This window comes from Bufo gargarizans, chromosome 7, assembly GCF_014858855.1.
Source record: "Bufo gargarizans isolate SCDJY-AF-19 chromosome 7, ASM1485885v1, whole genome shotgun sequence".
In the NCBI taxonomy this organism is placed as follows: domain Eukaryota; kingdom Metazoa; phylum Chordata; class Amphibia; order Anura; family Bufonidae; genus Bufo; species Bufo gargarizans.
Window position 1 is genome coordinate 153,869,360 of NC_058086.1, and position 72,089 is coordinate 153,941,448.

At 44.5% G+C, this 72,089-nt stretch overlaps 1 protein-coding gene across 1 annotated transcript; it reads left to right on the forward strand.

The window, feature by feature from the left end:
- The first annotated feature begins 7,660 nt into the window (after positions 1-7,660).
- LOC122943849 (calcium-activated chloride channel regulator 1-like) lies at positions 7,661-41,442 on the forward strand. The gene is made up of 15 exons (XM_044301925.1): positions 7,661-7,819; positions 10,263-10,400; positions 14,551-14,701; positions 17,509-17,617; positions 25,030-25,207; positions 25,296-25,520; positions 26,593-26,817; positions 29,259-29,439; positions 33,177-33,283; positions 33,437-33,658; positions 34,977-35,247; positions 39,487-39,654; positions 40,535-40,774; positions 40,895-41,215; positions 41,294-41,442. The coding sequence occupies exons 1-15, from the start codon at positions 7,661-7,663 to the stop codon at positions 41,440-41,442; spliced, it is 2,844 nt and encodes a 947-aa protein (XP_044157860.1).
- The last annotated feature ends 30,647 nt before the right edge of the window (positions 41,443-72,089 follow it).

The following is a 72,089-nucleotide window of genomic DNA, read 5'->3' on the forward strand; positions in this document are numbered from 1 at the left end:
ACACACTATATGTTACAGTCTAATGTTTGCTTATAATTATATATATCTATATCAATGGAATAGATATATATATTTATAGCCGCACACAACAATATAAGTACACACACTATAACAATACACTTCTAACTACACTAACACAGTCCCAAGTTCTCCCCAACTTCTATCTACAATTGTAATAATACACATACATACACTTTACCAGCAGCCCACCCAATCCTGGCAATATACTATCCCTATGGGGAATAACCAGGGGTTATTACGGAACAGGGGATATGAGGGATCTACAATCTTGGGGGAACACAGGGGATATTAGGATTATAGGGGGACTCAGGGCAGGAGAGGTTAAGGGTAACCAAGGGTTATACAGGGGGTGACTGGGCTGCTTCCAGGGTACAGGCTCATCAGGGATTATTGCTGCAGCCAGGGGTTAGGGGATGGTTGGTACTCAGCCATTTCCAGGAGCATGTGGCCGCAAGTGGCCTCTCTTCCTTCAGCGAGCTGTTCCCTCATTGTAGTCCAGATTCCAAGAGACCCTTGTTCCTGGTTTCAGGCTCCTATATCAGCCTCAAACACCCCACCCTCCTCAGGGATGTGACATCATAGTGTTACTGTGACGTATGCCTGCCAGTTGGCCCCCTGAGGCTAGCAGCACCACACGCCCAGCCATGTCACAAACATAAGGAGGGGCAGAACATAGTAACTAGGCTGATAAACGAAACAAAAGGCCTTTGAAGTCACCAGTCACCTGGAGACATATCCACCCCCCTGCAGGAACTGGCTGAACGCTGTGCCTATGGGGGGAATATTAAGTATATATATATATATTTAAATCTAACACTTCCCTCAACAATCCCCCTGTTGTCGCAATACGACAATAAACTTTGGGGAAGTGTTGGGATATATTTGCCCCCTCAACCCCCCTCTTGGTAACAGTTCAGGAAGGACTGAAGTAATATGGCCCTTAGGTACCTAGTCATCACCCATAGCGCACTAACACATCCGACCTGCCCTTCAACGTAACCAGGCGTCTCCATCCACAGAATACACCATCTTCTTCTCTGGAACTTTCTTGATCTGTGGTCTGTCAGTGTCAATCTTCAGTTATCAGCCTCTCCCAATGACTCTGGAATGGCTTCACCCTCACAGTCTATAGGTCGATCCACATAGCAACCGTGGACTGGCCTCCTTTCGTTTTCGCTGTCAGTGTCGATCTTTAGGTACCCGCCGCCGTCCCCATCTTAGTCTTTCTTTAGTCAGACTCTGGGATAGCTTCACCCTCACGATCTCCAGGTAGTACGGTCAACCGTGGAACGACTTCCTGTTAGTAACGGCACGACTTTTCTTCTGACACTGCTTCTTCCATCTTGATAGAAGAATCAGTTGTTGGGGAGGTTCTCCCATGGACGGATACGTAGGTCTTTACAAGGCAGGTCAGAATTTTTGGTAAGAAGTGATGTCATGGTACCTAAATTCTAACTGCGGGAAAGAACACCGCACTCACTGACATTCAGTCCAACCCTTACAAACGTCACCGTTCTTGGGGTTAAAGTGGCAAATTAACTTGGTAAAGGAGGGGGGGGTCTGTCCCTAGGGAATCTACTCTTCCCCATTCACACAAAACAGGTCACATCCCTCCCAACACCACCAAATTCCATTAAATGTGTGTACCCATAGAGACTCATGCAACCTGGCCTATCTCTCTACACCTCCAAAGACACAGGTAGGTCACAGACCCCCGTGTCAATGGGAAACTACTATAGGATGCAAATGTGTACAGCCAAATTATAAATCACCGCAGTGCGTTGGGCGAGTTTCCCTGGGCATAGGCTGTCACACATTTGTACCTAGAGTGTCTATGGGTACACAATCGACCAACATACAAAATCAATATATGTACATATTGCTATGGGGTTTCAGGATAGCACAAGTTATACGCCCTGAACCCTCATAGGAAATAACGTGTGTCCATAAGGTATTTGGCTACTGAACAATGTTTGAGTTATGTCCTGAGCCTCCTCCTCCGGTTAGTTTGGTAAAGTTCTGTCTGGTTCTGGTGTGTTTGGTCAATAAGTCCCTTGACCCTCCAATACGCAGTCTAATGTAGATGATGATGACCAGAACCAGAAGAAGTTCCACTGGGTGAAACAAGAGATCGTAGCTGAATATGCTCTTCCACCCGAACATCTCCAAGTCTTCCTCCAGAGCCTTAGATACTGCTCCCGCTGGATTGTGGCACAGTCCTCCATCTCTAGAACACCTCTGAACAAAGATCGCTTGGTTGCCAAAATCCAGTGGGATCCTCTGGAGCCTCACAAGAGTGTCAGGGGGATAGCTGGTCTCTTCTGTGGCGTCATCTGTGTTTTTCCTCTGTTCCATATAAACACACCTATGGCAGAAGAAAATACCAGGCGCTCCTGGGAGATTTCTCCCCTCACGGTGCAATTAAATGTCAAAATCCCAGCACCAATACCTTTGACCCATGGGTAGAGAAAGGTATTCGGCTGCCCTTTATCTCACAGGACTCCTCGTTATCCTAACACTGGTGTCTGAACACCCTACCTTCAGAGGATTGCGTCCTCTGCTACACATCCCTCTGCACCAACAGATAAGGATGGCCACCCTACTAGGTTAGGATAACTGGAGTTCTGTGGACAAAGCACCATCTTGTTATAGATGGCACCGCATCCCCGTCCACTCATGTGTACCCAGGCTGATTTCCCCCTGTGATCCCGTCCTGTGGAGGCCCGCAGAGCCAATGGCATAGTCATGCCCTGGCTCCCCAGGACCCCACAACACAAGAACACAGTCCACACTCTGCTGCCAAACACTCCGTGTCCAATCCCTATCAGAGCTGTGCTACCTGCTCGGACTAGAATTAAGTGCGCAGCACAACATTACACAAATGTTGTCTGTCCGCCCCAGTCCCCAGCGCAACACAGCCCTACCGAAAACCTTGAGCACAACAGTGTTATCTGTATCGATCTGAGACCCTGGTTGCCCAGAATAATATCACATCATCCTTTGTGTGCTGCATGAAGAAGGTCCTTATGCCTTCTCCCGACCAGCAGGATTTCCCGTGTGATATTATCTGCTCGCGAACCTATACGTTCTCGATCCACAGTATAACACTGTTCCACTCTAAGGGGACACAGAATGAAACAAAAACAGCAGTGACCGGACTTACAGCAAGGAATGTAAACTACAAAAATCAGCATGGTGAACACACTCGCAGACAAGGACTACCACCATCAACATCAAGAAGAACATACAAACAGATAACAAAAACACACAACATGGACATACACAGGGAACACACTGTGTAACAAATAGTACAGGGGTGTCAAATGTTGCCTAGTCTAGCTTGGCCATTCTGACCCCTCAGCGCATGATGAGGCATGTGTCGCTGAGAGGTAACGCCTTTATGGCCAAGCTGACTAGACCCCACTGCACAATTTGTTACCTGGCTAATACTACTGTTGGACACATTGCAATTACTTGCACAAGGGCAATTCCTTGCAATGTGTCCTTTGTTCCCACACCTGAAACACGTGACTTGGTTTCCTGTCCTGTGTGTTATGTTCCTATCTGCGTTGCAGTGTCTCGCTATGTGACCTAGGCCACCACATGCAAAACATCTGATGTTTGCTCTGCATGGCCCAGGTCTGTCTACACTGCAGCCGTGCTCCCTTCTCCTGAATTGTTCCATTCTCAGGGACGCACTCTTCACAACAGTTCTTTTTCCCAAAGTCAGGGAAAAATCTCTGTTAGTCTGGACTGGCTTGGTCTGATGATTTGACCGGTCACAGACTACTCTCCCCACTTTTTGGCCTGCACAGGGCAAAGTTTTGGGAAATTCCGACCCTGACTTTACGGAAAAAGAAAGGGCCGGCACCAACTTAGTGATAACCTGTTGCAAGCCAGACATTAGCTGGGACCTTACAGCAACCTCAGCCTTCAATTTGGCTACCGTCACGTCAGTAGAGGCAGTCCGCTCCTTGAAGGCCTTGACCTCAGTATAAGACTGAGTCAACTTAGCCTCTATTTCCTCCTTCTGCCTCTGCAGCTCCACCAACTGTGACTCTATCCTAGCTACCTGCGCATCTCGGTCAACAGTAGACTGTACATTCTCCGCCAGCTGTGCCCGCAATGCCGAAACCTGGTTCGAATTAGTGGCACAGCCTTGGCAGTGAATGTTCAGAGGAATTGTCTCCGTTGACCGAGAAACCAGTGCAACTTCCTTTGGCTTACAGATGCTAACCTCAAATGTTTGCACAAGTTTGGCTAGCATCCGAAGCCGTCTGGTGGCCTTGTTCAATACTGTCCGTTTGTTAACACAAAGCCTGTCATAACTACAAGCCTGTGCTAACAAATCGGACCACAGCATTTCTGCTGACTTAGGAGTGGTGGGGAGGATGGGGTTAAATGTGCTGTGTTTAGCTAGCTGCTGTAGTGTGGAGAAGTCCATACTTACGTCTTGATGAGAGGCCATATTCCTTGGTGCTGTCCTTTGTTGTCCCTTGTGTGCTGCGTGGAGGAGGTCCTTTAATGCCTTCTCCCGTCCAGCCGGACTTCTCTGTTCAGCTCCGACGGTGATGGTCCTCTCTTCAGTCACGTATGCGACGACTTCTCTCCAGTGTTACAGTGGGCGTGCAAGGCAATCAGAAAATCGTTAATACACAAATCAGAAAGATTTAAATTCTCTGCTGTAGAGATTGCTCTGTGTTTGGTTCTGATTGAACAAACCGCTTTACCTGTACGAACTATCAGGCAATGGACGCTCAGAATCCACTGAACGCGTCCCTCCCGCCTGACTACAGCGTAAGCGATTTTTGTCACCAAAAACAAACACAGAAAACAAATTCCTAGCAGTGGGCCTGGCTCGCCAATGTTAAAGGGGATATTAATTATTGATATTTATGCAAATTTCCATAATTAATATTCATAAATAGGAGGAGCCGTCTAGTGATGACTCCGCCTATTTATGCCTTCATCATAATATATAAAATAGGTTAACTATGTTAACTACCTCTGTTACCTATACACTACACTGAACTACACTACGTGCGACTTACTATCACTATACTACGGCGGCGACTACTAAAAACACCATACACTGTATTATGAACAATAAAGAATATTTATTACACAATACAATTATACAAGTCTAACAATATGCTATATCTATATATATTCATAGATCAATGGATATGAATATATATACATATAGAAGTACACACCGCAGTATAGAAACGGTACTACAATAAACACAATACAAACCTAACTACTCTACACAGCACAATCCCAAATTCCACCCCACACACTAGCTATACTTACAATAATGCACTTACATACATACAATTATCGGTTATACACCCGCCTGGCTACTCACTGTCCCTACAAGAGGGTAAATCACACAATTGTGGCCCTGCAAGGGTTAATACCTGCAGGCCAAGGAACACAGGGTAATGTGGTTATCAGGGTGGGGGTTGCAGGCATCAGGCATTGAAGGGGTTAATGGTCAGGACTCTGCAGAGACAGAATGCTCTGCAGGGATACATTCACACACTATATGTTACAGTCTAATGTTTGCTTATAATTATATATATCTATATCAATGGAATAGATATATATATTTATAGCCGCACACAACAATATAAGTACACACGCTATAACAATACACTTCTAACTACACTAACACAGTCCCAAGTTCTCCCCAACTTCTATCTACAATTGTAATAATACACATCCATACACTTTACCAGCAGCCCACCCAATCCTGGCAATATACTATCCCTATGGGGAATAACCAGGGGTTATTACGGAACAGGGGATATGAGGGATCTACAATCTTGGGGGAACACAGGGGATATTAGGATTATAGGGGGACTCAGGGCAGGAGAGGTTAAGGGTAACCAAGGGTTATACAGGGGGTGACTGGGCTGCTTCCAGGGTACAGGCTCATCAGGGATTATTGCTGCAGCCAGGGGTTAGGGGATGGTTGGTACTCAGCCATTTCCAGGAGCATGTGGCCGCATGTGGCCTCTCTTCCTTCAGCGAGCTGTTCCCTCATTGTAGTCCAGATTCCAAGAGACCCTTGTTCCTGGTTACAGGCTCCTATATCAGCCTCAAACACCCCACCCTCCTCAGGGATGTGACATCATAGTGTGACTGTGACGTATGCCTGCCAGTTGGCCCCCTGAGGCTAGCAGCACCACACGCCCAGCCATGTCACAAACATAAGGAGGGGCAGAACATAGTAACTAGGCTGATAAACGAAACAAAAGGCCTTTGAAGTCACCAGTCACCTGGAGACATATCCACCCCCCTGCAGGAACTGGCTGAACGCTGTGCCTATGGGGGGAATATTAAGTATATATATATATATATATTTAAATCTAACACTTCCCTCAACAGCGTCCATGCATGTGCACTACCACTCCATTCTCATGCGGCACTTCAGGACTTCTGTTCTCCTGATCACTGGGAGTCCCAGAGGTTAAACCCTAAGGCCCCTTTCACACGAGCGAGTTTTCCACGCGGGTGCAATGCATGAGGTGAACACATAGCAACCGCACTGAATCCGGACCCATTCATTTCAATGTGTCTGTGTACATGAGCGTTTTTTTTCACACATCAGTTTTGCGCTGGCCCCATAGAAGTGAATGGGGCTTCAGTGAAAAACGCATTACATCCGGAGTGCGAGTGCGGATTCATTGCGTTTTTCACTGATGGTTGCTAAGAAATGTTGTTTGTAAACCTTCCGTTTTTTAACATGCGAGTGAAAAACGCATCAAAACGCATTGCACCCGCGCGGAAAAAACTGAACAACTGATCCAATCGAAGACAAAACTGACTGAACTTGCTTGCAAAATGGTGCGAATTTCACTCAACGCATCCGGAGCCAATCCGTCACACTCTTGTGAAAGACGCCTAAGAAAGTATATACATTTGTTAGTGGAATATCTCATTTCAAATTTTTTCTATGAGTAATGTTAGTGCTGTAGTGTAATTGTATTGTCTTGAGACTTAAAAAGAACAAAATTTAATTTTCAATAATGACTCATCAGAAATTGATAGGTTGTTGGTAGCTGGATAGCATTGGTTCCATATGTCCCAGAAGGGTATATCTTGCTGCAGACATTTCCCATATTTTCATTTTGGCATTAGTGAAGGCTTAGGCCTGTTTCACACTGGCGTTACCCATTCCAGAAGGCGGTTCCGGCATGGAAACAGCATGCCAGATCCTTAACTACCGTGTACAGCCATGCGCTGCCTGAAGTCCGCCCGACCCCATTCACTATAATATTAGTGACTATATTATATATACTTTTTCAAAAGTAATCTAACATTAATTATCCTACCATTACCCTAATCTTTGAGTGGTTTCTGACTCTTCCTATAGACCAGGACCTGCTTCAGATGTCGTAATATTATTATGTGGAATGCACTTTTATGGTGCCAACAGGAAGACATAACGTACTGAGCTTTTCCCTGTCAAATTATGAATCATCTCAAATCACTAGGTCGTAAAGAAAATCAATTTCAGACTACTATGTCATAAACAAAGTCCATGCACAATTATTGATAAGAGTATATAAATGTTGCCTACAAGGAAACAGTATTCATACCACATTTTACACAGTTGTCGTAATCTTTGACAATGGCAACAAGAAATATTTTTGCATTAGTTTTAGTTTTTTACTTCTTTGCCAAAAGTGAGTGTTCCATAGTAAAGCTCAACAATGGGGGATATGAAGATATAGTTATCGCCATCAATCCTAATGTCAAGGAAGATCTGCTGATCATTGAGAATATTAAGGTAAGAATTGGAATTATTTTAGATTTTAGTGTATGGTAAACATGATATTTATTAATCTTAACAATCGGCTCATTTATATCTCTTTGGATTAGAAGGACAATGGAGGCCATGGTGTAAAAACACAAACAGTTCAGTTCTAGTCTTTTTCTCAGTAGTGCATCTAAGCATCAAGTGAGCCCCTCAACTCAATGATTGCTTGTCTTTTTTCCTTTGTCAGTACAGTTCACATGGATAAACATAGGTGATAAATATTGATGGAGGTCCAAATACTATTCAATGGAACACGCCCCCACTCCCTATGAGTATCCTTTTTAATGGGAAGGATACTCATAGTTAGTGGGGCACATTTATACTCTGTGATGGTGGAGGACACTCAAAGGGAGTGAGGCATATGTATACTCCAGAGTGGCGCAGTATACATATGACCCACTACCTACGAGTCTATGATAGATACAAAAATAATCAAAGAAAATAAATACTGTATCTTCAATATAGTTGTACTGAGTGACCCATACACTTAGCTACCACTACATACGTTCCCAGACATTAAAGCCCACAGACACATAGGAAAAAAGTCAGCCAACTTTTCTCTTATGTGTATGGGGGCCTCCTGAATCTTTACTGACAGATTCATTCAGGATCAAATATGTTGAATTTCAACATCCAATTTTTTGCTCTGGCTGGGATAAGACACCACCTATTGTTCCTTTCTCCGTGTCCTCACATGTGCAGCAGCAATTTTAGGAAAAAATGTGATTCGTTACCATGAAGCGTGAGGAAATTCGGCTTCGGTGCAAATCAAATATTTCCTGAAATTCGGATAGAATTCCACTTCGTCCACTTCGATTTGCTCATCTCTACTAACCAGCATTCCTACGAACACTTGTTAGAGATGATGTGCCAGATGTTGGTTAAAGGAGCATTCATCCAACAGTCAATAAAGATGTATTGACACCATTAATGGGTGACATTTTAGAGTAAGGGGTTCTCCACACTAAAGATAAAACATTTTTAATGTAGAGTCCTTTATTGTCCAATAATCTTTGTATCCAAGATTTAAGATTGAGATCAGTTATTAGAAACTATTTATTTTGAGGCTGAAAACCTTTTCTGACCACATCTTTCTTTTTACAATGTGTCGGTCTTGATAAAAGGTCAATCTGGAGAACAGGACAGGAGAGAAATGTAGGATGTCTTTGTGACTATTTTACAAAGGATTGCAATGACTGATACATAGTCCTCAATATTGAGGAATTTCCCAAATCACAAGGTGCCGAATACTGAACGGCACAAGATTTACACTGCAGACATGGCCGGCGGGAGAAGAGCAGCGCTGCCTGGACCTGTCAATCAAGAGAAGTAGGGCCTGAAAAGAGGTGGCAAACGGATCCTCTAGGACAGTGGTGGCGAACCCTTTGGCACGGATGCCAGAGGTGGCACTCAGAGTCCTCTCTGTGGGCACCTGCTCCCTGGTATGATGTACCAGTATGCCTTAGACTTTTCCTGCCATTCATCAGCGCAGGGCTCACTATGAACAGCACAGGCAGCGCACTGAATGTAGGCAGGCTATTATAGCTAAATGATAAAGTACATGGAAGATATTCTATATTGGCATTCAGGTTAAAGTGCGTGTTGGCACTTTGAGATAAATAAGTGTGTTTTGGGTTGCAGTTTGGGCACTCGGTCTGTAAAAGGTTCACCATAACTGCTCTAGGAGCAGGTTCAAGCTCCTAGAGGTTAAATAGCATATTATAAAAGTTTGTTTATCTCAATAAAGGCTTTAGGCAGTGAGATGCCTCTAATATAGTTATGTTCAGCTGACATTAGCACATTGCTAATGTCAGCCAGCTTAATAGCCATTTTTCAGGTGACAGAAACACTTTAATGGAGTGAGATCTTTAGTTGTTCATATCACTACATAGTCCCTAGCACAAAGACTACATTTTAACAGTTCATTACAGATTTGGGGCCACCAATAAATGTTAGGAAATTTTAGCTCAAAAGCCTTCAAATTGGGTACGCAGGTCTAAAAGACTGTGACCAGGCACCTCATACAAAGAATACTTACCTGGTTCCTGACACCTGTGTCCTTCTGAATCCTTCCATGGCCCTCGCTGCATCTCCCTATAGCACAGATCATCTGGCGATGGATGGTGCAGCCAGAAGCAGGTCGCCAAGGTGACCTGCCCCAATGCATCATGTGTGACGTCAGCCATGACCCAAGCAGCGCAGTCTATTGCCTGTACCACCTGTCGCTGGATGCTGTGATCTGCACAACGGGGAGACGGCCATGGAGGGATCCGGAAGGCATTGTGGGGGTCGGGGGAAGCTTTGCAAACCCCATTTAAACACTGTAATAACAGTTTAGTAACCAAATACTGGTAAGCTAGTATACTTGCTATTGGTAACCACCAAATAATTACAATCTTTTTTTCCCCTAAAGGAAATGGTGAAAGAAGCTACAGAAGTTCTATTTGATGCGACAGACAAAAAGTTCTATATACGTGGTGTGAAGATTTTGATTCCCAAGTCCTGGTCTAAAAAAAATTATAATAAACCCAAAACAGAAACCTATGATAAGGTACAGTGAAATACAAGATGACTTAAAAGGAACAACTGATTTAATATTTTTTAGATTTGTTTAATTAATTAAATGTAATTCTGTGGTAGAGACATAGAGGGAATTTATAATGAGGGGAATTTTTTAAGTTAATTTTGCTTGAGTCTGTGTTGGGGTACTTCATGCCACATTTTTTAAATATTGCATGTTTGATAAATTCGTCTTATCCTTAAACCTAAAACTTTTGTCTAGAAAAGCTATTCCAGTTTTCCTACCCCATCCTCCTAGTGGAGTGAGACTGACGCTTTTAAAAAGGTGACAAATCAGGAGTGAAACCCGTTAACATAGCCAACCACACCCATTTTTTTTTAACCTAAAATTGGAGCGAATAAAACAGAGCCATGATTTGTTGTGTTTTAAAGGATTTGTCTGGAATTGGTTAATAATAAATGAATGGTTAATAAGTAGTAAATAGTTAATATAAAAATATTCCTTGCCTCTCCATTGGTCCCCATCATGTACATCATTCATGTGACCACGGCAACCAATCACTGGCCTCAGCAATCACGTGCTGTACATGTAAGCATCACCACTGAGACCAGGGTATGGTCACATGAGTGATATCATAGCTGCAGGACTGGAGAAGGCCACCAGAGTGGCAGGTGAATAGAGTTAGGCTACTTTCACACTAGCGTTTTTTGCGGATCCATCATGGATCTATAAAAAAAACGCTTCCGGTACAATAATACAACCACATGCATCCGTCCTGAACAGATCCGGTTGTATTATGTCTTATACAGGGAGTGCAGAATTATTAGGCAAATGAGTATTTTGACCACATCATCCTCTTTATGCATGTTGTCTTACTCCAAGCTGTATAGGCTCGAAAGCCTACTACCAATTAAGCATATTAGGTGATGTGCATCTCTGTAATGAGAAGGGGTGTGGTCTAATGACATCAACACCCTATATCAGGTGTGCATAATTATTAGGTGGAGGTGGAGTACTGGTTTGGGCTGGTATCATCAAAGATGAGCTTGTGGGGCCTTTTCGAGTTGAGGATGGAGTCAAGCTCAACTCCCAGTCCTACTGCCAGTTTCTGGAAGACACCTTCTTCAAGCAGTGGTACAGGAAGAAGTCTGCATCCTTCAAGAAAAACATGATTTTCATGCAGGACAATGCTCCATCACACGCGTCCAAGTACTCCACAGCGTGGCTGGCAAGAAAGGGTATAAAAGAAGAAAATCTAATGACATGGCCTCCTTGTTCACCTGATCTGAACCCCATTGAGAACCTGTGGTCCATCATCAAATGTGAGATTTACAAGGAGGGAAAACAGTACACCTCTCTGAACAGTGTCTGGGAGGCTGTGGTTGCTGCAGCACGCAATGTTGATGATGAACAGATCAAAACACTGACAGAATCCATGGATGGCAGGCTTTTGAGTGTCCTTGCAAAGAAAGGTGGCTATATTGGTCACTGATTTGTTTTTGAATGTCAGAAATGTATATTTGTGAATGTTGAGATGTTATATTGGTTTCACTGGTAAAAATAAATAATTGAAATGGGTATATATTTGTTTTTTGTTAAGTTGCCTAATAATTATGCACAGTAATAGTCACCTGCACACACAGATATCCCCCTAAAATAGCTAAAACTAAAAACAAACTAAAAACTACTTCCAAAAATATTCAGCTTTGATATTAATGAGTTTTTTGGGTTCATTGAGAACATGGTTGTTGTTCAATAATAAAATTAATCCTCAAAAATACAACTTGCCTAATAATTCTGCACTCCCTGTATAGCCATGGCAGATCCGTCATGAACACCATTCAAAGTCAATAGGGGACGGATCTGTTTTCTATTGTGACAGAGAAAACAGATCCGCACCAAAACGCTGCTTGCAGTGTTATTCTGTCCGCGATGGGGACGCAACCAAACTAAACAGAATGCATTTTGGTGCATTTCGTTTTCAAGTGCACTTCTCTCAGCTGAACAAGGCATAATGCGGCTAGTATACAGACACTTTTCATGCCCAAACTGTTGCCATACAAACTGTGTTATCCTTCTTTACCAGTTGGCTGAGAGCAAAGCACTAATTAGCCTACAGTGCATGCCTTGGAAGAGCCCCCAGGGATTTGAGTGGCTGTGGCACCGCAGAGATACCTTAGTTTAAAGAAGTGAATTAATCTTTTTTTGACCTCCACTGTGCATGTACAGTGGAAGTCTGGCCTCTAAAAATGTTGCCTGCTTTAAACAGAAGACACCCAGAGTTAATGTCTGTGATTGGCAATAACACAGATAGCAGACATTTAACCCTTCAGATGCCTTAAAGGGACTCTGTCACCACTTTCTAACCCCCACTTTTAAAACTATAGTTCTGTCCATGGAGCCCCTGTGATTTCAATGGTGTTGTTATATGCGAAATCCGCAGGCTCGTTTTGATAAAAAAAAACTTTTATCTAACCTGTCACTCATGAGGATAAGGTGCCCAGGGCGTTTCTCCCGGTCTGAACATGCCGCCGCCGCCGTTGGTGCCCAGCTCCTCCTCTGATCCTTTCAGCGCCGCCTGAATGTGAAGAAATACGCCTCCGGCTCTCCCTCAGTCCCCCCTCCTTTTCTAAAATTTCGCGCGTGCGCACAGGCCTGTGCCTGATGCGCCCGTGCGGACTTTTCGATTCAGCCTCATTGAGCGAAGTGCGCATGCGCACTTCGCTCAACCTCCCGATAACGCGAACACTGCTGCACGCGCGGGATCTTAGAAAAGAAGGAGGGGGGACTGAGGGAGAGCCGGAGGCGTATTTCTTCACATTCAGGCGGCGCTAATTCAAGGCAGAGGAGGAGCTGGGCACCAACGGCGGCGGCGGCGGGCGGCATGTTCAGACCAGGAGAAACACCCTGGGCACCTTATCCTCGTGACTGACAGGTTAGATAAAAAAATTTTTTATCAAAACGAGCCTGCGGATTTCGCATATAACAACACCATTGAAATCACAGGGGCTCCATGGACAGAACTATAGTTTTAAAAGTGGGGGTTAGAAAGTGGTGACAGAGTCCCTTTAATCAATTTGTACCATGGCATCTGATGCGGCTTCCACAGCTTCCCCCATGCAGAGATTGGGGAAGTTATTGTTTCTTCATAAAAGCCTGGGTCTCTCTGAAGAAGCCAATGCTTTTATAGCAGGTGGCAGGGCTCCATAAGAACATAACAAATCTGCAATGCATTGCAATGGTAATCCATTGCAATGTATTTGAGAAGCAATCTAATGATTGCTTGTTATAGCCACCTAGGGTAATTTAAAAAAGGTAGAAAAAAAGTTTTATATATATATATATATATATATATATATATAATAATAATATCGCACCCTTTCCCAGTAATTAGAATAAAAACAAATAAACAATAAAAATAAATAAACATTATAGACATCACCACCTTCCATAAGACCCGCACTATTAAAATATAAATGTATTTATCCTGTACAGTGAAGAAAAATCAAAATAGCCAATTTGCAGGGTGCTGAAGGGGTTAATAAATTAGGAAAACTTGTATCTGTCCTTTCTACTTTCTTCCCTTTTATGATCCACTCCTGATTTTGGCTTCCAAAACTGCATCAGGAAACCTGACCGTGTGCATGCACCCTCAGAACATGAACACAACTGTGGCAGGTTCTCCAGCTAAAAACATCATCTGTGTGCCTTAAAGGACAGCATATTATAATTTTTTTTATCCTAATGGCTTGTAAAGTTAACTTTTCTTAAGACCAACGATTCGCACACTGATCTTAATAGCATCTGTGGTGCTGGAGGGAGAAGCAAAGTTATGTGGAGGCACGGGCCTCTACATAACTTTGGCGCTTCCTCCAGCAGGACATGCAACAATATAAAATCTACATCAGCTCCCTTTGTTGGCGTAGATTTAAGTCATTTTGCATGCCAAAAACTGGAGTACAAAAAGGTGATGAGACGGGCCTGTCCCCTTGCTCACCCGCGCCACGCCCCCTTTTTTTTAGACCTGTCGGAAAAGTGGGGAAAAGTTGCAGTTTTCTTTGCAAAATGGCTTGTGAAAAATTCTGCAACCCATATATGCTAAAAAAGTGCCATATATCAGTTAATAAATGAGCCCCATTGTCTCCATAATAATAATGTATTTGTGTGTTTGTAATGTTAGGCAGATATTATCATCACTGAGCCTACCGTGCAGCATGCGAATGACCCTTACACACAACAGTATGGAAAGTGTGGAGAACCAGGCAAATACATTCACCTTACACCTGAATTTATGACTGATGACTGGCTTATCTCAGCGTATGGACCCCGAGGTAAATGGAGGGGTTTTTCTTTCATTTTGATAGATGCGTTTTATTCTTGCCATTTTTAAAGTTATTGAATGTGAAATTGTGATGCTAGCAATGTCAATGTTGGCCTGACCCTCACAAAAAAAAGTATCTGGTAAAAAAAATCATGAAACCTTCTCTCTATAGCCCATTAATTTGCTGATCACAATGGGTCCGGCTTAGGTAACATAACTGAAACCCCTGTAAGCTAGTGAGACTGAAAAATGACATAAGTCCATGCATTAACCCTATATTGTTGCAATGTTGACCTAGATGAAGGCAATGCCCCCCAATGAAGCAAAAAAACTATTTACCTCATCTTAGGAAAAAAATTCCTTCCCGGCCCTCATCTGGTATTCAGGTCAGAATAAATCCCTGGATAACTGATCCTTCTCCAGAAATCTAGTAACCCTAATTTTATTAGGCTAGTTGCAAATTTGTGGAAAAAACTAAGATAAAAACATCCTGCACGGTGTGATATACAAATGTGCGGATGTCCCTGGCCATGTTATTGAAGAAAACCACAGAAATAAGATAATAATGCACTTAGTAAAGTAGATGCAAGCACTATATAGGGACAAAGTCCTCACTCTGATATGATAATATCTGAGACACTTAGTCAATATATTTTGATCAAAACACATTTAAGCCCGCCTACCGAACGCCAAGGTGGTCTCAGGTCAGGCGGGTCCTATGCTAAACCTACCTAAGCCGTTGGGCTTCCATGTTCAGGAGCGCAGACGCCACACATATGGTGTGCTGCTCCTAGTAACCTCCATGTGCATTAAGCAACCAATGGGAGGAGGAGCAAGCACAGCCATATGTACCACCTAATCAAGGCGCTCTATTGGATAGGGGAGGGGGCGAAAGTGCAGAGGAATGCTACTCCCAAGATAATAGGTGCGCATTCACACTTGAAGGTGCCACTCCCTCAAGCAAATACTACATAGAAAAAAAATCACAGAAAAAAAATCACAGAAAAACAGATTTTTGTGTTTTGTGTTTTGATCAAAATATATTGACTAAGTGTCTCAGATATTATCATATCAGAGTGAGGACTTTGTCCATATATAGTGCTTGCATCTACTTTACTAAGTGCATTATTATCTTATTTCTGTGGTTTAGCTGCAAATTTGCGGCACAGCATTCTGACGGGCTGTTCCGGCAGAGAAGAGCCTGCAGGAGTTCTTCGGATCCAGCATTGCCAAATGTTACTGGAATGTCTGCCAGCACCATTAACTATAAAGGGGCTCAGTGGAGGTCTTGCTGCTACCTGGCAAATATGCATGCAATGTTTTTTCACCGGCTGGTTCAGAGAATTCTATGCTGAAATAGCCTACCAGAAGGCTGTACCGCAAATCTGAAAGAATCCTTACTCTGAAAAATTACATCTAGGCCCCTAATGAATAATTTTATCAAATTAGACTTGACAACCTCTTCTGGCAGAGAGCTCCATAGTCTCACTGCTCCTACAGTAAAGAACCCCCTTCTGTGTTGGTGTGGAAACCTTCTTTCCTCTAGACATTGAGGCTATCCCCTTGTTATAGCTACATTCCTGGATATAAATAGATAATGACATGTATCTGTATTAATATATTTTGACATAGTTATTAGGTTACCCCTCAGCTGTTGTTTTACCACAGCAATTATTTTAATTTTGATAATCTTTCTAGGCTGATTATTCTATTTAATGCTCACTTATGAATTTATGTAGTGTTATATCTGTGGCCTGTGCACACTACTGCCTCACAACCCTGTTTGGGAACGGGCGCCATGACTCTCAAACTGCTACTGCAATAGACGGACCCACTCTCCCTCCTCTGCCCATCTTCAATGGGCCCAGCTGCCAGAGGCCAATGTCTCATCTTCCACTGCAAACCAAGGCCTGAACTTCTCAGCCAGGTCTCCTCTGTCTGTAGCGTGCACATGCACATAGTTCTCAACTCTTTAGGGACTAGCACATGAGCACCCTAATTTTCCCCAGCCTATGACTGGCCACCCCTGGATACTTAAGGCACTTTACCCTAGGGGAGGGCTCCTGAGCAATAGGTCTTCTAGTCCCTGCATAAGTCTTTTGTTCCACTTGTCTGCCTATGTACTGACCTTTGCCTGATTCCTTACTCTGACCTCTACTGCCTGACCTGACCTATTCCTGATTACTGTATTGAATCTTTACTGCCCGCCCTGACCTCAGACCTGTTTCACAGATTTGGATGAACTCTGCCTGCCGTGACTTCGGCCTGTTACTGACTACGAGTTTTTTCTGATCCCTCAGTGCTCCTTACCAGTCTCTCTGACTCCCATGGGTCAGCTGTCAACCACACTGGGACTACTCCAGGAAGTAGCAGCCTGGTGGCTTTCCTGCAGTTATGTCCAGATCCCTGTATGGGAGCTTAAGGGTGAATACCAGGGGACTGCCAGGTTTAGCCCAAAGTCAAACTGGTTTCTTGATACAATGGTTCCACACCCAATGATCAATATATGCAACTATTGTGACTGAGATAAAATGTAGCATTACTGTTCTGTGGCTTTGAGATCAAGAACCACTGTTGACAGCTGCTCTCTACTAAGAGAAGGCAGCATAAGTAGGACCTGACAGTTCCCTTTAAGTATTTTTAAGGAGTCTTCTGATTTACATTATTTAAATGTGTAAGTCTAGTGTTAAACATTAAACACTTTGATTCAAAAAGCTAAAAATAAATCTTTATGTAAATGTTTTTGTTGTATTTTTAAAAAAAATAATTTTCTTTCTGCAACAAAAATGTTAAATTTATCATTCTTTCTATATTTAGGCAGAGTGTTTGTCCATGAATGGGCTCACCTCCGTTGGGGTGTTTTTGATGAGTACAGCTCGGATAATCCTTTCTATATTACAGGGAAAAGTACTGTGGAGGCTACAAGGTGAGTCATTTAAATGAATATATTGCATAGAGTGCCAAACACCAGCTATACATAACACACTAAACTTTTAAAGACAAACCCCAGGGTGGAAGAGACAGATGTGGTAGAGACAAACACAGTCTTGCAACACAGAAATTAGCTGTGCAGGTTACTGTTCCACTTCTCCAAATGGCATTTATGATGTAGAAGAAGTTAATACAAGGCACTTACTAATGTATTGTGATTGTCCATATTGCCTCCTTTGCTGGCTGGTTTCATTTTTAAACTGCTCGTATCCAGGGCTTACGGCCAAATATACAGGTATGAGGTGGCAGCTCCGGCCACAAGAGGCTTTTGCTTTTTCCTATAGCATGCAAAAGTGGCCACCGCTGCTGGATTGTGTAACGCCCCAGAGTGGCATTACTACTTCTGCACCTCACTACTATCTCCTGTGGTTAACCTAGTGTCATCCCTGTGTATTTATTTCCAAGTCCTATATAATGTGCATTTCCCATATAATGTTCACGTGTAATATGCCTGGTTCACCAGTCGGTGGCAGCATAAATGGCAGAGCTACAGTTAGGTAGAATGGAGCTTTCCATTCCATTCTTACCCCTCTCTGTGGAGAAGTGGGTGAGTCCTTTCTTGCAGGAAGGGTGGGGACCAGTTAGAAGCAGTTTAGCTTACCCCCTGCTAGGGGAAGGTAGCAGGGCCATGTCCCAGCTGTACGTGCCTTGTCCAGGCCAGCTGGAGCACCTTCAGCTCTGCTGGACATGGAGGCAGAAGCTTGGAGCTTCTGAAGCCAGGAAGTATAGTTCCCTGGACTAACCCAGAGTCATACTATAAGAGAGAAGTTGCAGCATCCTGCAGAAGTAGCAACTCTATTTAAGCTTGTCTGCACAGCAGAGCCAGTGAGCAACAGAGGTAGCAGAGTTGAGTTTGTTTGCCTGCCAGAGTTTACAAGTTACCGCCTGCTGGGAACCAAGACAAAGCCTGAGACTGTTTGGAGAAATGTTTAATGAAAGTAAAGCTGTTATCAACTTCATCACAAGGTCTGGATTTAATTTATTTCTTCATCCCCTTCATCAACAACCCCCCTTTTCATTGCTTCGGAGCCAATGCCTAGGGTCCAGCGTATCCAGGTAGGAGCACCGTGACACGTGAACCAACATTAAGGCCACCCTACACTACTCTGGCATTCCTACACCTGGATACCATCCACAGTATCACTAAAAGGGGCCCTGTGCCCGTGTTGCTTCACCGCAACTGGCATCACAAAAACAAGTACCTTTTTTCCTCCTAAAGAGCCCTGGGGGGAGGCGCCTGCAGCAATTTCAGGGTGGTCATAACCTCTGGAAACAAGCAGTGTAAAATATTAATCAAGCCAGCAAAGGAGGCAATATGGACAATGACAATACATTAGTAAGTGCCTTGTGTAAACTTAGTCTACATGATAAATGCTATTTGTTGAAGTGAGACAACCGCTTTAAGTAAAGTTGTTGCTTCCCTCTAAGTCAAGAAAGTATATATTTATTCATCTGATTATCACATTATTTTAAAAAATGAGAATCAGACATCATATAGTAATAACAATAACTTTCTAACAAAGCTAGAGCCAGCAACAAGCTATTTCAAAAGTATTAATATCCAGGTGCTGGTTTGAAAGATTTAGAATATGATTCGTGACACAACCCTTTTAAGCTTGCAGCCATGCCACTTGTCCTTACAACTAGATGGCATCATTCTTACAATGTCGCTATAGTTTCCCCGGTATGTCCAGCACTGCTAAGGCTTTGGCCAGTATTACACCAACAGATTATCTATCTGACAGATTTTCTGACCAATCATTGGTCAGGTGGCCAATTACATTCACAGAACTTTTGTTATATACACCTACTATTCGTCTGATTGGACAGATATTGGCCAGATAATCTGTTGGTGTAATACGTGCCTTTGCGAGGAAACACAAGGACTTGTACTTCAATGGAATTTAGTTGAGGGCTAATGTTAATGGACCATGCTGTCTTTTACCCGGTCGATGACCTATCATTTAACGGAAATAAATTAGGGCTAATAGGGGAAAACCTTACCATTCCTCCCTGCTTTCGAAATGAAGCTTTAGCAGTCTAGTAGTAATAGGACTAGTACCTATTATGATTTTTATGGCCCCTATTAAAAGTTATATATTACCACCAGATAGTATTCACTCATAAGGTTTTATAGCATGTTCTTGTTGGACAAACTCGGAAGGTTATTACCTTACCACACCTCTTTTATAGACACTGTAGTACAATCGACTCTCGACCTTCTTGCTCGCCATCACTTCCCCTCCCTTGGTCCCTGAAGTGGTTGCCAGATGAATGCAATTGAGAATGTGTACACTAACATACAAAGCCCCATAGATACTATACCAAATTCAACGCCCACTTAAGCTGCACATGACCTTCCTCTCTCAACTGGTCTTACCTCCTCTTTACATTACGACCTTGGAGTTGTCCAATGATTTAATATTAATTTACAATTTTCATAGGTAATCATTAAAGGGGTTGTCCGAGTTATTTTTTTGTTCTTTGTATGTTTTTAACTAATCAAATGTAAAGGCTTTACCACGCACTTACTGCATCTGCAGTTGCTGCTTTCTCAGATTTCACTGAGGGTTAGCCTGAGAGAGCAGATATGTGTCTGTACACAAGAGGTCACTGTGCTGGCCACGCCCCCCTGCACTGCCTCTGCTGTTGTCTGCTCTCTTCCTGGATTCTTCAGGAAAAACTTTAACCCCTCCAGCAGCACAGACTCAGGACTGAAGGCTTTACTAAGTAGCTGCAGGCAGTGATGAGACAAATGCTGGGCACAGGAGCTGACAGGCTTGAGGAGTTCTACAGATCATTTCACAAGAACAGGTAGGGAGAAGATCCTGTGTGTATCAGCAGTGTCATTGTACACCTGGGACTTGTAGTCTTACACATACAACATGCTGCAGAGTCTCCCAGCAGTCAGACATGTCACTCAGGGCAGCACTTGTATTCAGAGATTGTTGTTATTCCAGGTAAACAGAGGGCCAGAAGAAAACCAGGGAAATGAGGAAATAGATTTATTTTGCCTAAAACTTGCTTAGCTCAGTTATATATTGCTGCCTATCAGATTTACAGTGCTATATTTTTTTTTTCAGAACTCAGGCAACTCTTTAAATCCCTTAATGTGACCGTGTCGCCATGTTTTACCCCCAAAAACTGCTGTAATGGCTGGAGATGTAGAAAGACACTGATTCCGAACATATTACTTTCGTCTCACTTAGGGCTCATGCACACGACTGTTTTTTTTTTCCGTATCCGTTTCATTTCCGTATGTCCGCAGGTTTGTTCCGCCAAAAAAATAGAACATGTCCTATTCTTGTCCGTTTCACTGACAAGGAGAGGCTTTGTTACAATGGATCCTCAACAACAACAAAAACTCACATGGATGTCATCCATTTTTTTTGCTGATCTGTGTTTTACGGACCGCAAAATACATATGGTCGTTTGCATTGAGCCTTTTCTCACTGACATTCCCTTGCAATCAGCCCACAAAGGGTCCATGAGCTGAGGTACTTAGGAGACAGTAGGCCGACCATGGGGGAATGCCAGTGATTACCAAGATAAAAATGACATGTTCAGAATAAACATCTTTTCACCTATCAGTCACTACTGCAGGTTTTGGGGCAAAACATAGTGGTTAAAAACTTGCAAATTTTGGTGCAAGCCATTTTTGCATAACAATTAGGAGGGTGTAGAAAAAAAAGGAGGAGCATTTTTAGACAAAAGGGTTTGGTTTAAAAATGTGGCAACTTTAAGAAACAATGGGAGAGATTTATTATTTATGGTGCAATGGAAAACTATGGGTGGGTTTGCACTTGTCAAAATGAATGCCCAGGCGGTACAAAAAAATGATGATGTTCCAGCAAAACCCTTTAACATTTATACTACAAGAGAACTTGGTTATATTAAAACATAACTTTTACTGCTTATATCTTAAAATAAGTAATTGGTGAGAAAAAACAATGAAAAAGTGAAAGAAATTGAACAATAAATAATAATCTCACAACCGCAGAGATATAAGTACAAATGTCAAACGGCTCAAAAAAGGTTTTATCTTACCAGACCAGACGTTTGGAAGATGATATATTTCAACTCAGTCAATTGTAGTTTTCGTCCTTGTTCAGGTTGTGTCATCAAGGAAGCGGAGCAGGAACTCCTTTGTTCTGCAGTAAATAGCGGGACATGATCTAACTTGCCCTCAGTTGATAACCCTAAAATTGAAAGGGATTGGACTATAAGTCCCTGCCTGCCAGATACGGAGCACCTGCCCAAATAGGGGCGACCACCGTCAGGAACCTGTCCCTGGACGGTCCGTATTCCTAAACATGTCCCTCACTACTGTCCCAACATGACATGTTTTGTCTCAATAGAAGACTCTTCAGGGGATTTAAGATTGAATCGCAAAACTTATGGCGTAATACCTTTAAGGTGAAAAACAATAATAACAACGATAAAATGAGATCTCTCTTAGTCAGGTCTATTCAGCCCCCTGTTTTTTCTATCACAATGGGGGTCTAGGAATAGACTTTAAAAAAAGAGCGGGCCTAAATCAGCTCATAATGAGCCCCGAGTGGGGTTACTGGTTCCTATAAATCTCAGTCTCCTATTTTAATGAAGGGGCACTAAAGAGACAATGGTCAGTCTTATGGCCACTGGGGAAGTGTCCCCTCTCTCACCCTTGTGTAAGGAGGTGACGCAGTACTCTTTTTAAATGCTGCTGGCAAACTCACCTCGCTGCTCCCCGCCTCCCTGTTCCGTTGCGTTATGGCATTCCGTTATAGGTTCTGTTTATAAGGGAATATGCAAAATGGAAGCCAGTACTAAGCCAGTTCTACTTTGCACCACTTTTGATAAATTTCTCCCAATGTGTGATGTTTTCTTCCAGGCTGTGCCATCTATGGGAAGACATGCAAAGTATACAAAAAATATATCTCAATAGTACATCCTGAGATTGCAGTTGTTTATGTTTGTTGACCTTTTCTACAGACCCCACAGTGTGGCTGGACTCATGGTGGTAATCATGCTTACCTGATCACAGATTCTGGATTCTGGCTCTATTTGCTGCTCTGCAGGTCCTAAGTCTCCCAACGGCACATCTTGTTTGATGCCAGGTCACTTGACTGCTGCAGCCAATGACTGGCCGCAGTGGTCCTGTGTGATGTATGTATCACCTGACCCAGTGACATGACACATGGGTGACGTATAACCACTGCGGCCAGTCATTGACTGAATCAGTCATGTGACCCAGAGTCAAACCCAATTGTGATGTGCGGAAACCCAGGACCTTCAAAGCTAGCAGGGCGGCGATGGAGCTGGAACCCAGCAGGCGGAGATCCAGTAAGTGAAGGTCTACAAACATGAACAACACTTTTAAGCTTTATATGATTGATATGTCCCCTGGTACTGTATGTTCAGGGACCACAATAACAGCACCTTAATTGTACTGTACTTCCTATTCCTAGCTAAGTTATTTTCTGAAATTTGTCCTAACAGCAAGTTCTAGATCAAATGAGAAAACGTTAGTTTCATAAAATGGAGAGCATTGTTGAATACAGAACAATTTGTGACACATCTAATGACTAACAATCTACGTGTATTTAGGAGTGTGATTGTAGTAACACCTTAACACAAACTGACATACATGTACATCGTGAGTGGAGTGTCTGTGCGTTAGGAGCCCAGTAGTGTTTGACAACCAGACTCCTGCTGCTATGGCAGAGTTCAGAGAAACCCCCAACCATTAAGCCCCTCAGATGCTACTGTCAGTAGGACACCTATGTTCAAAGCTTACTCTCTGTTAGTCCATTGGCACCCTGTTACATTGGCAGCTTACCACTGCCCAGCCATTTTGGTCTCTTTATTGAACGTCATCTCCTGTGTAGTACTACATGGGTTACTATCTCCCATAGCTCTGTGTGCTGCTGCTAGGTTGTTTCCAATTTGCCAATTAGCTTCTGCTATAAATGTTGTGCTGTTTCTCTCAGTCTTTGCCTGAGCAATATTATTCTTTGCTTGCTAGTTCCTGCTAAGGTGTTTGTTCTCATTGTTTTCCTGTGTTCCAACCTTTGCCTGTTTTCTGCATCCTGATCCTCCACTGTCTGACCACAACTGTTTCCGCTTACCGAGGTGATCCTCTGCTGTCGGACCTCACCATAAGCCTGATCCTTCAAGGCTTTGCACCAGTGTCTCTGACAACAGTACTGGGACTTTTCCAAGAGGTAGCAACCTGGTGGCTTATCCCAAAGTAAAACCAGCTGGTTGACACAGGTCTTCCACATGCAGTGCAATAACATACCCATGGGGCCTAACAAAAGCCCCCAGGTCTGCCATGAATATTTGTCCATTTGAATGGGGTGATAGTGTGCATGTGTGACTACTGACCCATTTACTTTTTTGGGACTGTCAGAGATATAGCCTAGTATTATCCATAGAAGGTAATGGAGGTTTGGTCACGCATGTTCATTACCACTCACATGGGACCATGGCTGGACCCTTAATCAATCAGACAAAGAAAAGAGGGTAAGTGTTTTTTTTTGTGTGAGAAAACCAATTAAAAAAAAAAACCTCTTGAAAAAATAATATCCATAAAGAAAATTTCCCCTAAAGCTTTTGCATCCCCACTCAAAAACATTTTATAAAAATGAATCTATAAATTATATGTACTATATCCCAAAATGGTAACAATACAAATTACAACCCATGCGGTCAAAAATAAGATCTTATATGGCTTCAGCAATCAAAATCTGATCTGGGACCACACTGAAATATCTCTTTTCTATAAAACATGAATTTATTTGTAAAAATACTAAAACATAAAACAAATCACATTTATTTGGTATTTTGTTACCACAAGAATAAAGCAGAATAAAGAGTGCAAAAAACAATGGGGGAATTGCTGGGAGTATGACTGTATCCACCTAACCCGACATAATGAAATGAAAGGACACGGTTGAGTCTGTTAGTATAATTCTGTAGACAAATAATACTTAATACTTTACATTTCAAGTAACAAATATCCATGGATGTGTCACTGTGTGTTAGTAGTGTGAAAATAAGCTCTCATCTAGGGCCACAGAACCTGGTCCCCTGGCCTCTAGTGCCACCTGTTGGATGGCCATCCTATAAGTCAACTTCTGACTCTTTATCAGGTATTGTAATATTAGTGTTTGAGCACTGTATGGTGAAATGTGTATAACTGCTACTTAGTACTTTTGCTTTATGGGAGTGGCAGCACTTATATAGCGCTGTTATTTAGGCATCAGGGTATCATATAATGTAAGGCTGGTAATGCAACCAACTATCCCAATGGTTATCAGGCATAATAAATATTAATACTAAGTCTAACATTGTATTTTCCAGGTGCTCTGCTGCCATTTTAGGTGAAAACAAAATTCAGAAATGTCAAGGAACATCCTGTAAGGTTTCTCCATGTGACCCCGACCCCAAAACCGGACTCTTCGAAGCAGGTTGTCTTTTTGTGCCTGAGCAGTTTCAGTCTGTCCCAGAATCATTAATGTACATGCAGGCTCTTCCTAGTGTAAGTATAAGTAAAGCCCGACGTTCTGTCATACAATGCATAATACATTTTCTTTTGGAAGATCTGAGCGCTGTGATTTCTCTTTTAGATCATTAAGTTCTGTAATGGAAGTAACCACAACACCGAAGCTCCAAACATGCAAAATAAAATGTGCAATTCCAATAGCATATGGGATGTGATCATGAGCTCCGATGATATGAAGTCCACAAATACAAATCCGGGCCTCAGTATTCCTGTCCCCACAATCACACTCCTGCAGTTTCCAGATCGAGTGGTGACTTTAGTGCTGGACGTCTCTGGAAGCATGGCTAGTGTAAGTGGCCTCTAGAGCGCCTAATGTCTTGCAATTATACAATGTACAACATAAAGAGACTGCTTAATGGCAGCTGACCAAAAAATTCCTTTAAGAACCCGTGTGAAATCGGATCTCACTGACCCACTGGTATAGTAGGGGTCTCCATGGCCATATTGCTTTAAATTCTTACATTTTTTTTATTGTAACCTCACTTCTACATAAACTTTTGAGCTTTATCTACTTTAGCCTTGAGACAAGACCATTGGTTGAAGACTTGAAGATTTCCTTATAAACTAAGAGCAAAACCAACCGTCTATCAAGAGATGCTACAATATTCATTGAGACGTGTCAGAATAAAGCTAGGTCTCTTGGTGCTGAGAACTTCATTAATCTATAGAACAAAGGGGCTGCATTGGTCATCAAATTTTCCTACCCCTTTTTAGGCTAAATGCAGACATTTAGGATTTATGTGCGCAGAATCCGCACTGAAATCTGCAGCTGTTCGCAGGGGAATCTGTGCGGACAATCCACATCAATTGGTGTGGATTTGGTGTGGATTTTCCTCTCCCTATTGAAGTGAATAGAGAAAAACCCGGTCAGGAAAAATAAAATAAATTGACATGCTAGGATTTTAAAATCTGCACTGCAGTTCAAAATCCAAACAGAGAAAATCAGCATCATGTACATGAGAATTTGAAATTATAGAATACAATGTGCATGGCCTACAGTGCGGATTTTCCGCACACAAATCAGTGCAGAAAATCTGCACACAATCCTGATCGTGTGCATGTAGCCTTATTCCTGTTGGCGTCTCTTGATAGAGACAGTATCTGACCATTATCATTTATGGCCATGTTGGAAGATGTTGGTGCACATTGAAGAATGTAAATGTTTGCTGCTGACTGATTTGCCAAAATCTTTGCTTTCTGTCAGTGATGGGGACATTATTGTTTACATCCAGAGGCTGAAAATTTGTCTTGATCATGTTAAACTAACAACTAACTTTCCCAGAATACAGAACCCTGTATGGATTGTAAAATTCTAATGAAAAATATAATTTAGGTGTCTTTGTGCTTTTCTTTGTTTTCAGTATAATCGTATTGGACGTTTGTACCAGGCTGGAGAAGTTTTTCTCATTCAGGTTATTGAGATTGATACTTATGTTGGAATGGTGACATTTTCAAGTTCTTCCACGGTTAAATCCTCATTAATCCAAATAAAAAGTGACGCACATCGTCAGCAGCTAAAACGACTCCTTCCAACGACAGCGAGTGGAGGAACAAACATATGTCCTGGGCTTGAGGCAGGAATTCAGGTAATGTACAATACATCTTTGACAAAATTATTTTGACATATCTTAGTGATTACCTTAAGGGGTAGTACAAAAATTTTTGTTTTTTTTGGCAACAACTTGCCCATTCTGCCAGGCCTGCAAAGGGAAGATGACTTACCTGCTGCCGGGCACCTTATTCCAAAGGCCTATTATGCTCCGCTGGGCTCCATCAATGTCAACATCCAATTTGACATGGCAGGTAGCCAATCACAGGGAGTGTCCGGCATCCCTTGCAAATGGTAACAAGACACAAGGGGAGCTGGACACTACCCCGGCCTGTGTCTGGCTGCAGGAATGTCAAACATTGATGTTGACATCGATGGAGCCCTGCAGAGGAGCCCATGCCTGAAGAAGAAGTTGCAGGGAGCCATCTCCGGGAAGCAGGTAAGTCATCTTCTTTGCAAGTCTGGCAGGATGGAATGGGGGGGGGGTGCCAAAAAAACTCTAAGTAAAAATGAAAGTTGCACTACTATTGTCTACAATCTTCATTCAAGAAGGCACCGAGAATGACTGCTACTCTGGCCACCCCCTGACTGGTGCTTACTCTGGATTAATCTCATCTCAGCCATGAAAGTCCAAGCTGGGACAACCCCTTTAAGGCCCCTTTCACACGAGCAAGTTTTCCACGCGGGTGCAATGCGTGGCGCAAACGCATTGCGCCCACACTGAATCCGGACCTATATATTTTAACAGGTCTGTGTACATGAGCGTTGTTTTTCACACATCACTTGTGCGTTGTGTGAAAATCGCAGCATGTTCTATATTCAGCATTTTTCCTGCAGCCCTGGCCCCATAGAAGTGAATGGGGCTGCATGAAAAACCCATTGCATCTGGAAGCAAAAGCTGGTGCGATGCGTTTTTCACTGATGGTTGCTAAGAGATGTTTGTAAACCTTCAGTTTTTTATCACGCGCGTGAAAAACGCATCAATGCGCATTTCACCCGCACGAAAAAAACGGAACCACTGAACGGAATCGCAGACAAAACTGACTGAACAAGCTGGCGAAATGGTGCGAGTTTTCCTGAACGCATCCGGACCTAATCCGTATCGTTCGTGTGCAAGAGGCCTAAGTCTTGGAGAACCCTTTGAATAGATGTCTGTCCGGAATATTTTTTTTTTGTTCCTATGTGGTGTTTCCGCTTAATTTAGCTAGATTATGTTTGCCTATAACTGTAACACAAAAACTTCCATATGACTCCACATAAAATTGGAGGTACAGTAAGATCCATACATTAGTCTGGTGCCCTATCATGGAGTGTGCTCAAGGCCTGAGTCTTAATGGATATCTACTAGGTGCCCTAATTTAACATGCCTCCAGACAATGGGGCTTTACATGAAAGGAAGCAGAATGATGAAAGAACTGGTACACACTTTAAAAACCTGTTCTAAGAAAATTCTGAAGCTTTATATGGGAATACATTAGGTATCACTCAAACAGGAGCATGTAAAAGAATAGTTTTTTTTGGTGAAATTACAGAAAGTGTAGGATTCCATAATTCCGAACATCAGCTTAAGGCTTGCACACGACCGTATGACTTTTTCTGTATTTTGCGGTCCGTTTTAAATGGATCTGTTTTTCCGTTTTTTTGTTTCAGCAGTGTTTCCGCTTCCGTTCGGTTTTGCCATTCCGTTTTTCCGTTTGGTTTCCATTTCTGATCTTCTGATCCATTTTTTGCGGATCGCAAACGGAAACAGAAGCATACAATAATGTTTAAACAGTAAGTACATAAAAAATTGGGCCGGGCATAACACTTTCAATAGATGGTTCTGCAAAAACGGAACGGATACGGAAGACATGCGGATGCACTCCGTTTTTTTTGCTGACCCATTAACTTGAATGGAGCCACTGAACGTGATTTGCGGGCAATAATAGGACATGTTCTATCTTTGAACGGAATGGAAATACGGAAACGGAATGCATACGGAAAACCTTCCGTTGTTTTTGCAGACCCATTGAAGGAAATGGTTCTGCGTACGGACCGCAAACGGAACCAGCAAAAACGCAATGGAGACGGGGGTAAAAAAATTTCGTGTGCAAGAGGCCTAAAGGAATCTTAAATTGAAAGTGTAAAATGAAGATGAAATTTTTTTTTTTTCTATGCCTTGATTTATCAAACTGATTTTGTCTTAATTTTGGATTAAATTGTGAAGTTTCTGTTGTTTTACTTGTACTTTTATCAATAGTCAGCAACAAGACAAAGAGTATTCTGTGGGTGTTCCTGTGGAGCACATTTGTTTTTGGCCTTATACAGAATATCATAGGGATTGTTTCAGCTTCTGTCCACTCTAGTCTGGACCTGCCATAGCTGTGGCAGGTGGAAATAAGTCAGAATGTGATCATTTGCCTGTGCTTAATTTAAGAAAGTGCTGTGCTCTACTTTCATAAACAGAAAATAATCTTTATTTCCCATGTTACCGCACAGGTAAATAAAGGACTGTCTGGCTCATCTGATGGAACTGAAGTCATATTAGTATCAGATGGAGAAGACAATTATGATACCAACCTTTGCGTCCCACGAATCTTAGCGAGCGGTGCCATAATTCATGTTGTATTTCTCGGAGCTGCTGAAGAACCAAAACTAAAAGAGATTGCAAAAGCTACAGGTGAGCACAAATGTGGAAGTTAGGCCTCATGCACACCTAAACAGCCCTCTAATATGTCCAATATGCAGAACCCATAGAGACTCTGCAACTCTGTATGCCTCCAGCTTCATAAAGAGTTATGGATGTCTTTTTTCTTGAAGATTTTGTATAAATCTGTCAGAAAAAAATGCTCCATCAGAGGCTGTACAAATAGTGATGGCCAGTTCGCATTGCTCGCCTGCGAACATATGCGGGCTGCCATCTTTTTTCACAAGTCCGGCGAGGCACAGGTAAGCCCTTACCTGTGCCTGTGCCTGTGCCGCCAGCCGGTCTGAAAACAAGTGCGGTCAGCGGGAGCAGGCAGTTCCAAGAACAGCCACCGGGGGCCTTCATCGGGCTGTTCTCAGAACTGCCTGCTCCCGGTGACCGCATTTGTTTTCAGACAGGCTCGCGGCACAGGTAAGGGCTTACCTGTGCCTCGCCGGACTTGTGAAAAAAGATGGCAGCCCGCATATGTTCGCGGGCGAACAATGCAAACTGTCCATCACTGCTTGAAAATAAAAAAATGAAAATAAAAAAGTAGACACAATGCTTCACTGGTTAAAGAATTTAAAAAATATGTAAATTGAATAGAAAAAAGTGATTTTGCACTAACCTTCTGGGTTGTGTACTGAGGAACAACCTTAAGCGCCTTAGGGAAAGTTGCTTTTCACACAGAAATGCATTGTCAGCATTAAAAATAAACCCATCTTTCCTAAACTTAACTGTCTTTTCAACTGAATCTTGGGCAGCACCACCGTAGAAAAAAATCTACTTTTGGGTGGCTGTCACACACCATCTCTGGAATACAGCGTAAGGCCTCTTGCACACGACCGTATGGCTTTTTTAGTATTTTGCGGAACAGAACAGCTGGCCCCTGATAGAACAGTACTATACTTGTCCTTTATGCGGACAATAATAGGACATGTTTTATCTTTAAACGGAAAGGAAAAACGGAAATACGGAAACGGATGGCATACAGAGTACCTTCATTTTTTTTTGCGTATCCTTTCAAAGGAATGGTTCCGTTTATGGTTACGGCCCATATACGGAACGCAAAAAAACAGAACGTATATGGAGAAAGAAAACGTTTGTGTGCAAGAGGCCTAATAAAGCATCACATGGAGCATATACAGGTACAAGGCCACAGAGATGGCGTTTGTCTCTTTACAGCCTCCAGCAAATGGCTCTAGAGCATGCACAAAACCTTACGGGCAGATTTATTTACAATGGCATTTTATACACCAGTCTTAGGCCTCTTTCACGCGACCATTTTATTTTTCCATTTACGGGCCCTTTTTTTGCGTTCCGTATACGGTCTGTATACAGAACCATTCATTTCAATGATTCCGCAAAAAAAACTGAATGTACTCCGTATGCATTCCGTTTCCGTATTTCCGTTCCGTTGAAAGATAGAACATGTACTATTATTGCCCGCAAATCACGTTCCGTGGCTCCATTCAAGTCAATGGGTCCACCAAAAAACGGAACAGATACGAAAATGCATCCGTATGTCTTCCGTGTCCGTTCCATTTTTGCGGAACCATCTATTGAAAATGTTTTGTCCAGCCCAATTTTTTCTATGTAATTACTGTATACTGTATATGCCATACAGAAAAACGGAACAGAAACGGAAACACAACAGAAACAAAAACGGAACAACGGATCCATGAAAAACAGACCGCAAAGCACTGAAAAAGCCATACGGTCGTGTGAAAGAGGCCTTAAGCAAAATTCTTTTGGATTAAAATACCCTAAATCTATTAAGAGATGAATGAATACCTCTCAATAAATTTGGTGATTCATTATCCTATCTTAAACCTAGAAAAAGAAATCAATGAACGTATCAAATCTTGTACTCCAGAATTCTGACTTCAAAAAGTTGCAAAACAGGTTGTGGCATAAAAAAAAACCTGGAGTAGCACTTCAAGACTAAGGCTAGGTCTACACGACGACATTTGTCGCGCGACAAAAAGTCGCGCGACAGCTAGGACGCAACAGTTGTCGCGTGACATTTTGTTGCAACAATGTTGCGCGACAATTTTTATAATGGCAGTCTATGGTGTCGCACTGCAACATGCTGCGACTGCGACAGTCGCAGAAAATCCATTCAAGATGGATTTTTCTGCGACTGTCGCGTCGCAGTCGCAACATGTCGCATGTTGCAGTGCGACACCATAGACTGCCATTATAAAAATTGTTGCGCGACATTAGTGCAACAAAATGTCGCGTCCTATCTGTCGCGCGACTTTTTGTCGCGCGACAAATGTCGTCGTGTAGACCTAGCCTAAGGACTCATGCACACAAATGTGTGCGCCCTGTGCCCGTGCTGCAGACTGCCTACAATGCAGGGCACCGGTCGTGTGGCTGCCGTTTGTGGATACAAACCCATTCACTCAAACGGGCCGGCGATCTGCAAGATTTAATCCGCACCGCAAAAAAATAGAACATGTTCTATTTTTTTGCAGTGTGGAGGCACCGACCGAAATCCCACGGAAGCACTCCTTAGTGCTTCCGCTCCATATCTTGCCGATTGCGGACCCATTCAAGTGAGCACTGCTGGTGCCCATATATTGCGGACCTGCTGTTTTCAGGCCGAAATATGGGCACGGGGCACACACGCTAGTGTGCATAAGCCCTAACTGCATTGCGGCTGTGCTTGGCTTCTGCACCACTGCTCCCATTCAAGCTGTTGGGGGGGGTGCCAGGAGCCAGACTCTTTAGATCTGATCTTGATGGTCTATTGTATAAGGATAAGTCATCAATCTTATAGTCCTGGAAAACACCTTTAATTTACGAATAGTGAGTTTATAAAGTTAAAAACTTTAACTAAATATTGGGGTAGGTACTGTCTAAAGGTAAGACAGTGCAAACTTAAACAGTTTTAGGCCTCATGCACACGACCGTTGTTGTGTTCCGTTCCGCAAAATGGGGTTCCGTTGTTCCGTGATAAGTTTCCGTTTTTGTTTCCGTGTGTCTTCCTTTATTTTTGGAGGATCACCAAGTCAAGTTTGCCATGCAAATGATAGGAAAATAACGGACGTGGACGGAGATGACAATCTTGTGTGCCTCTGTGTTTTTTCACGGACCCATTGACTTGAATGGGTCCGCAAACCGTTTTCCGTGAAAAAAATAGGACAGGTTATATTTTTTTGACGGACTGGAACTACGGATCACGGACGCGGATGACAACCGGTGCATTAGCTGAGTTTTCAACTGACCCATTGAAAGTCAATGGGTCCGCAGAAAATCACGAAAAACGGAACAATGGACACGGAATGAAACAACGGTCGTGTGCATGAGGCCTTAAACTGTGCTTAGTTTATAAGCAGCGGATGCTGGAGGATACATCGGACACATCTTAATACTGCCTAGTCCATCTTTACACTATCTATTTGTTACTTTAGTTTGCCCCAAAAAATATGTCCAATTTTGGCACTTTTTTTTTTGCATGATGGCATATCTAGCCACACCCTTTCATTGCTAAACCACAACCCTTTTCAATAAACTAGCCCCTTGAAAGGACCAGTTGCAAAAATTATATAAATAGTATAAAAAAATATAAAAAATGTCTAAAACAGTTAATAAATGTGCTAGAACACAGCTGGTTTTTTGCCGCAAAGTTCTCAAGGAGTCTGCCACATTTTGAATACTGTAGTAAGTCTCCTTCAATGTGCCCACACAGAAATATTTCAAAATAAAAATTTTATTTCTTCCAGGTGGAAAAACGATTTTGTCCACAGATAAATTGGATGCACAAGGTTTAATTGATGCCTTTAGTTCAATTTCAGCTAGTGATGGAGATATTACCAAACAGTCTATACAGGTAGATGTTCCCTTTTACTGCATTATATAGATTATATGGAGTCTATCATATAGACGTTACAATTGATCGCGATTAATGACTGCTACTGATTAATTTTGCTTTTTAACAGAAAAAACAAATACATTTTTACATGAAATTTTCTTATTTTGACAGCTGGAAAGCACTGCCTCAAGCCTTCAACCTGCTAAATGTCTGAATGGCATCGTTTTCATTGACAGCACGGTGGGGAATGACACTTTCTTTCTGGTAACTTGGCAAACTGCAGTACCGAATATTAATTTGGAAGATCCAAAAGGGTATATATATACAGCGGCACAGTTTGTCAATGACACCACTTCTAAATCATCAAGGCTTGCCATCCCAGGAACAGCAGAGGTAACACTTTACCATTTGTTACTTAAAGGTTTTATTTCAACTACAATTGTCTTAAAAAAAAATCTTTACCTCTAGGGGCCTTTCAGACAGACTCCCCAGGGAGGCCTGGGGACCTGCAGTTGGAATCGGCATCATGTGACTACTATATATGATAAAGTAAAAAAAATAAAGTATACTTTCCAGGTATTTCATTGCTGTTTCCAACACTGTATCTCCTGTCCTCCCCACCGGGCTTTGGAGACCAGAGGTGCAGCTCTAGAAATCAAAGAAGAGTACCTGGTGATTATACCTTTTTTTATTTTATCACATTTAGTGGTTTTGAGCATTTTTTTTTTCAAATAACCCAGACATCCTTTTTAAGTTTATTTTATTTGGTTATAAAGGTTTGAGCTCAGATGAGTGGTTCAGGGGAGGAGAGATAAGGGCTACAGACTGAGGCGCTAGAGAGCTTATAGATTTTACACTTTATGGGACTGAGCAGCCTGCAATGTACTAGAACACATGCATGCCGAAGACAAATGGTTAAACATTTTTAATAAAACAAAAATTATGTTTAGCCATAAATATCTGCATTTTAAATAATAAAAACATGCATACATTAAGTACTTTAAGACTAAGGGGGTCATTTATTAAACAGAAACACGGCTATATTAGGCGTATTTCTGGTGCAGATTGCGGTGCAAAGGTCTTTTGCGCCTTAATCTTCAACTTTTCCCCACTCACACCAGGTCTAAAAAACTGGGCGTTTTAGACGCCAGTCCTAATAACTCTTATAGCTGGCGGTGGATCCGCCGAAGTTATTAAGAAGCACCGGCCTTTACATAACTTCTGCGTATCCTGCACCAGTCTAAATGTAAGACAGCTTCTTTGCTGGCTTACATTTAAACTATTTTTTATGGCTTAAACAGACATAGAAAATAATAAATGAGACGAGCCTCCTGGCCCATCCTCTTCCCCACTCCACGCCCCACTTTTTTAGACCTGGCTGTGAGCAGGGAAAAGTCGCAGATTGTGGCACAAATAACCTTTGTGTTGCAATCTGCGCCAGGGAGGGAGAAAGAGGCACTTTTCTCTGCTAAGATTTTGACAAAGTTTTTTTTATATTCACCTTGTATTGATTATGGCAAAGTTTGAAAGGTTATAACCATTTAAGCATCAAATGTCTTCATTGGAAAATGTTGCACATGTCCTCTACAGTGCCAACAAGCTGACAGCTTGGGTTGTTTATATATTACTTGGATGACCATTGATGTGAATTGTTTGTTTTGTGGCAATCTTTCATATTTTGTTGTTGACATGGGTTTTCCTTCTGTTTTAGAGAGGACCCTGGAATTACAGTCTCTGCAATTCCCGTAGTTCAGTTGAAACATTAGGTTTAGTTGTGAATTCTAAAGCTTCAGATGCAAAAGTTTCTCCCATTGTTGTAAATGCTCATATGAACCAAGACACAAACCAGTTTCCCAACCCTATGGTTATCTATGCATCAGTAAGTCAAGGACTGATGCCTGTGACCGGAGCAAAGGTTACTGCAATGATTGAACCTGTCAGTGGGGCCATACTGACCCTAGAACTTCTGGATAACGGAGCAGGTTAGTATATGTGTTTACCAAGTGTTGTTATCATGGCCCCCTCTTTGTTATCTGTTATAATTACTGCATTAATACTGAAGCTGGTCTGTTGGACACATCTATTGTCCTTAACTGTGTATGTGTGTTCTATATCTTCAGAGGGAAATATTTATAATGCTGTCTTTTATTACCAATGTTTTATAATATTATAAGTAATTGTACATAGAAGACGTGGTCAGCTACCTGTATATTGAGAGCCACAAACATTTTCAACTAGCCTATATCCATAAAAAAAAACTTGGTAGACTATTTAAAGGGGTTGGCCCATCTCAGACATTGATGGCATATCATTAGGATAAGCATATCATTAGGATAAGCCATCAATGTCATATAGGTGTGAGTCACAACTCTGGGATCCACTAGTATCTCCAGAACAAGGTAAAGCAGAGCACATTGTCATGCTCGTCGCACTCTCTATTCAGTGTTATGCGAGGTCTGAAAATGGTCGAGCTAGTGTTATGCTGTGAATGGAGAGAATACTGCACAAGTGCAGCTTCACTAGTATCCTCTTTAACAACCTACCCCTTTAATAAACTACCCAGTTTTGCATTGCTTGGCTGAAACAACTTCTTGGTACAGAGACGGCTCAGCCAGTGTCCTCTTTCCTCAGGAACCCACTTTCTCAAAGTTTTTGCAGGGGTGCCCATAATCAAACATCTTATACCATCTTGCTTCTGCCCCCTGCTGTGACAGCAGGTAAAATTTTCATATAGCTATTTTGGGGGTTCGCTCTGATAGGCAGGTTAGCGGACCCAGTATACAGGCAAAGACCAGTTTATAACTCAAAAACTTCAGTGTTTATTCACTCTTGTTGCAAGTACACAGTATAACATGCTGAATTGCATTATTGGTGTTCGTTTACACCCAGACACTTCCAAAAGCAAAAACAGTCACCTTTTATCCTGGGTGTTAATCAACACCTGGTCTGCATAGCACAGGACAGAGCAGTCCTCCCGGATTCAGGCCTCCAGCCTGGCACAAGGCTCAGATCCCTCAGAGATTGCCAGAGCTCCAATGTCAGAGAGAGATCATCACCACCACCTGATACTGCTGGCTATTTTTTATAGGCCTCTCAAAACCTGGCCTGGAACGTGGGGAGTAGTCACCCACCCAGCACTTTGACTACTCCACAGTAAGAGCCGTCCCGGATGAGCTATTTACAGCCATACTAGATAGCAAGGTGTCAAACAGCAACTGCTGCTGACACATGAAAACTGGCTCTTACTCCACCGAGGCCAGGAACCTCGGTGACACATACCTATCATCCATGATGTTTCCTTGTACCTTCTCACACTATACAGTGTACCCCCAGAATTTATTTTACTGGGTCCTAGGTTCATCTTTTAGACCATGACCATACAAGCTCTATATTATGGGAGTACCTAGATCTTCCAAGCACTCTCTTAAGTTTCCTGGGGCTACCAAAGGAAACAATTCTGAGGGTCCAACTTTATCTATACAACTAACATGTGTCTGTGCACTTTTAGCCCATATTATTAATATTGCATACCTTCAACATATTATTCATAAGATCTATTGGAATACTTTTGAAATCAAAATAAATGGACCTTAACAGTCAGCTCTAAATGAAATTGTCTTCTGCTGGACCTTTTTTGCCTGTGTATTAGGGCTTCATTCACGTTTCAAAACCGGGGCCTCCCGGAGGATTCTCTGGTACTACAGTGGACCAATGTTATGGCAGAGGGTTTGGAACCACTGTATCAAACAACAGATTTAGCTTTGGGCTACTCCTAATGGCGGTATCCTGGCAGTCCCTAGTATTCACCATTTAACCCCTGTATAGGGATATAGACTTCACTGTAGTGGAACCAACAGGCTGCTACCTCTTGGAGTAGTCTCTCTGTGATTGACTAAAGTAAAATAGAAAATGTCAGTCCTGTGTCCCAGAACACGGACAGTTACTTGCGCTGCTGGTTCCGGTGTAGTGTGGTGGGTAATTCACACTCGAGAGTCAAGTAGTAAAAGGTTTGAAACCGCGCTGCTTATGATTCAGTCAAACGCTGCACAAGTGAAAGAATCAGGGTATTCGCCTTCGTCCTCCTCTCTCAAAGGGTTCGATCCTCCTCAGACCACCTCCTCTGTAGGATTAAATGACCGGCATATAGTGAAGTACCCTCTTAGTTGTTGATAAAAAAGGTTTTATTCTACTCACAGACAATGGTAGATAACAGGCATGTCACAGTAATAAAATCAATTCAAACTCCTGCCCGAGGAAGCCAGAGAGCGAAACCCGGGTCGGGGAGGAGTTTGAATTGATTTTATTACTGTGACATGCCTGTTATCTACCATTGTCTGTGAGTAGAATAAAACCTTTTTTATCAACAACTAAGAGGGTACTTCACTATATGCCGGTCATTTAATCCTACAGAGGAGGTGGTCTGAGGAGGATCGAACCCTTTGAGAGAGGAGGACGAAGGCGAATACCCTGATTCTTTCACTTGTGCAGCGTTTGACTGAATCATAAGCAGCGCGGTTTCAAACCTTTTACTACTCTCTGTGATTGACAGCTTACCCACAGGGGTGAGAGACACTGGTACAGGGCACCAATGAGTCAGGGACAGGCGAGGTCAGGATGTGCAGTTTGTTAACTGGTCCAAGGTCAGGGGGTGCAAAAAAGAGTCAATACAGAGGTCAGGTCAGGCAGAGGAGGATCCAGGAAAAGGACAGAAAGTCAGGATACGGCCAGATAAAAAGAAACAGCAGGATACTAGTGCCCTAGATAACTTATTGCTCACGCACCTTCTGACAGGGGATTGCCTAAACTACCATAAGTAAGCCAGTAGGGATGAGCGAATTCGCATAATTCGATAAGTCGACTCGCATAAAACTTTGTTTGAATACTGTACAGAGGGAGCGCTCCATGCAGTATTAGAATCTATTGGCTCCGATGAGCCAAAGTTATTACTTTGCGAAGTCTCGCGAGAATAACTTGAGGAATTAATTTCTACTGTAAAAAAATATTTACCAAACTCTGGTTCGGTTCCAAGGTACGCTCGGTACAATATTCAAACAAAGTTTTATGCAAATCGACTTCGGATGTTTCATCCGAAGGCGATTCGCTCATCCCTAGTAGCCAGCTAGCTCTTTAAGGCCTGGAGGAGTGCATGCAAAGTCTTCCAGAAGAGGAGCAGAGGCATTGCCAGCAGGCAGGCTGCAGACTGCGTGGAGGGACACAGCGACCCCAGCGGGCGAGCCATGTTGCTGGCCATAATTAAAAAAATGTGTGTAAATGATGGTTTATGGCCGACTTATGTCTGGTGAAACTGTGATCAGTCATGTTGGGAAATTTTGGCTTTGGTGAGCCGAACCTACTTATATATGTCTGGGATCGGCCAAATTCTACCAATCATTTGCCATTTTCTCAAGAAAAAGTGAGTCAGTTATTTTAAAAGTTTTGTCTGGCATGTTTTGGTGGGACCATTCAGCCAACCATTATGTCATGTCTATAGGCAGCTTCAGTGTTAGAGACAACAACAGAAGGTTGTGCAGGACGGATGTTTGTGTAAAGGGGAGGAATGAATGACTGCTCTCACAGGTTGTCGATAGCGAGGAAAGCACATACATGGCAGTCTGCGGGGCAATTGGGGGTTACTGCACCATCCTGAAAAAACAGACCTAGCATGTATTACTGGAGACAACACATCCAAATGAGAAAAGTCTGAACCTAGCCTCAAGGGGAATCATCCCTGTTGCGACCTGCTATTGGTTGGTTCTTTTGATCCAAGCGATGGGGAGATGCAGCAGCAGCCGTGCAGGAACCCGGAGCGACGCGGGTGCCGGGGAGCAGGTAAGTATAATCCATCCAAGGGGTCTGGGCTTTGGGGGGGATATTTTAGGTATCAGATAACCCCTTTAAGTGTTCCTAGAAATAAATTCTTTCAAAGGTGATAATTCTTCCATTTGTATTACTGCACATTCTGCTATCATGTAAATGGAGTACAGTATGTGATAATTTTTTTACACACTGGATACTTATTGGCGTACCAGCAATAAAGGCAGACTATGCGACTGCTATGGGGCCGAGGGGAGGAAGAGTCAACACGAAACGTGCTCTTTTTTCGCCATTTGGAAAATGGAAACAGACCTTTTTACATTAGTTATAGTGGGAACACAAATATGTCATTACAACGAAGATGCAAACAGATGCAAATAAATATCTGTGTAAAATGCTGTTTTCAGGTCCTGATATTATGAAGAATGATGGAATATATTCAAAATACTTTACACAATTCTCAGCAAATGGAAGATATGGTTTAAAGGTGCAAGTGGAAAACAATGCTAAGGGCAAGAGTCGATTGGTCCTCCCCAAGAACCGCGCTCTCTATGTTCCAGGATATATAATAAATGGTAAGAAGAGATTTAAAGGGGTTGTATCACTGTGTCAGCAAACAGCATTTATTGTGTAGAGAAAGTTAATATAAGCCATTCACTAATGTGTTGTAATTGTCCATATTGCTTGCTTTGCTGGCTGGATTCATTTTTTCATCACATTGTACAATGCTCGTTTCCATGGTTACGACCACCCTGCAGTCCATCAGCAGTGGCTGTGCTTGCACACTGCAGGAAAGAGCACAAGCCTATGTGAGCTCCCATGGTCCAGGCCACTACAGAGGCCGGCACTTTTTTCTATGGATTGAAGGATGGTTGTAACCATGGAAAGAAGCAGTGTACAATGTGATGGAAAAATGAATCCAGCCAGCAAAGGAGGCAATATGGACAATCACAATACATTAGTAAGTGCCTTGTATTAACTTTCTGTACATGATAAATGCCATTTGCGGAAGTGAGTCAACTCATGGAAGGCAATTTATTAACATAGAAATCAACTCAGAGAATAATTTCACAGCAATTTAAGTATTTTCAGTGAACACCAAGCAACCACTAGATGTGCCTCCAGTTATAGAGAGCAAGTGATGTGTAATATAAATACTTGCCAAAGTTCTTATTGATTACATTGAGTCAATGAGACTATCACCAACTGTTACAACTAGGGTTCCATTGATTTTTGTTGGCCACATTTTGGCTAGAGAAATTGATTGGAGCCATAAGGACATAGCGCTCTTTCCCTACGTTGTAGCTAACTTATGGTTGTCTCAGTCCACATGTCATTAGCTCAACAATATAAATGGGACAATCCACATACATGTCTTCATCCAAACAATTCAATGATCCTTTTACTTCCTTATCATTTAAAATAATACAATACTTACTGGAAATCTCTTCGTAGGCACTGCGGTCATGAACCCTCCACGCCCTGAAATTGCTGATGAAGACCTTAATGTTGGAGAATTCAGCAGAACAGCTTCAGGAGGATCTTTTGTGGTATCTAATGTGCCCCCAGGTGGTCCTCCTCCTCAGCAAGATCTCTATAAACCTGATACAATAACTGATTTAGAGGCAAAGATCGATAATGATACGATTGTGTTATCTTGGACTGCCACTGGTGATGATCTGGACCAGGGGAATGGTGAGTAATATGTTTATTCATTTTGTAGTAGAACATGTATGATATATATGTGTTTGGTGTAGAGAGAGGATAGACAGATGGATATAGACCAATCATTTATTATATGTTTCACTTCTGCAGCTTCAAGCTATGACCTAAGAATAAGCACAAACCCCAATGAACTCAGAACCAACTTTGATGGATCAGCACTGGTCAACATTGCCACTCTTACACCTTTACCCGCTGGATCCAGAGAAACATTCTCTTTTGTGCCACAAAATGTTGTTATAAAAAATGGCACTGTCCTTTTCTTTGCTTTAGTTGCTGTTGATAAAGTCGCTAAACGATCAGATGTATCAAACATAGCCCAGGCCGCTCTCCTTATCCCCCCAACACCAGCTCCTACAACTGAATCCACTACAACCAAACTGACCACTACTGAATCCACTACAACCAAACTGACCACTACTGAATCCACTACAACCAAACTGACCACAACTGAATCCACTACAGCCAAACTGACTACAGCATTGACAAAACCTGTTGATCCCCCCTCTGATGGACTGAACATAACAGAAATTACACTGATAGTGTGCGCAGCTGTTGTTGCCATCTGTATCATTATAAGTATTACTGTCTGCATTGTCAGCTGTCAAAGAAGGAAACGTAATCCAGAAGTGAGAGTATGAAACGGAAAACTACCCAGATTTGTATATTAAAGTGTTGCATGAATTAGTATTATGTGTGGATACATTAAACATTAAATTATCGTATTGGTGCAAAGTTGTATTTTCTTCATCTCCCAAATGTTTTAGTCCTCCTCCTCTTCTTCCAGGATCTCTGTAAATTCTCAGAAACCTCCTAAAGCAGGGTTTACAAGCACAGATTTCTGACCAATTAGACCGATCTGATTTTACATGGCGCCAATCAACATGATTAGCACTAGTTTAAGGAGCTATTACATGAGGTGATGCAAACTCTTTTGGGGCAAACAATTATTAGTATGATCGTTCCCCATATAGTGCGTATTGTTGGCAGCACTTCCTGTTTACACAAGGGGATATGCTGCCAACAAATGATGATATTCGTGACTGCATACTGTAAAAGACCCGTTCAGTCAACAAGCGAGGGTTTGCTTATTAGTTGGCTGATTGGTGTGATGTTTGGGCAGGCCACTGATCAGCTGAAGGAAAGTTCCTATGAACGGTCATTCCTGATTATATTTCTTGCAGATAGATCTCAATCACTGCTCTATAATATACAAGTCAATTAGCACTTGTTTAAAAGGGCATTTAATACAGCCCAACTCAAAGGAAAGAGGGACAAGTATTTGTTATTGTAAATGCTGTTCTCCTACTGTCTTTACATATTGTTGGTAGAATATCCCCTAATTACATAGGCCAATGTGCTGCCGACATCACCAGCTCCAGCGCTCCAAGTCCCACCTCCTGATCTCTGTACTCTTCTGGCAGGTCCAGCCACCAGGGTACCTCTGTCCTTCTACTGACTCCAGACTGTTTGCCAGCCAAGCCCCTTATCCTGCCCTTAGGACGCATGTTTGCTGCCCCTGCAGTTCTTAAAGGGCCAGCGCATGCACCATAAGTTTTACCAGCCTATGGCCGGCCACCTTGTGATACTTAATGTACCTTCATCAGTGGAAGGTTGCCTGAGCAATCAGGTTCTTAGTTTGCTAGTTCCTGCAATCTCCTTGTATGTCTGTGTACCAGGATCTTTACTGGTTTCTGACTCTGCCTGACATCTGTATTGACACTCCACTGCCTGCCTGACTTAGGACATTGTAAAGAACATACTCTGTCTGCCCTGACCTCGGCCTGTCCCTGACCACAATTTTACATGACCCCTCAGTGCCCTGCAACAATGCCTCTGAACCCCATGGATCAGCTGTCAATCACAAAGAGACTACTAAAGAAGATAGTGGCCTGGTGCTCTGCCTGCAGCAAAGTCTAGATCCAAGAACAGGCGTTAAAGGATAAAAACTGGGAGACTGCCAGTATAATGGTCTTAGGAGTAGCCATAAGTCAAATCTGTTGGTTGACATAGTGGTTCTACATGCACCACCATAACACCTTGCTTATGTTCTACAATATCACATATTGTCATGTACACTTGTTCACACACATGTTAATTGATCACACTTTATATAGACACATCCCCTGTTGCTTATTTATAAGGGAGTGGTAACCTAATTGTTTTATGCTAAAACCAAAAACACTGTTCTGTTAAAACGCGCAAGTCGCTACTCTGATTTTCACCTTGTATCCAGCATCCTGTTGAAGGCAATGGATTTTAAAATAAAAAAAGCAGACAAAATGTAAAATAATCTCCTTATTTCTCTTGCCTTTCTCCTATTCTATATCACGACTGCAGACCATGAAAAATATAATAGGAAAACATTTTACTGTATTCTTTTCTTAGGCTGCAGCCATGTCTTTTTCCCCCTCTGATGCTAGTGCACATGCGCCAAGAAATTTAGGAGGAGGAGGGTCAAGCTACATATTTTGTCTACACAATGAGTGTGGCCGTTTTGCTGAAAGAACCTCTTAGGTATCTCAAAAGTATGAAATAAATACGATGCCAACAATAGTACCAGTAGTAGTACGCACAGTAGCATCGGCCAGCTTTACCTCACTGAATCACAAGGCATTTTTGTAGCAGAAGTAATCTTACTGATTGCTTATAATTGGAGTTGAGCGGACACCTGGATGTTTGGGTTCGGCAGGTTCGGCCGAACTTGAAAAAAAAGTTCGGATTCGGGACCCGATCTTGACCCCGAACCCAAACCCCATTGAAGTCAATGGGGACCCGAATTTTTGGGCACTAAAATGGCTCTAAAATAGTCCTGGAAAGGGCTAGAGGGCTGCAAAAGGCATCAGAATGTGCTTAAGAGCATGGCAACTGTTCTGCAAACAAATGTGGATAGGGAAATGACTTAAAATAACATAAAATACAGAAAAATTTAAAATGTCAATCTGGATCTAGGAGTAGGAGGTTGAGGAGGCGGTGGATGTGGCAGTGTAGGTTGACGTGGCGGTGTAGGTGGAATCGGCGGTGAAGGAGGAATAGGTAGCCAACACTGATTTGTGTTATTTTTTATTTTTAAATTGGGGTATCCCCCAAAAATATTGGGACATATAACAAAATAAAACAAAGAATAAGTGCACTTGAGTACAAGAATGGATGGTTGAGGCTGGTATAAATGTCTATTCTGCACAAGGTACGGACAAGTCCTGTGGGATCCATGCCTGGTTCATTTTAATAAACGTAAGCTTGTCCACAGTGGCTGCGGCCTGTGATAATGCTTGCTGCCGTGCTAAACACACGTTCACACCATACACTGGCTGCAGGGCAGGTCAGCACCTCCAAGGCTGACAAAGCTTTTCCACATTTTGGCCATGCTAACCCTGCCTTCTCAGGTGCTGGTGGAGCGCCAGCTGCGTTGGCGACCTCTTCCTCCTCCCCTGCCTTGTGCTTCCACTGTGCCCCCGCTGTCAGGTGGGAATGCTATCATCAGCGCACGCTTGTAGTCGCGCATCTTCCGATCAGTAACAGATGTTTTCACAAATTTAGTTCCCTGTCAGCAATACAGAGCACGGGTTTATTCACTGCAAAATGGGGTTCATATCACCCAGCAATGGAACAGAGGATTTTGAGAGATTTAGGCCCCTGTCACCAGGCACAGCAGGGGTTCATTCACAGCAAAAGGGGTTCATGTCACCCAGCAATACAACAGTGGATTTTGAGAGAATTTAGGCCCATGTCACCCAGGCACAGCAGGGGTTAATTCACGGCAAAAGGGGGTTCATGTCACCCAGCAATACAACAGAGGATTTTGAGAGATTTAGGCCCCTGTCACCCAGGTACAGCAGGGGTTCATTCACTGCAAAAGGGGGTTCATGTCACCCAGCAATACAACAGAGGATTTTGAGAGATTTAGGCCCCTGTCACCCAGGCACAGCAGGGGTTTGTATACGCCAAAAATTTTAAAATGTCACCCGACAATTGAAAATAGGAATTTTTTCAATTTAGGGCACTAAAATTGGCACTTTTTTTAAATTAAAATGGCTTTAAAATAGTCCTTGAAAAGGCTAGAGGAATGTAAAAGGCAGTAAAATGTGCTTAAGAGCATGGCAACTGCTCTGCAAACAAATGTGGATAGTGAAATAACTTAAAATTAAATAAAATAACAAAAAATTACAAATTATAAACCTGCAACTCAGAGAAGGAGGTGGATATGGAGTCGGAGATTGAGAAGGCAGTGAATATGGTGTTGTAGGTGGAGGCAGCAATGGAGGAGGAGGAGGTAGCCAACAATGTTTTTTTATTTTTTTTTATTGGGTAGGTAGCCCCCAAAATATTGGGACAAATAAAAAATAAATAAAACAAAGAATAATTGCACTTGACTTGAGTACAAGAATGTATGTTTGATGGTGGTATAAATGTCTATTCTGCACAAGGTACAGACAAGTCTTGTGGGATCCAAGCCTGGTTCATTTTAATGTTGTCCTCGTTGGCTGTGGACAGGCGGCTCCGCTTGTCTGTAATGACGCTTCCTGCTGTGCTAAATACACGTTCAGAGAGTACACTGGCTGCAGGGCAGGCCAGCACCTCCAAGGCATACAGGGCAAGCTCTGGCCATATGGACAATTTGGAGACCCAGAAGTTGAATGGGGCAGAACCATCAGTCAGTACGTGTAGGCGTGTGCACAGGTACTGTTCCACCATGTTGTTCAAATGCTGCCTCCTGCTAACACGCTCCATATCAGCAGTTGGGGCCGGTTGTTGTGGCGAGGTGACAAAGCTTTTCCACATGTCGGCCATGCTAACCCTGCCTTATAAAGTGCTGGCGCTGACACAGCTGCGTTGGCGACCTCTTCCTCCTCCCCTGCCTTCGCCTTCTGCTTCCACTTGTCCCCTGGCGTCAGTCGGGAATGCTCTCAGGAGCGCGTCTACTAGCGTGCGCCTGTAGTCGCGCATCTTCCGATCACGCTCCAGTGAGGGAATTAAGGACGGCACATTGTCTTTGTAACGGGGATCCAGCAGGGTGGCCACCCAGTAGTCAGCACACGTTAAAATGTGGGCAAACTCTGCAGTCGTTGCGCAGGCACTGCAGCATGTAGTCACTCATGTGTGCCAGGCTGCCCAGAGGTAAGGACAAGCTGTCCTCTGTGGGAGGTGTATCGTCTGCGTCCTCCGTATGCCCCCAGCCACGCACCAGTCATGGGCCCGAGCTGCGTTGGATGCCACCCCGCTGTGAACATGCTTCATCCCCATCCTCCTCCTCATCCTCGTCCTCCAGTAGTGGGCCCTGGCTGGCCAAATTTGTACCTGGCCTCTGCTGTTGCAAAAATCCTCTTTTTGAGCCACTTCTAAAAGACTGCCTCCTATGTCTCCTCGTTCTGGGCCACATCCTCTTCCATCATCGCCCTAAGTGTTTTCTCAAGGAGACATAGAAGTGGTATTGTAACGCTGATAACGGCGTCATCGCCACTGGCCATGTTGGTGGAGTACTCGAAACAGCGCAACAGGGCACACAGGTCTCGCATGGAGGCCCAGTCATTGGTGGTGAAGTGGTGCTGTTCCGCAGTGCGACTCACCCGTGCGTGCTGCAGCTGAAACTCAACTATGGCCTGCTGCTGCTCGCACAGTCTCTCCAACATGTGCAAAGTGGAGTTCCACCTGGTGGGCACGTCGCATATGAGGCGGTGGGCGGGAAGGCCGAAGTTACGCTGCAGCGCTGACAGGCGAGCAGCAGCAGGGTGATAACGCCGAAAGCGCGCACAGACGGCCCGCACTTTATGCAGCAGCTCAGACATGTCTGGGTAGTTGTGAATGAATTTCTGCACCACCAAATTCAGCACATGCGCCAGGCAAGGGCTGTGCGTCAAACCGGCTAGTCCCAGAGCTGCAACAAGTTTTCGCCTATTATCGCACAGGCCGGGCTTGAGGCTCACTGGCAGCAACCACTGGCATCGGTCTGTTGTTCTATACCCTGCCACAACTCCTGCGCGGTGTGGGGCCTGTCCCCCAAACACATCAGTTTCAGAATGGCCTGATGACGTTTACCCCTGGCTGTGCTGAAGTTGGTGGTGAAGGTCTGTCGCTGACCGGATGAGGAGGTGGTAGAAGAGGAGGAGGAAGCCGAGAAGGAGGAGAATGTTGCCCTGCGATCCTTGGTGGCGGAAGGACATGCGCCAAACAGCTCTCCTCCTGGGGCCCAGCTGCCACTACATTTACCCAGTGTGCAGTTAGGGAGATATAGCTTCCCTGGCCGTGCTTACTGGTCCACGTATCTGTGGTTAGGTGGACCTTGCCACAGATGGCGTTGTGCAATGCACACTTGATTTTATCCGATACTTGGTTGTGCAGGGAGGGCACGACTCTCCTGGAGAAGTAGTGGCGGCTGGGAACGACGTACTGTGGGACAGCAAGCGACATGAGCTGTTTGAAGCTGTCCGTCTCCACCAGCCTGAATGACAGCATTTCAAAGGCCAGCAGTTTAGAAATGCTGGCATTCAGGGCCAGGGATCAAGCGTGGCTAGGTGGGAATTTACGCTTTCCCTCAAAGGTTTGTAAGATGGAGAGCTGAACGCTTCCATGTGACATGGTGGAGATGCTTGGTGACGGAGGTGGTGTTGTTGGTGGCACATCCTCTGTTTGCTGGGTGGCAGGTGCCAATGTTCCTCCAGAGGCGGAGGAAGAGGCAGAGGCAGCAGCAGGAGGGGCCTGAGCCCTTTCTTGGTTTTGAAGGTGCTTACTCCACTGCAGCCAGTGTCTCGCATGTAGATGCCTGGTCATGCAGGTTGTGCTAAGGTTCAGAACGTTAATGCCTCGCTTCAGGCTCTGATGGCACAGCGTGCAAACCACTCGGGTCTTGTCGTCAGCACATTGTGTGAAGAAGTGCCATGCCAGGAAACTCCTTGAAGCTGCCTTTGGTGTGCTCGGTCCCTGGTGACGGTTGCCAGTAGCAGGCGAACTGTTTTGGCGATGCTTGCTCTGCTTTTGCACCCTGCTCCCGCTTTTGCTACGCTGTTGGCTCGGTCTCACCACTGCCTCTTTCTCCGAACTCTGAAAGTCAGTGGCACAACCTTCATTCCATGTGGGGTCTAGGACCTCATCGTCCCCTGCATCGTCTTCCACCAAGTCTTCCTCCCTGACCTCCTTTTCGGTCTTCATACTGCAGAAAGACGCAGCAGTTGGCACCTGTGTTTCGTCATCATCAGAGACGTGCTGAGGTGGTATTCCCATGTCCTCATCAGGAAACACAAGTGGTTGTGCGTTAGTGCATTCTATGTCTTCCACCCCTGGGAAAGGGCTAGGTGGATGCCCTTGGGAAACCCTGCCAGCAGACTCTTCAAACAGCATAAGAGACTGCTGCATGACTTGAGGCTCAGACAGGTTCCCCGATATGCACAGGGGTGATGTGACAGACTGATGGGCATGGGTTTCAGGCGCCACCTGTGCGCTTTCTGCAGAAGACTGGGTGGGAGATAATGTGAGCGTGCTGGATTCACTGTCGGACACCCAATTGACTAGCGCCTGTACTTGCTCAGGCCTTACCATCCTTAAAACGGCATTAGGCCCGACCAAATATCGCTGTAGATTCTGGCGTCTACTGGGACCTGAGGCTGTAGGTTCAGTAGGACGTGTAGCTGTGGCAGAACGCCCACGTCCTCTCCCTGCACCAGAGGCTCCACCAAAACCACCCCCACGACCATGACCGCGTCCATTATTAGATGTTTGCCTCATAGTTAGCATTTACAAAGCAAAGTAAAAAGTGGTTAAGTCTGTTAAAAAAAATTAACCGCCAATAAAAACCCTGAAGTAGGGTATTGCACTCAATTATTTTTTTTTTACTCTATATGACAGCAGTATTTGTGGCCTAAATGTGACACTCACGTATGCACGTGTAATCACAGATGTGCAGTATATCAGAGGCTTGTTTCACCCCAGTAACCAAAAAGGCGTATTTCTGGCCAAAATGTGACAATCACTTATGCACATGTAATCCCAGATGTGCAATATATTAGAGTATTTTTTCACCCCAGTAACCAAAAGGGCGTATTTCTGGCCTAAATGTGACACTCGCTTATGCATGTGTAATACCAGATGTGCAATATATTAGAGGCTTTTTTCACCCCAGTAACCAAAAAGGCGTATTTCTGGCCTTAATGTGACAATCACTTATGCACGTGTAATCAGAGATGTGCAGTATATCAGAGGGTTTTTTCACCCCAGTAAGCCAAAGCAGGATTTCTAGCCTTAACCTCCTCCCGACTGCCTAACACAGGGATGCGTCCTGCAGGAGGCCGGGTTATTCCTCGTAGACGCATTGGCGCATCATCTTGCGAGACGCGAGATGATGCGCATAGCCGGCCCACACACGCGCAGTGCGGGTCGGGAAAAGTCGCAGGAGAAGTTTGTCACCAGCCTGCCAGCCAATGATCAGCGCTGACAGGTTGGTGACTTTAAAAAAATCGAGAAACACAAGCCATTTAACACATTATATTTATAAATATAATGTGTTAAATAGCTTCTGTGCTCTCTGCTGGGTCCTTTTCGTCGGTTGGTCCCAGCAGAGAGCACAGATCACTGTGAGTACACCAAGCACAACACATTTAGCCCCAGATCACCCCCCCTCCTATCACCCCAATTAACCCCTTGATCACCCCTGCCAATTTCTAGTGAAAGGGAAAAAAGTGATCGGTGTAAACTGTCACTTTTTTTTTTTCAGCAGTATTGACTGTTATGTTTAGGTTAGTTTAGGCCCCTTTGGTAGGTAGTTAGCTTCAGTTAGCGCCAAGCCCACCGCACCACAGTCACTGATTCACTGATTAGCGTATCGCAGCGAATCGCTAATCAGCATTGGTACTTTATAGTATCTGTAAGTGATCAGAACTGATCACAGTCAGATCTATAATAGTATTAGTGTCACCTTAGCTCGCCCTCCACCCAAAACGCAGTGTTTGCCCGATCAGGCCTGATCGGTCGCCCACACATGCGTTCACCCACGCCCGCCCCGCCGCAGTGACCATTTTTTATTTTTTTTTATCACTGCACAATCAATATACAAGCGCTGCGTCGATAAAAAAAAACAGTTTTGATATTTTTTATCAATCGCAGCGGCTTCCTGTACTTTGCTAGCCTCCCCTTTGTAAGACAGGCTTGTTTTTTTTTCTTGGGTAGTCTCAGGATAATACCCCCTAAATTTAGTTGACCAAATGGCAAGTAAGGGGTATTCTTCTGAAGAGGCCTACAGGCTTCTGACCCAGTCGGATGAGGAATGGGAACCCTCATCTGACGAATCCAGTGGGTCAGAATACGAACCTGTAGAAAGCAGTGGCAGTCTGACCCAAAGTTCGGACGATGAGGTCCCTGATACCACCAGGCGTACCCGGCCCGTGTTGCTAGACCACAGGTTGCGCAGGATCCGCTTCAAGGGCAGCAGAGCAGGGCTGGCACTGGCGGATTAGGCTACTTTCACACTAGCGTTCGATCGGATCCGTTCTGAACTGATCCGATCATAATAATGCAGACGGAGGCTCCGTTCAGAACGGATCCGTCTGCATTATATTTGCAAAAAAAAGCTAAGTGTGAAATTAGCCTGAGCGGATCCGTCCAGACTTTTACATTGAAAGTCAATAGGGGACGGATCCGCTTGAAGATTGAGCCATATTGTGGCATATTCAAACGGATCCGTCCCCATTGACTTACATTGTAAGTCTGGACGGATCCGCACGCCTCCGCACGGCCAGGCGGACACCCGAACGCTGCAAGCAGCGTTCAGGTGTCCGCCTGCTGAGCGGAGCGGAGGCTGAACGCCGCCAGACTGATGCAGTCTGAGCGGATCCGCATCCATTCAGACTGCATCAGGGCTGGACGGAAGCGTTCGGGTCCGCTCGTGAGCCCCTTCAAACGGAGCTCACGAGCGGACAGCCGAACGCTAGTGTGAAACTAGCCTATCGTGGTGAGGCATACACCAGCAGCGCAGCCCATCCTGGACCTAGTACTAGCACTGCCGTAGAACATGGTGAAGTGGCGAGCACCAGAAGGGCAGTTGAAGCTGGTACGGTGGCACGTGCAGTAGTTCCCCCGTCGCAGCCACCGTGCAGACAGGCCCGTAGAGCCCCTAGAGTCCCTGAGGTGCTGGCAAACCCTGATTGGCAGCCCCATCTTCAGCTGCACCAGCAGTTGCCCCTTTCAACGTCCAGTCTGGAGTTCGGATTGAGACAGCTCATCGGCACTGTTTTTTTTTTAGCTGTTCTTCACTGCGGAGCACTTTGACTTAGTCGTGGCAGAAACAAACCGGTATGCCACTCAATTTATAGCCGCCAACCCGGGAAGATTTTATGCCCAGTCTTTCCGGTGGAAACCCGTCCAAGTTTCCAAACTTAAAACTTTTCTGGGCCTTCTCCTCAACATGGGCCTGACAAAAAAGCATGAATTGCGGTCATATTGGTCCACGAACCCAATTCATCACATGCCCATGTTCTCTGCTGCCATGTCCAGAACACGATTTGAGACCATCCTGCGTTTCCTGCACTTTAGTGATAATAGCACCTCTCGTCCCAGAGGCCACCCAGCTTTTGACTGGCTCCACAAAATTTGGCCCCTCATAGACCACTTTAAAACCAAATTTGCAGATTTGTATACCCCTGAGCAAAACATCTGCATAGTCCCTGATACATTTTACCGGGTGCCTTGGCTTTAAACAATACATCCCAAGCAAGCGCGCCCAGTATGGGGTCAAATTGTATAAGCTCTGTGAAAGGGCCACAGGCTATACGCCCAAATTTTGTGTCTATGAGGGTAAAGATCAGACCCTGGAGCCGGTCGGTTGCCCTGACTACCTGGGGAGCAGTGGGAAGACAGTCTGGGACTTGGTGTCACCCTTATTTGGCAAGAAGTACCACACAAGTGTGTCCCCCTTCAGGCATTTGTTTCTAGAACAGATTGGCTGCTGTGGCACCGCGCGACCTAGTCGCCGGGGCTTCCCCCAACGGCTCGTTACCACCCATCTTGAAAGGGGGGAGAGGGCTGCCTTGTGTAACGAAGAACTGCTCGCGGTGAAATGGAGAGACAAGCGTGACGTTTACATGCTCTCCTCCATTCACGCAGACACGACAATCCACATTGAACGGGCAACCAGTGTCATTGAAAAGCCTCTCTGTGTCCAACAACTATAATTTGCTCATGGGAGGGGTGGACTTCAATGACCAGATGTTGGCTCCTTATTTACTCTCCCGCAGGACCAGACGCTGGTATAAGAAGGTGTGTGTATACCTAATTCAATTGGCTATGTACAATAGTTTTGTTCTCTACAGTAAGGCTGGGAGAACAGGATCCTTCCTCAAATTTCAGGAAGAGATCATCGAGAACCTCCTGTATCCAGGAGGTTCCATGGCCCAAACCACCAGTGTAGTGAGCCGTCTACACGAGTGACATTTCCCCAATGTCGTTGCTGGTACCTCAAACCAAGCGCCACCCCGAAAAAGATGTTGTGTCTGTAGCAGGAGTGGAATAAGGCGTGACACCCGCTATTTCTGTCCTGACTGCCCTGACCACCCTACCCTATGCTTAGGGGAGTGTTTCCGGAAGTACCACACACAGGTACACTTAGTATAGGGATTGCGTGACACAGGACAGGCACACAGGGGTCTTAGGGCCCTTTCACACAGAGCTGCTGCAAACCTCTCCTTTGACATGGGACAAAGTGCATAATGTACTTCGCCACATCTCTGGGTGATTTGCGCTTTGCACATTAGGAGAGGTTTGTCCTATAAAGGTAAAAACAAAAAAACAAAAAAAAAATCACAGGTAAGCAAAAAAGTTGCAAAAGTTAAATAAAGTTTACAAAAGTTAGTGTTCTGTTTCAAATGTTATATAAAGTTAATGTTAATAAATTTATTGCGTTGCGGGCTGTTTTTTTTTTTTTCCGTTTTGTTTTTTTACCTTCTAGGTGGACCAACCGATCAACCAGCTGCAGCACTGATGTGCATTCTGACATAAGCATTGCGCTGCTGTCAGATTACACAAAAGTCGGTGTATGCGGCGCTGCAAGATGAGATTTCTCCTCTGCAGTAAAAAAGATACGTTTGCCAAGGCTTATGAGCTGAGGGGAGGTGTTCATATGCTTTGGCAAACACTTTGTATATAAAAAATATATATATTCCGGCAATAATTTATTCATCCACATCGATTGATGTGAATGGAGAATTCGGGTTTGCCAGGGCATATGGGCTGAGTGGGTTTGGATGTTGGGCGGAGCTCCTATGTCCTGGCAGACGCCTTTCCCCTCCTTTTTTTTGCACATTTTTTGGCAGAGATTTTTTCATCCACATTGATCGATGTGAATGAAGAAATCTGTGCCGTTCATTTTTTCTTTCAGCCCAGAGGCTGAACGGAAAAAAAAAATCTCATTACCCGTATGCTCAATATAAAGAGAATAGCAGAAACTCCTAATGCTGGCCATACATGTAATGATTGTGGAGACCCTCAAATACCTATGTCCTGGCAGACGCCTTTCCCCTCCTTTTTTTTGCACATTTTCTGGCAGAGATTTTTTCATCCACATTGATCGATGTGAATGAAGAAATCTGTGCCGTTCATTTTTTCTTTCAGCCCAGAGGCTGAACGAAAAAAAAAAATCTCATTACCCGTATGCTCAATATAAGGAGAATAGCAGAAACTCTTAATGCTGGCCATACATGTAATGATTGTGGAGACCCTCAAATACCTATGTCCTGGCAGACGCCTTTCCCCTCCTTTTTTTTGCACATTTTTTGGCAGAGATTTTTTCATCCACATTGATCGATGTGAATGAAGAAATCTGTGCCGTTCATTTTTTCTTTCAGCCCAGAGGCTGAACGAAAAAAAAAAATCTCATTACCCGTATGCTCAATATAAGGAGAATAGCAGAAACTCCTAATGCTGGCCATACATGTAATGATTGTGGAGACCCTCAAATGCCAGGGCAGTACAAACACCCCACAAATGACCCCATTTTGGAAAGAAGACACCACAAGGTATTCGCTGAGGGGCATATTGAGTCCATGAAAGATTGAACTTTTTGTCCCAAGTTAGCGGAAAGGGAGACTTTGTGAGAAAAAAAAATATATATCAATTTCCGCTAACTTGTGCCAAAAAAAAATAATATCTTCTATGAACTCGCCATGCCCCTCACGGAATACCTTGGGGTGTCTTCTTTCCAAAATGGGGTCACATGTGGGGTATTTATACTGCCCTGGAATTTTAGGGGCCCTAAAGCGTGAGAAGTAGTTTGGAATCCAAATGTGTAAAAAATCCCCTGTGAAATCATAAAGGTACTCATTGGAATTTGGGCCCTTTTGGTCTCCTAAAATGCAAGGGCAGTATAAATACCCCACAAGTGACCCCATTTTGGAAAGAAGACACCCCAAGGTATTTCGTGAGGGGCATGGCGAGTTCATGTAAAATTTTATTTTTTGTCACAAGTTAGTGGAATATGAGACTTTGTAAGGAAAAAAATAAAAAATAACAATAATCATTTTCCGCTAACTTGTGCCCAAAAATGCCCTCCTAAAAGGTACTCATTGGAATTTGGGCCCCTTTGCGCACCTAGACTGCAAAGAAGTGTCACACATGTGGTATCGCCGTACGCCGTAAAATTACACTCCAAAACACATTGCCCTACTTCTTCTGAATACTGCGATACCACATGTGTGACACTTTTTAGCAGCCTAGGTGTGCAAAGGGGCCCAAATTCCAATGAGTACTTTTAGGATTTCACAGGGCATTTTTTACGCATTTGGATTCCAAACTACTTCTCCCGCTTTAGGGCCAGTATAAATACCCCACATGTGACCCCATTTTGGAAAAAAAAGACACCCCAAGGTATTCCGTGAGGGGTATGGTGAGTTCATGTAAAAAAAAAATATTGTCACAAGTTAGTGGAAAATAAATTATATAAAATAATTTTCCGCTAACTTGTGACAAAAAATAAAAACTTCCATAAACTCACTATGCCCATCAGCGAATACCTTAGAGTGTCTACTTTCCGAAATGGGGTCATTTGTGGGGTGTTTCTACTGTCTGGGCATTGTAGAACCTCAGGAAACATGGCAGGTGCTCAGAAAGTGCGTAAATTAATTTTTTTGCACCATAGTTTGTAAACGCTATAACTTTTACCCAAACCAATAAATATACACTTATTGCATTTTTTAAATCAAAGACAAGTAGAACAATACATTTAGAGAAAAATTTATATAGAAATGTAGTTTTATTAGAAAATTTTTACAACAGAAAGTGAAAAATGTAATTTTTTTGCAAACATTTCGGTCAATTTCGATTAATATCAAAAAAAGTAAAAATTTCAGCAGCAATGAAATACCACCAAATAAAAGCTCTATTAGGGAGAAGAAAAGGAGGTAAAATTCATCAGAGATGTGCAGTATATCAGAGGTTTTTTTCACCCCAGTAAGAAAAAAGCTGTATTTCTGGCCTTAATGTGACAATCACTTATGCACGTGTAATCACAGATGTGCAGTATATCAGAGGGTTTTTTCACCCTAACCAAAAAGCTGTATTTCTGTCCGAAATGTGACAGTCACTTATGCACGTGTAATCCCAGATGTGCAGTATATGAGAGGTTTTTTCACCCCAGTATGCCAAAGCCGTATTTATGGCCTAAATTTGCAAATCAGAGATGTGCAGTATATCAGAGGCTTTTTTCACCCCAGTAACCAAAAAGGCGTATTTATGGCCTATATGTGACACTCACTTATGCACATGTAATCCCAGATGTGCTTTTTTCACCCCACTAACCAAAAAGCCGTATTTATGGACTAAATTTGACGGTCATTTATGCATGTGTAATACCAGATATGCAGTATATTAGAGGCTTTTTTCACCCCAGTATGCCAAAGCCGTATTTATGGCCTATATGTGACAGTCACTTATGCATGTGTAATCCCAGATGTGCAGTATATCAGAGGGTTTTTTCACCCCAGTAAGAAAAAAGCTGTATTTCTGGTCTAAATGTGACAATCACTTATGCACGTGTAATCACAGATGTGCAGTATATCAGAGGTTTTTTTTCACCCTAACCAAAAAGCTGTATTTCTGTCCTAAATGTTACAGTCACTTATGCACGTGTAATCCCAGATGTGCAGTGTATGAGAGGCTTTTTTCACCCCAGTATGCCAATGCCGTATTTATGGCCTAAATTTGACAGTCACTTATGCACGTGTAATCCCAGATGTGCAGTATATTAGAGGATTTTTTCACCCTAACCAAAAAGCTGTATTTCTGTCCTAAATGTGACAGTCACTTATGCTTGTCTAATCCCAGATGTGCAGTATATTAGAGGGTTTTTTCACCCTAACCAAAAAGCTGTATTTCTGTCCTAAATGTGACAGTCACTTATGCATGTGTAATCCCATATGTGCAGTGTATGAGAGGCTTTTTTCACCCCAGTATGCCAAAGCCGTATTTATGGCCTAAATTTGCAAATCAGAGATGTGCAGTATATCAGAGGCTTTTTTCACCCCAGTAACCAAAAAGGCGTATTTATGGCCTAAATGTGACACTCACTTATGCACATGTAATCCCAGATGTGCAATATATTAGAGGCTTCTTTCACCCCAGTAACCAAAAAGCCGTATTTATGGACTAAATTTGACAGTCATTTATGCATGTGTAATACCAGATGTGCAGTATATTAGAGGCTTTTTTCACCCCAGTATGCCAAAGCCATATTTATGGCCTATATGTGACAGTCACTTATGCATGTGTAATCCCAGATGTGCAGTATATTAGAGGATTTTTTTCACCCTAACCAAAAAGCTGTATTTCTGTCCTAAATGTGACAGTCACTTATGCTTGTCTAATCCCAGATGTGCAGTATATTAGAGGGTTTTTTCACCCTAACCAAAAAGCTGTATTTCTGTCCAAAATGTGACAGTCACTTATGCACGTGTATTGCCAGATGTGCAGTATATGAGAGGCTTTTTTCACCCCAGTATGCCAAAGCCATATTCATGGCCTAAATGTGACAGTGACTTATGCACGTGTAATCACAGATGTGCAGTATATTACAGGCTATTTTCACTCTAGTAACCAAAAAGCTGTATTTGTGTCCTAAATGTGACAGTGACTTATGCATGTGTAATCACAGATATGCAGTATATTAGAGGCTTTTTTCACCCTAACCAAAAAGCTGTATTTCTGTCCTAAATGTGATAGTCACTTATGCTTGTCTAATCCTAGGTGTGCAGTATATTAGAGGGTTTTTTCACCCCAGTATGCCAAAGCTGTATTTCTGGATTTGCAGATAGCCTGTGCTGGTGCACTATCGTTGCATAAAATGGCTGCTGACCAGGTATTGATATTGATGAAATGAAGAAAAAAAAGTTTGTTTTCAGCAGTAGTTGGCTCAGTTCAGGCCTAAAAAAATTGTGCACTGCACCCACAAAACACTTTTTCTGTAGATCGCTGAGTACATAAACCAGTTCTTGATAAGATCGCTCCCTGATTTCTCCGTCACAGCAGCTGCATCCTCTTACTACACTAATCCGAGCAGAGTGACCGGCGGCGCTAAGTGACTCCAGCTTAAATAGAGGCTGGGTCACATGCTGCAGTTGGCCAATCACAGCCATGTCAATAGTAGGTATGGCTGTGATGGCCTTTTGGGGCAAATAGCATGACGCCTGTTGATTGGCTGCTTTGCAGCCTTTCAAAAAGCGCCATAAAAATCGCCGATTACAGAACCCGAACCTTTACTTAAATGTTCGGGTTAGGGTCCGGGTGCCGAAAAACCTAAAATTTGGTACGAACTAGAATTTAACAGTTTGGGTTTGCTCAACTCTATTTATACAGTGACCCCATGCAATAGGGGCATTTGGGTCGGCAGCCCCGGGCCCACTGACTCTATGGGGTCCATTGCTGCCCGAAACGCCCCTTATTGGTTTGCAGTCACACAGTATAAAGTGCAGCACTGCCATGTGCCACGCCGTGCTAACAACTTACAGCTAGGCCCAGAGTGGATAACGTCCTGACACTTGAGTCAGGACGTTCTGCACGGGACTTAAAGTCAGCACCGCCTCCTGGCCAGCTGAAAGAGCAGGAGCATTGCGTCAAGAAGAGAAGACGGAGGTGGCGGGTCACAGCTTCTTTGAGGGTGAACACAATGTTCAGAGCACCACACGGAACACAGAGCACTTGTGGGCAACTTCAGCAGTCAGGCAATACCCTAACACAGTGCTGCTTCAAGCCTGCAGTTCATCAGTGCTGGCTGCAGCTTCAAGTGTGAGCTGTGTAGTATGGGGCAATGTGGGGCTGGGAGTTACAGGCTGGGAGGGACATTTTGAATGCCAGTCAGCCATACTGTATGTGTAATTCTGTAGTTACATAACCACTGAATTTAGTGACCTTTTAAGAAACAGCTTGACCAAAGGGAGAAAAGGCTCTTCTGATCTTCTCTCATGTTAGCCATGCAGTTTCTTGGGGGGCAGATAAGATGCAAAATGGCCATGAAATTCACTGTTTATGTAATAGCAAATGATAATGACACTGCTGCACTTGTATGTGAAGATGCTGCAGAATAAAAAGATACCTTTATGTGCAGTATTATACATGTATACCCCTGTTTAATCATCTTCCCAATAGTAACCCTTAATTAGCATGATTATCCGCCACCCTACCACCACACGACTCTGTATGTCAGCGATATAGTCTTTGAAAACAGCAGACACCCCACCAATATGCGTTTTTTAATGTCTTTTCATCTGCCTAAAAAAATTAATAAAAATGTCATACACAGCAAATTGGTAACAAATGCGGTGTCACTATAATCGGACTGACCTGGAGAATGATGGTAACAGGTCATTTTTACCGCACAGGGAACGCTGTACAAACAAAACCTATGCAACCCATGCAACCAGTGGCGTAGGGATCGCCATAGCAGCCATAGCAATGGCTATGGGGCCCTACGCCACTGGGGGCCCGCCGCCGACTGAGGATAAAAAATAAATAATAATAATTCATGTGGCGAGTGTGCCGAGCCCGGGCGTGGTGCTGTGATAGGGGGGGTTCGGACTCGGAGCCGGAGGCAGAGAGGCAGTCTGGGCGGCGGTTCGCCCGGAAGTGGAGGAGGCGGAAGCGGCATGTACAAGGAAGCTACGAAGCGAGCTGCTGGAGTGTGGGTGCGCGTGCAGTACAGTACGGTTCGGCTTCACCGTGTCGGTCTGTTCAAGTGGCTGAGGTGAGGGCTGGCTGGGGAGTGGGACTGAGTCTGTCCCTGTTGCGATGTGTGTCCGACCGAAGCGGCAGGCGTCAGCGTCAGTCAGTGAGTGGAGTCAGACGTGGAGTACTGTAACTGGAGACTAGAGTGGACAAGTATTACAGACCCTCAGATAGCCACCTAATCCTATCTGAGGGGTCTGTAACACAAGAAGGTGAAAGTACATATCGTGGGGTGTGTATGTGTATTACACAGAAGGTTGGGATATGTATCTTGTGTAGTTTGGGTATTAGGGAGAGTAAGGGGTATATATCTAGTGCTGATACAGAGCCGCTTTCCACCTACACGTGTATCAGCACTAGATATCTACACAAGTGTCACAGCTGAGGATGGGGGAAACCCTCAGCCATGCCATGACAGAAGATAATGGTCGCTGTTAGGCCAGGAAAGAAATCAGGGAGCAGGTCACCTCCTAATACATCCCTAATTCTGACCCTAACTCCTAGCTGTATGAGCCAACCCTGATGTAGGAGGGCTCATACTCCGTAACCTAGGGTCCCTACTAGCCGTCAGGGTAGCCCTGGACTAGGAGCAGGGTAAGACGACCTGTTCCTCCTAGACACGGACGAACAGGAGTCTCACTGGCCAAGCTGCAAGGAAAGGGGAACATATACAGCATATGGCAATGGCAGGTAAGTGAAACAAGTACCACACCTACCTGCCACAGACACACAGCCTGGAACCCATGTACAAGTGCTGCTGTCCACAACAACACAAACGGACACAGCACACACCATACATCACACAGGAACCCAGGAAACCATAGCTGCAATAAACACAAAGAGACCATAGGAACATCTTCATAGCATCATACATAAACTTATGACCACAAGGGTGGCCCTCATTGGATAGATGGTATATTACCAGGAGGATGACTCCAGCATAACACATGGCTGGAGTACCCCCCAGATACAGGCATCCAGCGGAAGCTAAATAGCCCAAGTAGCCACACCCACACACAGACACACCCAGTGTTCACAAACTGGGAAGAAAGTTAACCCTTCCAACACCAGGCAAGGGAAGAAAGACACTTAAAGGGGAAGTGTACAAACAACATCACACTGCACCTGTTACCGCCGGCAACGACATGCGTGGAAACCATGTCCTGGGAGCCAGCCAGAAGGCCGAGACACTGCCACCACATGTACACAACACCACACGTTGCCATGGGCAAGCGCAAGTGAAGAAAAGTGTCACAATGCACACCATAGGCCGTGACAACAAGATACATATCCAGAATGGAATGGAGGCGGAAAGGAGGCAAACTGATGCATTCTGAACGGATCCTTATCCATTCAGAATACATTAGGGCAAAACTGATCTGTTTTGGACCGCTTGTGGGAGCCCTGAATGGATCTCACAAACGGAAAGCCAAAATGCCAGTGTTAAGGTAGCCTAAAATAACATGGCGTTCTGCTTCCAGTGAAGAAGATGAATAAAGAGAACATCTACATCAGAGGAGACACAATAATAACATCAATGACCACAAGGGTGGCCCTCACTGGACAGATGGTAAAAGCCAGGAACAGTGAACCACCAGCATACACAAAGGCTGGTGGAACAATGAGCTTCAGGCATCCAGCAGAGGATAAATATCCCAAGCAGCCACACCCACACACACATAAACCCAGTGTTCACAAAACACTAGGAAGGGAGTTAACCCTTCCAACACCAGACAGAGGAAGGAAGCCACTTAAAGGGGAAGTGCACACACAAGCATACCAAACAACACGTTACCACCGTCAACAGTATGCGTGACAACCAAGTCACGGCAATCACCCAGAAAGCCAAGACACTGCCACCGCATGCTCTTACAGCAAAACGTTGCTGCGGGCAACCGCAAGTGTGGCAACATTGTCACAGCGCAAACCAAAGGCCGTGACAGGTACCTTGCTCAGATACCTCCCGGTCCGCCTTGACCAGCTGCCTTATGTGCCAATCCTCCTCAAGAGGTAGCGACCTGGTGTTCCCCTCGGGAAAGTCTATCCCCACCATCAGGGGTACTGTGAAGATCGAGGGGTTCACTTAGACAATGCCGTTAGAGAGGGTAGGACACAGTGGGTTCACACCCGCTGGTTTGTGACATAATAGGGGTTGCTAAATGTCAAATCTAGCTCAATAAAACCCCATTCTCACTCCAAAGTTGTGTGCCATATTTTCCTATATTTTACTTTCTGGATTCCTGGACAGCTGGGTAATTGTCACGGTCCCTCAGGTGACTGATGTCAGGAAATTAAGGAGATTGGCTGAGCGTGGAGGAATCTAACAGCCTCCTTCATTTCTCTTGATTCAGTGTTGATAGGATTAATGACCACTTCCCTTTTCTCAGCTTTTGCTCAGTGGTCATCACTTCTACCCTTTATAGTCTGACCCCACCTTTCTGACTATGCGTAGATAGCTTCATTTGGGTTTGGCTGAGCTGGTGTGAGGTCGTCTCTGGTGTTCCTGTACTTTCATCTCTACAGAAGTTAAGTGTCACATTTGTTTGTATTTATTATATTCCCTGTTGTTGTATCTGGGCCTGAGACAGAGACTTCCATTCGTCCATCTGGGGAGGAATGGGTTGTCTCTGGTCCTAAACCTATTCCAGGGCCTCATAGGGAAATCAGGGCCTAGATATACTGCATATGAATATTCCTACCTTCCAGGTCTATTCATATTGATAGGTACTGTAGGGCCCGGATTAGGGTAGTCTAGGAGGTGACCTGTTTCTTCCCTAGTTTCCCTTTCCCGCCTGTGTTCAGTGTGGAGTTTCCCCCCACACTGATCGTGACATTATCTACCAACATAAAAACCGCCATTTCGTTCAGGTCAGTGCAGCTATAGATCCTATGTCTGTACTGGTCGAACAGGTGCAGGGACTGTCTTTGGAGGTAGCTGACCTCCGCGCAGCAGTCTTACGGATTCAGAGACCACAGGCAGACCACTGGTTCTGATGGTGGGCACCAGGCCTGCCCTGAACCTAAGGTTGCCCTCCCAGACAAATTTTCTGGGGGTAGTGACAATTTCATTCGGTTCAGGGGGATCATGTAAATTGTACTTTAAGCTGCGTCCATACTCTTCTGGGGATGAGTGTCAACGTGTGGGTGTGATCATTTCTAAGGATGATACACAGTCTTGGGATTTTTCTCTGCCGACCAGATCACCATCCCTCCAGTCGGTAAATTCTTTTTTTAGAGCCTTGGGTCTTATTTGTGATGACCTGGATCGGATCTCTCAGGCTGAGACCAAGTTACGTGGTTTATGGCAGCGGAAATCTATTGCTCTAAATTTAGGAGATGGGCTACGGATACGGAGTGGAATAATCCTGCTCTCCGTAGCCAGTTCTGTCAGGGTCTATCTGAGAGGCTGCAGAACATGTTGGCTTTTCATGAAAAACCTGAGTCATTGGAAGCAGCTATGTCCCTTGCTGTACGTCTTAATAGATGCCTGTGGGGGAGATCTAAGGGTTCTCACCCTCAGGACATACTGTCAAATAAGGTGGTGGCTTCCTTTGACACTTATAGTAAAGATACACCCGTGGTTATGCCTTGTGAGGAGCCTATGCAGTTGGAGGGAGCTACTCCTGGGACTGCTGGTAAGAGCTCCTGTAATATGAAAGGAGTCTGTTTTTTTTGTGGGAAGTAGGGACATTTTGTGTGTCCGTACATTCAGCGTCAAGGTGCAAACAAAACAAAAAAAAACGCTTAATCCCCAAATTACTATTGGTGGTGTGGGTGGGGAGCAAGATAACTTACTTTTGTCATTTACTGGTAGTACCCGATTTCTCCTGTCTGCCAAGTGGCGCTAGAGTAGTAAAACTGTGGAAATCAAGGTATTTATCGACAGTGGGGCTGGGGTTAAGCTGATTGATGGACAGTTTGTTTGTATTCATGGGTTGACTACTAGTGCACTTAGAGAAAAGTATTTCTGTCTTTGCAATTCATTCTGCATCCTCTTACCAAAAATGCCTGTTGCAGGTGGTGAATGACATCCATTTAAGAGTGGGTGATTTCCATCAGGAATCTGTCTAGTGTTATGTGTTGGAGGGTCTGCCTGCTCCGATGGTTTTGGGCTTACCATCGTGAAGCAGACATAACCCTACCATTGACTGACAGGCCTCGTTCATTTCCAAATTTTCTGATGTGTTTTATGAGAGTGGTAACCAGGAGTTACCTCCGCATCGGGAGTATGATTGTCCCGTCAATCTTATTCCTGGAGCTAAACTGCCCAAATCTCGGTTGTATAATCTTTCGGAGCCCGAAAGAAAGGCTATGCGAGAGTATATCACCAAGAGCTTGGCGAAGGGTCATATCAGACCATCCAAATCCCCAGTGGCTGCTGGGTTTTTCTTTGTAAAAAAAAAAGATAGTACCTATAGACCATGTCTGGACTTCTGTGAGCTCAACTGTATTTCCATCCGTGATCCTTACCCCCTTCCTTTGATTCCGGATTTGTTTAGTCAGATTGTCGGTGCCAAGATGTTCTCTGAATTGGATCTGGAGGGGCATATCATCTGGCTAGGGTCAGGGAGGGGGATGAGTGGAAGACCGCATTTAATACCTCTGAGGGTCATTTTGAAAACCTGGTTATGCCCTTTGGGTAAAACAACGCTACAGAGGTTTTTCAACACTTTATCAGTGACATCTTTCATCATCTGGTGGGGAGATTTGTTTTTGTATATCTGGATGACATACTAATTTATTCTCCAGATATGGAGACTCATAAGGATCATGTGAGACAGATGTTACAGATCCTAAGAGAGAATAAATTGTATGCGAAGATGTAAAAATGTGTTTTTGCTGTTCAGGATTGGAAGTGCAATTCCTGGGTTACCTGCTTTCGTCCTCAGGTTTTCATATGGATCCCGAGAAAGTCAGTGCCGTGTTGGACTGGGATCGATCCGAAAATCTGAAAGCGCTTATGCGGTGTGGGGATTTGCTCTGGTAGACAGGCTTGTGGACACAGTACAGAGGCAATGACAACGTCTTTAACTTAAACAGTGCAGTGTTTTATTCACACATACGTAAAGTGACAAAAAAAACAGTTTCAATGAAAAACAGTCACCTTGAGTCTGGTGTTTGTTCACACCAGACTGAAGCACTTAAGTCCTTGAATGAAGAAGTAGTCCACGTGCTTTTTCCCCAAACAATATAGCAGGCCTAGTACCAGCCCAAACGCTCAGGCTCCAACACCGAGACTGACAGAGCTCCACTAACAGATGGAGGATAATCCACACAGCTGAGACTGCTGGCTGGGGTTTTATCCTAAACCAAAACCCGGCCTGGAACCGTGGGGAACAGCCAACCACCCTGCTCTTTGGCTGCTCCCAATAAGAACCGGCCTGGATCAGCTTTACAGCCATACTAACAGCTGAAGTGTCAGACTGCAACTGCAAAACTGACACTTCAGGGAAAAAATCTGGTTCTTACCTCACCGAGGCCAGGAACCTCGGTGACAAGTATCTTCCGTCAATGATGGCTCCTTGTTCCTTCCTACATACCTCCCCCTTTGTTCAACCCTGAGGGGGTAAACACTTGCCAGACAGTGGACCCGGGACAGGGCCTCCGCGTTTCCCTGTAACCTGCCTGCCCTGTGTTCCACGGAAAACGTAAAGTTTTGCAAAGATAAGAACCATCTAGTGACCCGAGCATTCCTCTCTTTGGCCTGGATAATACATTTGAGAGGGGAGTGGTCAGTCACCAGACGGAACCTTCTCCCCAAAAGATAATAGCGGAGAGACTCGAGTGCCCACTTGATGGCCAGGCACTCTCTCTACTATACTGTACCTAGTCTCAGCTGGGGTGAGACAACGGGATGCTCCTCCCCGTCAACATCTTGAGACAGTACAGCACCGAGACCTACCTTTAGTCTGCACTATAAACTCCCTTTTGAAGTCAGGCATCACCAAATTCGGGGACCCACATGGGGCCGACTTCAAAGCGGAGAAAGCCTTTTCCGACTGCTCATTCCAGTGGACCAATACTGACTTGCGTCCCTTCAAACTGCCTGTCAATGGTGCGGTGACTGTAGCAAAATTGGGGACAAACCTCATATAGTACCCCACCATACCCAGGAACGACTTTACTTGCCGAGTAGTGACAGGTCGGGGCCAATTCCTAATTGCCTCAACTTTGTTGACCTGAGGTTTGATCATTCCGTGCACAATTACATACCCCAGGTACTTGGTCTCTTCTAACCCTATTGCGCACCTTTTTGGTTAGTGGTTAAGCCAGCCTTCCTAAGGGAGTCCACTACAGCCTGTACTTTAGGTAGGTGACTTTCCCAGTTGGTGCTATGGACAACGATATCATCCAGGTACGCCGAAGCATATCGACGATGAGGACGGAGTACAATATCCATTATCCTTTGAAACGTGGCGGGAGCGCCATGTAGACCAAAGGGTAATACCTTGTACTGATACAGCCCCTCTGGTGTGACGAAAGCCGTTTTTTCTTTGGCAGCCTCCGTCACGGGTACCTGCCAGTACCCTTTGGTGAGGTCCAACACAAAAAAATACCTGGCTTGACCCAACTTTTCAAAAGGCTCATCTACTCGGAGCATGGGATACACGTCAAACTTGGACACCTCATTAAGTTTTCAGAAGTCATTACAGAACCGCAATGTCCCGTCTGGCTTGGGTATTAATACTATCGGACTGGCCCACTCACTTTTTGACTCCTCGATGACACCCAGCTGGAGCATTAGCTGCACTTCCTCCGCGATGGCTTGTCGCCGAGCCTCGGGTACCTGGTACGGTTTTAACCGGACTTTCGCCTGAGTCTCAGTGATAATGTCATGCCGGATTATGGACGTGCGTCCAGGGAGGTCTGAGAACACATCCGTGTTCCGACTAATGAACTCCCTGGCTTCCTGAGCCTGTTTAGAGGAGAGGCTGTCAGCAATTTTCACTGTGGCAGCCGCTTCCCCTGCTTCAGACCGAGGGGACGAAACCGCTTCCCCTAGGAACCCTGGTCATGGGCTGTCTTCCATACAGGTTTCCCTTCCTTCCATGGCTTGAGCAGATTCACATGGTACACCTGCTGCGGCTTTCGCCTCCCTCGCTGGTGTATTTTGCAATCTACCTCTCCAACTTTTTCAAGTACCTCGTAGGGCCCCTGCCACCTAGCTAGGAACTTACTGTCTACAGTCGGTACCAGAACCAACACCCGATCACCCGGGTTAAAGTTTCGGACCCGAGCCCGTCGATTATAGACTCCTACTCTGGGCTTGCTGCGCTGCCTCCATATGCTCCCCAACCAGCGGTAACACTGTTTCCATCCGTCCCTGCATCTGGGTGACGTACTCAACAACACTTTTGTGCGGTGTGGTTTGTTGTTCCCACGCCTCTTTGGCGACGTCCAATAAACCGTGAGGGTGTCTGTCGTATAGCAGTTCGAAGGGCGAGGACCCGGTAGAGGCCCAGGGCACTTCTCGCACTGCGAACATGAGATAGGGCAGAAGAAGGTCCTAGTCCCTCCCTTCCTTAGACACCACTCTTTTCAACATATTTTTTAACGCCTGGTTAAACCTCTCTACCAGGCCATCCATTTGCGGATGATACACGGATGTCCGTAACTGTTTTATGTGGAGCAACTTACAGAGTTCCCTCATGACCTTGGACATAAACCCTTGGTCAGTTAAAACCTCCTTAGGCAGACCCACTCTAGAAAACATCTCCATTAACTTCTTAGCTATGAGTTTGGCTGACGTATGACGCAGTGGAACCGCCTCCGGGTACTGCGTGGCATAGTCGAGGATGACCAGGATGTGCTGGTGCCCTCTAGCTGACTTACTGACGGTACTGGGCCTATGAGATCCATAGCGATCCGCTCAAATGGAACCTCAATAATCGGGAGAGGGACCAGAAGACTACGGAAATGTGGCTGGGAGCTGGTTATCTGGCAGGTTGGGCAAGACTTGCAATACTCTTCTACCTATCTGAACACACTGAGCCAGTAGAACCGCTGTAAAATCTGGTCCTGTGTTTTCTGCTGGCCCAGGTGTCCCCCAAGAACATGTTGGTGGGCTAACTCCAACACGAGTTTGCGATATGCCTTGGGCACCACCAGCTGTTAAATATGTTCATCCCATAGTTTATTTACCCGATACAGCATCTCCTGTTAAACCACAAAACGGGGGAACATAGACTCGGCCCCCTGTTGTTTCGGCTCACCCTCAACTACTACCACATTTTCCCAGGCTCGGGATAGAGTCGGATCCTGGTGTTGTGCTGTACCAAAATTGTCCCCAGAGACATTGAGGTCTGCCAGCTCAGGACCCGGCGACACTTCCCACCATGTCTCCCACCATCACACTTAGCGGGTTTGTCTCCCCCTCTTCCACCGAAGTGGCGGTCACCCCTACTGCTGGCCCTTCTGACTCAGGTTCCCAAGGTTCTGGCCTCCCTCCTGAGCCAGGCCACTCTGCTAGGGTTACATCTGTCTCCCGAGTATCGGTAACTTTCGTATCCGACCAGAGTGCCGGGAACCCGGGGAAGTCTCTCCCAATTATCAATTTATACGGTAACTTTGTGGTGATGGCCACCTCATGCATCCACCTGCCGGCCACCATTGACAGAGAGACCAGGGCGGTGGGATACTCCTATAAGTCCCCATGAATGCAGATAACGCAGACTCTTCGGCCAGTATACTCGGCTGGCCACATCGGGGCAGCTCTTACCAGGGACACCAGGCTCCCTGAATCAAACAGTGCCACCGCTAGAGTGTCCCCCACTTCCACCTGGCACAGGTGACTATTGTCTACAGTCTCGGAGGTACCTGTGGCACATAGCTTCCCGGCATAGAATGAGTGACGTTAGCCATAGTTGGTATCCATGGGTTCACCCTAATGGGGACAGTCAGCTCTTATATGTCCAGGTTCGTGACACTGCCAGCAGACCACTGGGGCTAGGTCTGCAGGGGGTACGTCCCGGGCGGGTTTGGCTGGCACCAGCCACCGGATTTGGAGTGGAGATTTACAGGGTTTAACTGGCCCCCTCCCAAAAGAACCCCCCTGCAGATTTCTGGTGGTCTCATAGAGCTCCACCAGGTCAACCATCTCCATAGCATTATTCGGAGACGCCTGGCCGATCCAGTGCTGGAGAGGGTATGGCAAAGCCCTCCAAAAAACATCCGCTAACAGCCGATCCAACATAGCAGTGGGAGTCAACATGTGAGGCTGCAGCCATTTTTGCAAATAGTGCAGCAGATCATAATATTGTGGTCTGGCAGGTTCAGCCGGGTTAAATTCCCACTGATGCACCCTCTGGGCCCGGACCAATACATTCACCTCGAGTCTCGCCAGGATCTCACCTTTTATTGTCGGGTAGTTGGCCGCCTGATCATCGGGGAGATCAAACAATACTTGCTGGGGACCAGACGCCAGGAACGGAGCAACAACCTCAGCCCACTGGTCTTGGGGTAACTTTTCCCTCACTGCGCACTTTTTCGAAGACCGCCAATAGGTCTTGACGTCATCCGAGGGGGTCATCTTCGTAATCGCTGCGAGGACAGCTTTCCAGGCATCGTGGACATTCTGGGACGCTACTGACGACTGCAACGCCATTACATGTTGCAATAGCAGCTGGTTAGTCTTTTGTTGCTGCTTGTTAGCCTCCCACTGCTGCAAGTTAGCCACCACGAGGGACTTCACAACCGTCTCCATTTTGTCAGGGTATACGGGCCTGCTTAATGTAGGACATGCACTTGTGCAGGGAAAAAACAAAAACTTTTCGGCCTTCAGGCCTGCCTCACTGCGTTTGCCCACATCCGACACCAATTGTGGGGATTTGCTCTGGTAGACAGGCTTGTGGACGCAGTACAGAGGTAATGACAACATCTTTAGCTTAAACAGTGCAGTATTTTATTCACACATACGTAAAGTGACACAAAAAACTGTTTCAATGAAAAACAGTCACCTTGAGTCTGGTATTTGTTCACACTAGGCTGCAGCACATAAGTACTTGGATGCAGCAGTAGTCCACGTGCTTTTTCCCCAAACAATATAGCAGGCCTAGTCCCGGCCCAAATGCTCAGGCTCCAACACCGAGACTGACAGAGCTCCATTAACAGATGGAGGATAATCCACACAGCTGAGACTGCTGGCTGGGTTTTTATCCCAAACCAAAACCCGGTGTAACGTTACATTACCCTACTTCGTGAGAATTCCCTACCTCGTAACTTCCAGTCGCACCGGAAATGACGCGAGGAGACGTTCTGGAGTTGTGCCGATCTGCGCATGCGCAAAACGACGGTTTAGGGAAATCTCACAGCTGAGTTCAGCTGGACACCGGGACACTGCACATGCGCCGGAGAGCCTCACCAGCCTTAGAGTAGGGAAAAATTACGGCACAGTGCGCAAGCGCAGCTAACTACAGAACATCCATCCGATCTCCCTGCCCGGCACAGTATGGGGGTAGGGAGATCTGATGGCCATTTTTTCTGTTAAATAAATATATAAGGGGAGCACTGTCACGGTCCCTCAGGTAACTGATGTCAGAAAATCAGGAAATCAAGTAGATTGGCTGAGCATGGAGGAATCTAACACCATCCTTGATTTCTCTTGATTCAGAGTTGATAGGGTTAATGACCACTTCCCTTTTCTCAGCTGTTGCTCAGTGGTCATCACTTCTACCCTTTATAGTCTGACCCCACCCTTCTGACTATGCGGTAGATAGCTTCATTTGGGTTTGGCTGAGCTGGTGTGAGGTCGTCTCTGGTGTTCCTGTTCTTTCATCTCTACAGAAGTTAAGTGTCGTGTTTGTTTGTATTTGTTATATTCCCTGTTGTTGTATCTGGGCCTGAGACAGAGACTTCCATTTGTCCATCTGGGGAGGAATGGGTTGTCTCTGGTCCTAAACCTATTCCAGGGCCTTCAAGGTCTATTCATATTGATAGGTAGTCAGGGCCTGGATTAGGGTTGTCTAGGAGGTGACCTGTTTCTTCCCTAGTTTCCAGGCCCAGTTACTGTTCCCCTTCCCTCCTGTGTTCAGTGTGGAGTCCCCCCTTCCTCACACACTGATCATGACAGTAATATGGCATGTGGAACTGTAATGGGGACTGGTGGATTTTAAATATACCTAACTAAATCCCCAATTTTTGGTCCCAAAATAAAATTCCTTTTAGGATCCTTAGACATGATAGCCAAAGCTGAATTAGGGACTGTGAATGTGCTAAATGTGCCTGAATAAGTCCCCATTTGTGCTCCCATATTATGCAATATTTGCCTTTCAGGATCGCAAGAAAGTTGGGTAGCATAACTTAATATACCTAAATAAATCCACCTTCTAGCTGCCAAATTTTGACACAGCTAGTCATATTTGCCCATCAGGATCTTGAAAAAGCTGGGTAGGTTGCACAAAATAAAGGTAATACTATTAGAGCATGCCACTGCAATGCAGCAGTACACTACAAAAAGGTTAAAATTAGGGATGAGCGAACTCGAACTGTATAGTTCGGGTTCGTACCGAATTTTGGGGTGTCCGTGACACGGACCCGAACCCGGACATTTTCGTAAAAGTCTGGGTACGGGTTTGGTGTTCGTCGCTTTCTTGGCGCTTTTGTGAAGCTTTCTTGGCGCTTTATGAAAGGCTGCAAAGCAGCCAATCAACAAGCGTCATACTACTTGCCCCAAGAGGCCATCACAGCCATGCCTACTATTGGCATGGCTGTGATTGGCCAGAGCACCATGTGACCCAGCCTCTATTTAAGCTGGAGTCACATAGCGCCGCCCGTCACTCTGCTCTGATTAGCGTAGGGAGAGGTTGCGGCTGCGACAGTAGGGCGAGATTAGGCAGATTAACTCCTCCAAAGGACTTGATTATTGATCGATCTGCAGCTGTGGGTCATTGAGCTGCTGATACTCAATTGCTCACTGTTTTTAGGCTGCCCAGACCGTTTGTCAGTCACATTTTTTCTGGGGTGATCGGCGGCCATTTTGTGTCTTGTGGTGCGCCAGCACAAGCTGCGACCAAGTGCATTTAACCCTCAATGGTGTGGTTGTTTTTTGGCTAAAGCCTACATCAGGGTGAAGCTGTCACACCAAGTGCATTTAACCAGCAATAGTCTGTTTATTTTTTGGCCATATACTACATCAGGGGCAAGCTGCGCCTGTCACCAAGTGCATTTAACCCTCAATGGTGTGGTTGTTTTTTGGCTAAAGCCTACATCAGGGTGAAGCTGTCACACCAAGTGCATTTAACCAGCAATAGTCTGTTTATTTTTTGGCCATATACTACATCAGGGGCAAGCTGCGCCCGTCACCAAGTGCATTTAACCCTCAGTAGTGTGGTTGGTCAAGCTGTCACACCAAGTGCATTTAACCAGCAATAGTCTGTTCATTTTTTGGCCATATACTACATCAGGGGCAAGCTGCGCCCGTCACCAAGTGCATTTAACCCTCAGTAGTGTGGTTGGTCAAGCTGTGACACCAAGTGCATTTAACCAGCAATAGTCTGTTCATTTTTTGGCCATATACTACATCAGGGGCAAGCTGCGCCCGTCACCAAGTGCATTTAACCCTCAGTAGTGTGGTTGGTCAAGCTATCACACCAAGTGCATTTAACCAGCAATAGTCTGTTCATTTTTTGGCCATATACTAAATCAGGGGCAAGCTGCGCCCGTCACTAAGTGCATTTAACCAGCAATAGTCTGTTCATTTTTTGGCCATATACTACATCAGGGGCAAGCTGCGCCCGTCACCAAGTGCATTTAACCCTCAGTAGTGTGGTTGGTCAAGCTGTGACACCAAGTGCATTTAACCAGCAATAGTCTGTTCATTTTTTGGCCATATACTACATCAGGGGCAAGCTGCGCCCGTCACCAAGTGCATTTAACCAGCAATAGTGTGGTTATTTTTTGGCCATATCCCAGTCTAATTCTGTCACTAAATCCATACCGGTCACCCAGCGCCTAAATACTAGGCCTCAAATTTATATCCCGCTAAATCTCTCGTTACCGCTGTCCTGTTGTGGCTGGGAAAGTTATTTAGTGTCCGTCAAAGCACATTTTTTGTTCTGGGTTGAAATACAATTCCCAATTTAGCAATTTCATAATTTAGTGG

Excerpts from the sequence above, each read along its gene's own strand:
- LOC122943849 (XM_044301925.1), top strand. The coding sequence starts at position 7,661 with ATGGCAACAAGAAATATTTTTGCATTAGTTTTAGTTTTTTACTTCTTT. Across the intron at positions 39,655-40,534 it reads TCCAGGATATATAATAAATG|GCACTGCGGTCATGAACCCT; the intron begins GTAAGAAGAGAT and ends ATCTCTTCGTAG. Across the intron at positions 41,216-41,293 it reads ATCCACTACAACCAAACTGA|CTGTTGATCCCCCCTCTGAT; the intron begins CCACTACTGAAT and ends CATTGACAAAAC.